Source organism: Glycine soja, chromosome 18 (assembly GCF_004193775.1).
Source record: "Glycine soja cultivar W05 chromosome 18, ASM419377v2, whole genome shotgun sequence".
Classification (NCBI taxonomy): domain Eukaryota; kingdom Viridiplantae; phylum Streptophyta; class Magnoliopsida; order Fabales; family Fabaceae; genus Glycine; species Glycine soja.
In genome coordinates, this window is record NC_041019.1 from 3562921 (window position 1) to 3635009 (window position 72089).

At 32.2% G+C, this 72089-nt stretch overlaps 8 protein-coding genes, 1 long non-coding RNA gene and 2 pseudogenes across 15 annotated transcripts in view; 5 read left to right on the plus strand and 6 right to left on the minus strand.

The window, feature by feature from the left end:
- The window catches only part of LOC114394557, an 825-nt gene extending 466 nt beyond the window's left edge, over positions 1-359 (plus strand). The window contains exon 1 of the mRNA XM_028356175.1: positions 1-359. This exon is cut by the window's left edge and continues 466 nt beyond it. Within this exon, the coding sequence (XP_028211976.1) occupies positions 1-261 (261 nt within the window). The 3' untranslated portion in view covers positions 262-359.
- A 12336-nt stretch (positions 360-12695) lies between these two features.
- LOC114397471 (aspartic proteinase PCS1-like) lies at positions 12696-14470 on the minus strand. The gene has a single exon (XM_028359514.1). The coding sequence runs from the start codon at positions 14369-14371 to the stop codon at positions 13046-13048; it is 1326 nt and encodes a 441-aa protein (XP_028215315.1). The 5' UTR covers positions 14372-14470; the 3' UTR covers positions 12696-13045.
- Positions 14471-29151: 14681 nt separating this feature from the next.
- LOC114396274 lies at positions 29152-31397 on the plus strand (annotated as a pseudogene). Of its 5 annotated transcripts, none has more exons than XR_003663270.1 (3): positions 29205-29277; positions 29656-29978; positions 30751-31397. The product of XR_003663270.1 is annotated as a centromere protein V pseudogene, transcript variant X3 (transcript). The 5 variants fall into 5 exon arrangements; XR_003663271.1 differs by having other exon boundaries at positions 29697-29978; XR_003663269.1 differs by having other exon boundaries at positions 29226-29277; positions 29521-29978.
- LOC114396273 lies at positions 29192-34495 on the plus strand (annotated as a pseudogene).
- A 957-nt stretch (positions 34496-35452) lies between these two features.
- On the minus strand, positions 35453-40918 carry LOC114396275 (NADH dehydrogenase [ubiquinone] iron-sulfur protein 1, mitochondrial-like). The gene is made up of 5 exons (XM_028358174.1): positions 40384-40918; positions 39132-39378; positions 38658-38952; positions 37243-37617; positions 35453-36630 (listed from the first exon to the last, which is right to left on the minus strand). Exons 1-5 carry the CDS (start codon positions 40808-40810, stop codon positions 35734-35736), a joined length of 2241 nt encoding a protein of 746 aa, XP_028213975.1. The 5' UTR covers positions 40811-40918; the 3' UTR covers positions 35453-35733.
- Positions 40919-43132: 2214 nt separating this feature from the next.
- Positions 43133-43971, minus strand: LOC114396225 (signal peptidase complex subunit 3A-like; the record flags this gene model as incomplete). Its single annotated transcript, XM_028358130.1, has 3 exons — positions 43133-43416; positions 43503-43589; positions 43846-43971. Coding segments are annotated over 3 exons (339 nt in total), but the record flags the coding sequence as incomplete, so codon positions are not given.
- Positions 43972-44933: 962 nt separating this feature from the next.
- On the minus strand, positions 44934-51646 carry LOC114396353 (nicastrin-like). The gene is made up of 16 exons (XM_028358276.1): positions 51350-51646; positions 51142-51255; positions 50899-51013; positions 50618-50700; positions 50441-50517; positions 49925-50002; positions 49561-49632; positions 49394-49467; positions 48826-48958; positions 48637-48708; positions 48032-48151; positions 47797-47868; positions 47488-47628; positions 46588-46672; positions 46039-46480; positions 44934-45482 (listed from the first exon to the last, which is right to left on the minus strand). The coding sequence occupies exons 1-16, from the start codon at positions 51423-51425 to the stop codon at positions 45218-45220; spliced, it is 2019 nt and encodes a 672-aa protein (XP_028214077.1). The 5' UTR covers positions 51426-51646; the 3' UTR covers positions 44934-45217.
- Positions 51647-54367: 2721 nt separating this feature from the next.
- Positions 54368-55789, plus strand: LOC114396018 (agamous-like MADS-box protein AGL80). The gene has a single exon (XM_028357919.1). It carries the CDS (start codon positions 54832-54834, stop codon positions 55549-55551), a length of 720 nt encoding a protein of 239 aa, XP_028213720.1. The 5' UTR covers positions 54368-54831; the 3' UTR covers positions 55552-55789.
- Positions 55790-57000: 1211 nt separating this feature from the next.
- Positions 57001-58629, minus strand: LOC114397761 (U-box domain-containing protein 21-like). The gene has a single exon (XM_028359950.1). The coding sequence runs from the start codon at positions 58533-58535 to the stop codon at positions 57240-57242; it is 1296 nt and encodes a 431-aa protein (XP_028215751.1). The 5' UTR covers positions 58536-58629; the 3' UTR covers positions 57001-57239.
- Positions 58630-61115: 2486 nt separating this feature from the next.
- On the minus strand, positions 61116-65024 carry LOC114397466 (receptor protein kinase TMK1-like). The gene is made up of 2 exons (XM_028359509.1): positions 62534-65024; positions 61116-61955 (listed from the first exon to the last, which is right to left on the minus strand). The coding sequence occupies exons 1-2, from the start codon at positions 64953-64955 to the stop codon at positions 61423-61425; spliced, it is 2955 nt and encodes a 984-aa protein (XP_028215310.1). The 5' UTR covers positions 64956-65024; the 3' UTR covers positions 61116-61422.
- Positions 65025-69094: 4070 nt separating this feature from the next.
- The window catches only part of LOC114396027, a 4446-nt gene continuing 1451 nt past the window's right edge, over positions 69095-72089 (plus strand). The window contains exons 1-3 of one of the 2 annotated variants that reach the window (XR_003663191.1): positions 69095-69318; positions 70855-70923; positions 71715-71810. This is a non-coding gene — a long non-coding RNA (uncharacterized LOC114396027). The remainder of the gene's footprint in view (positions 69319-70854; positions 70924-71714; positions 71811-72089) is intronic. The other variant, XR_003663190.1, reaches the window with a different exon arrangement.

Below are 72089 nucleotides of genomic sequence, written 5' to 3' on the forward strand. Positions count from 1 at the left end.
TATGAAGTTCAATGCATTTCAAGGCAATTGGACAGGCTTATTGTAGAGTCTGGCCACAACAAACTTGGCAACAGCATCAATGCAAATAATAATGATGGTAAGGATAATGCTAATAGAAGGATGAAGAATAAGAAGGGGATGAGTAAAGGGGGTAATTTGGTGGGTAGCACTGCTTTGTCAGCCAAATGTGTACCAGTGGTTAATCTGACCAAGTGTCTGCCAAGGGCCAATCGTGATCTATTTTCCATCACTAGGTTTTAGTATGGTGATTGGCATGTCTAATATCTCAAATGCATGTACTCGTCAGTGCTACTATAGAATATATTTTTTTTAACAAATACATGAGAATTTTGCGCTAAGCTTATGTATGTTGATAAAATGAGTTTTGTTGAAGATTTACGTGTATTTTTGTGAAACATTTGAGAATGAAAATGTTAATACAAGAAAAAAAAAAGTTTTAATTTGTAGGTTGATGGATAAGAATCAAAGGAGTCGGTGTAATTAAATGAGTTTTGGTGAATGGTAGCTTGTCAAAAGGCCTTTTTGAACCCAGTCATGTGATTTCTGGGACTGCTAACCTAACCTCCCATGTAGCCATGTAGGGCATATTATAACTGAAAGATATTTGATATTAATCTTTACCTCAGTGTACTGAAAGTACGTGAATTCAATGCAGTGTCAGATGTTTCCTTCCTCTCAAAGTACAAATTAGTACATTAACAATTGTTCAAGATGAAAAATAGTCCTAAGTTAATCGCTATTAGATTCATCGCTCTGCACAAATGTGATGGCTACTTGTTCAGTTCAAGTTTTGAATTCTATCATTAGTTGCCACTTGTTGTGCTAATGATCAGAGGAGATAGCTGAACATGAGTTCCAGCGGCGAAGAGCGGTAGTTCGAATAGTAGTTTTTGGCTGGAATAAGCTTTGAAACAGAGAGAATGAAAGTGATCCTTTCTTAGAAGTGTAATAGTGTTCGTTAAGTTAGTCTTTTGATTCCACTCGAGACCCTTTTATATATGTTAACTTCAGCTTCTTCTATTGAATTTGGGTCATGACATCTCCACTAACGATTGGGTCTGGCTTCCAGCTTAGCCACTTAGGCTCATTTAGCCTAAGCGTACTCCCACTCATATTGTTAACTTTATCTATCAGAAGGTTAAATTAATCCATGTTGGTTTTACAGTGATCAGTTCTCTTTTAGAATATCACTTAAATTAATCTTTTATCAATGAAATTACTAAGATTAGTGGTGAACATTCACACATTGAGCTTAAGTTCACACATATATCACAAAAAAGAGAGTTAAAAATGGCATTCACATCATTGTTGGCTCTTAGAATTGGCCATGTTCGAGTCTGATAGTTGTGCAAAAGCTAAAAGCCGCATCTTGATGGAGGATATTGAATTTTAACCATATTATTATGGTCGGTTGTATGTGACATATTGAGAAACAATTTGGTGGTTGCTTTGTAGAAATCAGATGTGGTCTGTGTGGTAGAGACTAGAAATTAAGTAATGGCTTGAAGGAAACTAATAGTTAGCTCTTATATATATATTTTTGTAGCATTTCTTGTTATGTCGTAAGCTTGTTAATTAGCCCTATTAGATGCAAATTCAATTTGGGGTGGGTGTCATGAACTGGTTTCCTTTGAAAACGTAGATAATTACTTTTTAGAACTTCTTAGTCGCTGAGGCTACAAAACACCAGGACGAAAATTTAAGCCTAGGAATAGAAATAAGAAAATAAAAGTAAGAGAGAATTTATATTACAATAAGTTCGCATAACTCAAGCTCATGCACAAGGCTTTTATAACTTGTTAGCTACTTTAAAGTCTAATATCACAAGTTGATATATAAATAAGTGAGTTAAGATTATTCTAAGCAATGTGAGACTTTACCTTTTATAATACACAAGACTACAACATGCTCTAGCTATGTTATTCTAGAATTTATCTATTGGCAAGGCAAGCAAGTCCAAAACCTTTCCATTATCAACAATACATGACTCACAAAAGTATATTTATTTTTCTTCCGTGTTTTGCTAAATAGATTTTTTTTTAATTTTATATAAAAAAATAATATAAACACAATTTTTTAATATTCTTGTTAACCTTTGTTTTCAATTATGAGTGAGTTATTTTGAAACTTGAGTAATTTTTTCACATGAAAAATATACGTGAGTTCCTTTTAATTGTATTATGAACAAATTTGAAGTAAAAGAACACTTCTTTGTCATGTTTGTAACTTTTTGATGATTTTTTTATTTGTCATGTACAATTCTTCTTTCCAGAATAGAATTTTCATTTGCACTTATACATTACAATTTGATAAGTTCATGTTCTCTTAAAAAAGACTTCAAAAAGAAAAGATATATAGGTAAATAATTTCTTGTAAGGAAATTAGGTAAATAACTTCTTGTAAGGAAATTAGGTAGACTTTATGAGATCTAAGTGTATGTTCGGATGAATATAGATAAAATTAATTTTACATAAAATTGATTTTAAAGTAATACTCTAATTTGTTTTTGAATGTTTTTATTATAAAAATAATTTAATAATAAATTTAGTATAATTTTTTTTTCAATCTCATAATCAATCTTAGACACAATCAATTTAATTAATATTCCAATATGATTATGGAAAACCTATCGTGAAATCAGACATACTAAGGTTAAATTTCATTACGCCATCGTACAAGAAAAAAGATAGATTCAACATCTATGATGAGTTGTTAATGGTTGTACTAAAGGATGATTTTTTAGCATGGCGTTGTTTCGAAGTCACGATAACTCTCTGATGGTTGTTACAAAGTCACGATAAGTCCCATGAATAGTTGATACGAATGGTCGTTAATAAACCAAACAAATTGTTGCAATTGCAAAGGCTAGAAGACGAAGTTAGGATCACTTGTTAACGTTAGACACTGAATTAAATATGATTAAGATTGGGGACAAGATCGAATGGTTCACTAACTAACTACCTGATATGATGCCCAATTTGATTTTTAAAGAAAGTGCTGAGCTGTGTGTGGTGGTGATAGATATGCAGAAGCATGCAACAACGTTTCAACTATCTGCTTGCTCAAGGAATTCTCATTTCTCACATATCACAGCCTATGGTATACTTTCCAATATTCACCATTATTAAGTTCTTATGGGTGCACTTTATCAAAACTGAAAATTAATTTGTTGTTAATGATGAAAAATCAGTCTCTAACTATAAACTAAAATGAAATATCAGTTTATGAATAAATAAATAAATCTTTTAAGGGGCATTCGTCTCAATTTGTCAGCAATTTTTTTCCTAAACAGATAAATAAAATTGATCATTACCGATTGAGGATTGAAAACAGGTTCTAATCACATTCCATTTGTAGCAAACAAAATCTCTAAATAAAAAAAAATTAAGAATGATTAATGACTTTATTCAGTCTCTAAATCAGTTTTGATAATGACTAAATATTTTGAATTTTTTTAATTCTTTCTAAATTGACTTCTCTATAGTGACTAAACATTTTAACCCTTGGAATTAGTCTTTAATTAATAAGTTTTCAGTAATTAACATCATTCTTTTTTGTTTGCTAGTAATAGCAATTATTAGGGAGCAAAACTAGCAGCTAGCAGCTGTCCAAAAAAAAAACTAGCAACTGGATAATTACCATTGTTCCTTTTATTTGATAGTAAATAGTACTGGTAAATGATAATTAACATTATTCTTTTTCATTTGATAGTAAATAGTGCTTATTAGGGAGCAAAAGTAGCTACTAGCAAGTACTAGAGTCTAGCATCTTATTAGAGAAACACTAATTTGTACTTTGTACTTAAACTGAACTCGATTAAGCATCAAATCAATGGATTTATTCTGTTTAAGATGAAAATGACTTTATTTAATTTTAATAATAAATAAATAAAACAGTACAAAGACAAAAAAAATCCAGAAAAAAGTGATATTGTGGGTCCAAACTAAAACTATTCACGGCCCTATTTCGAGGCAGATGGTGATTTGAGCTGGGACCATGTTTTGCCATTCTTTAGAAGCGAAAAATTCAAGACCCAGAAGAAGAAAAACGAATTCAGGTTTTTTTTTTTTTTTTTTTTGTAATTGCTTTACAACTTGAAATGGGAAGCACCTATCAAGGGAGGGAGTCAAATGTTAAAGCAAATAAGGGTATAATTATTAGTATTAAGTTATTTAATGAATTACTATCAATATATTTTTATTATATTAAAAGTAAATACTTAATATATCCTTAATTATTCATTTTAAACACAAGGATGGAGGGAAAAATGTAGAAAGAGGGGTAAATAAAACTTCAATGTTATATTGGTAAATTAACAAATTAAAAGAACAAAGTTTTCTATATGAAAAATTACAAGTTACATATATGGGGAGTTGTTCGGTTTCAGATTTTTTTTCTTTTTTCATTTTCTATTTTATTTTGTTTCTTGTTTTCCAAATTTTATGCAAAAGATAGTAAAAATATTTTAATATATTTTTATATTTTCATTTCTTGTTCTTATAATTTTGATACAAATGAAAAATAAAACAAATATTTTCAAATCAAATGATTCCTAGTGCATTAAAAAATGTTAGAAAAACACTATCTAATACACTCATTAAAAATACTTTTTATTGCATGCAGAAATTTATTAAAAAATAAAATTATACAAGTCTCATTTCTTATTTAATAAATTTAACTTAAATTATGTAATTTTTATTAATGAAAATTGAGTTAAAAAATTTGTTATTACACTCATTTAAAATATATTAAATGAATAAATATCTTTTTACTAAACATATCTTGTTTGAATCGAGTTAGACTATAATAAGTAATAAAACTCTCTTTGAATATTTAACAAAGTAATATATTCATAACCAAATTCAAAACAACTAATTAGTTAAACCAAAATAATTTTGTGTCATTTGATGTATGTATACATTTGTTGATAAGGCTAGAACTCATCACCAAATTAAAGGTTTCAAATACTATTTCTTTAAATAAGTATCTTTTTCCCAATTAAATCAATCGTGTTTGAATTGAGTTAAACTATTATGAGTGATAATTTTTTCTTATAAGTATTTAACGTAGTAGTATTTTTAAAACTCAAATTCAAAATAATTAATTAATTAAATCAAAATAATTATATGTCATTCAATTTATGTCTTTGGTAATAAAATCAGAACCCTAGATCAAAGGTCCCAAATTCTATTTCTTGAAAATTAGATAATATCTAATGCTTGTCCAATATTTCAAATTTTCAGTTGTTAAATCAACCTGTTAAAATTTGATCATAACCACCTTTACATGACTCTTAGCTGGCATTATGTTACATAATCCAATTTCTTTGATGTTGATCCATTAGAAAATAGGCTATACTGTGAATTCAAGTTAAAATATCTTCGGTGTTTGTGTATCCCATGACTTCTAATGTAATGCCGACTAAAGCAAAGTTTTTCATTATCTCTTTTCCTTGTCTGGCTCTATCCCTACAAAGTACCAACTAAAGGCTAAAACAATGAAGCAGCACATAATACAAAAACCAAAGACATCACGAAAAACTGAAAAATCTGAGTTCAAAGCTGGTTTGCTGTAATACATAAGCACCACAAAGGTGTCAAAAACAATATTGGTAGTTTTTTTTTTCTTTTTTGATAACAAGCAATATTGGTAGTACAACAGAGTGCATGAACTAATTAACATGAAACTATTACAATTTAATCAATAATTATAAAAACAAATTTTGAATGTATAATTAGGTTAAATAAGAAGAAAATTTTATTAATTATAATATTTTTTTAACTCGATCATAATTATCTTTTGTAAAAAATACTTATAATATAAACAAAAGTAATAATAGTGATGAGTTAGTACATGTTTAATTAGTAGTTAAAATTGTTACAAATCTCGTTTCAATATAAATTCAATGAATAAAAAAAATAAATACAAAAAATAAGGGGTGTTTGGTTTGGTTGTTTTCTGTTTTCATTTTCACTGAAAATAGAAAATGGTGATGAAAATGTGTTTGGTTGGATTTTTGAAAACATTTTCAATAAAAATAAAAACAGGAAACAATCAGAAAATGAAAATAATAAAATGAAAACATGAATTTTATTTTGGGTAAAAAATACAAAAAGACAAAAAGTCAATATATCATAAAATTTTCAGTATTTTTATTTTTTGAAAACAAAAAATAAGAAGTCAAATTAAACATATTTTTAAAATTCAAATGTTTTAAAAATAAAAATAGTTTAAAAAAAAATACAAACCAAAAACATCCTAAAAATCTTATTGAAAAATCAATGCATTTAGAAAGGAGAGGACAAGGGTTGGGACCATTCCCATATATGTGCAACCCCAAACACACCTACTCCCCTGCCCATAACGTAATTGACCCTTCCTTTCCCTTTTGGATTTCCACTTTATCAATTGACTTCACCCTTCGAAATTTAAATTTTGCACCTTCTTTTTCAAGGAATTCGGCAGTGTTTCTTGTACCCATCTGGAATATTATATGCTTACTTTGGTCATCTTTTGAGCTGAAAATGAGAGATTCTAAGGGCTGCCTCCCATTTCCAACTTAGCCATAGCTGTAAAATAAAATACTCCAATTGTTTGTGAAATTATTACTATAATTTTGGGTCAGATAATAACGTAACGTTGCCTTGGGATTGCACTTTTATTTTTTCTCGATTTTCATGGCCAGCTGGCTCCTATAAATAATGTTCCTATTACCACTATTGTGATTGTGACGTAACCTACTCTCCCCTGGAAGAAACCCTTTACCTTTGAGCTATTTTTTGTCTGCACCTCGTTAAATATTTTGTAATAATTACTACTGCCATTTTATTAACATTCACCAAAAATAAATCCCAATTACAGTATTTTATTTTTGCTTCTGATTTTTTATTTATTTAATTAATATTCTTCTTTTTTATTTAATAAAAATATTGAAAATTTTAAAAATAACATATAGTAGTTTCTTAATTTGAAAATAATTTTAAGCAAATCAAAACTTTAAAAGTGTGGATAATTATAAAATCTAAAACTAGGGACTATTGTATTTAACTACTCTCTAACCCATTTATGGCTATGGGCCATTCCGTGTTTTGTTTCTTTTGACCCACTATATAATTATAACCCTTACGACTAATGTGTCCCAGTGGCTTCCTTCTGGCATTTATTCACAAAGATGCCTCCTTGTGTTAATTTCCAATTTCATGAAAAAAAAAAGAGTTAATATTTGCTACAAAATCGTTTATAGCCTCTAGGTTATATGTTTTTTTGCCACCCTTGAAATAATTACTCCTAACTAATTAGGCGTTTTATTTTGTATAAATGTTGTAATAGCTCTTATAGTTTATTTTCAATTTTTCCGCAATATATTACGCTTTAGTGTATTGCGTATAAATGCAGATTTTATACAAAAACAATTGAAGTGGTGAAATGATCAAACTGATTATAAAAAGGAGCTTTAACTATAATTTATATTTAAATAAATGTCAATTAAGTATTAACCAAATGCAATTAATTTCAAATTAATAATAACTTAAGACTATAATGCATTTTCAACATAGTTGAACAATTTGTGTATCGGCAATCTATTTATATATACTTTCCAATATTTCCATTAATTTCTCTTTATATTATACACTCCTTTTCTCAAATTGTTTATCTTTTTAATTGTAATATACGGCTTTTTGACAATTTATTACTATAAAATATTTTTCTTTAATAAATTTATCCTTATTAAAAAAGTTGAAATAGAGTTGTAAGTTCACATACTTCGATCCATTTCATATTATTTATCTTTCAAGGTAATATGTACACTTTTAAAGAAAAAGATTAAGTGAGATTACAGATTATTATAACGAAGCATTTCATATTATTTTTACACAAATTATTATAACGAAATAGTTTTTTCTAACAAAAATACTCTATTGAAAAGGATAAGATGTAATTGTATAATATGTTGAAGATCATACACATTTGGATGGAGTAAAGGATTAAGTGAGATTACAGATTACCTAGCATATAATTTACGGATTTGATGTCAGGAGAGTTCCATATATATCTTTCGACAATAACATATGTCGTCGTTGCTCATGCTGTGAGTAGGTGATTTTAGAGCATATATATATGACCATGTAAGTACATAGGTCAATACATAGAGGTGGAGTATCACATTGAGCTACATTATGTCGAGTTATGGTTAGGCTTCATTGACCATTCAATATCAGGGACTAATTACTAAAGATAACTTAATGATAAAGCTAGGAAGGAAGAAAGATAAAATAATATTGTAGATTCCAATTTCCTACTAATAAACTAAAAGACAGAGATAGGCCTAAATACAACCTTGATCAAGGCTCAAAATTACTCATAATATAAACAAAGGAAGTAAATATGTATCAGAGATTTTAATAGATTAAAGCATAATGAAATCCTAATTAATACTTTACTTTTAAAAAATAACAAATAGTATAAAATAAATTAAGAAAATTGCTAAATAGTACGAAAGTTACGAACAGTCGTGTATTTTTTATTTTGTTGGAAAATATACTTTATTATCTCTCCCTTTGAATGGTTATACATGTTCTCATTGATCTATGTAAAATTTGTGTGATTTTGTGCAGGAGTTTTTCGTGTAATATAGCATTGCTCATAATTAAATTAAATTACCCAAAAGACATCAATTATAAGCCGGACCAATATCTCTTCACACTCACGATAACTATTTGAGTGACCCTTGGAGATTATTTTTCTTGAGAAATCATTTTAATCAAAGCATTAAATACTAGGGACACTAGGCGGTTGGAAAGTATCTTTCGTTTATTAGTTAGTAGTACCATGCAAATTTAGTCTATAATAGTTGCTACGTAGTACAGAAAAGTTATAGTTCCTGCAAAGAATTAAATTTACATTTTGAATCTAATGAAATATAAAAATCGTTTTCTTAGAAATAGTAATGATTAATATTTGCAATTTTTTTTTACACATGATGCTATCAGAAAAAGACAAAGCTACATGAATTCACGGGTTGTGGTGCCACTTCTAATTAGTTGCTATTAATTGTCAATTAATATTGTTACCAACTTACCATCCTTACGAGGCCTCCTTGTTTCTACTTTACTACACTCGCGAAGATTAACCAAAAATGCAGTTTATCTATGCTAATAAGCACCGCGTGAACGAAAATTTATTAAGAGTTCGACTAATTTTTGTATAAGTATAGAATTTAAAACTCAATATATACTAAAATAGTAATATTTTTTTTTAACGTTATCGTTAAAAAAAATTATGTTATCTTCAAGTTTTGTTGATTGTAACTATAGGCATGTGTTCTTGATATATAATAACGAGAAAAATAAAACAATGATTGCAATAGAAAATATATGGATTGGTTTATTGAACTAAAAAAAGAGTCAAAGCATTTTGCCTAGAGGATTATTTGTTTCACAGAAGCAAAATCTCATTGAACCTACACAAATAGAAATGATTTGATGACAAAAACCAAGTTAGGTGTGTAGGGTAATAATTAATAAATAAAAATAAATAAACAACCATTCATTCTATTTTTGTGGGACATGTGTGAGGAGATTTTTGTGCGTGTAGGTAACATTAATGTATTTTCCCTTATAATTCATAATTTAATTTTGTTTTTGCTGTGAATAATTACAGGCTGTGCATAAGTATTACTCTAAGGACAGTTAAAGCCTATTGGATGACCAATGGAAATAGAGAAATGGGAGTTAAAATACGAACGATAATTAGTGTGTTTGTTTGGGTAAACAAAAAACACAAAGGAAAGGCAAATTTCGTATAATTTTTTTTTCTTTAATTCCAATTTCAAACTTTTTTCTCTTTTTTCTCCTCTATAAAATTGAATGTTAGTAACAATTTAAGAGAATACATTCACCTTGTTTGTTTCAATATATAATAGAGAAAAATATTGATGTAATGACTGACTAACAGTGTAAAACATTTAATATAATTATTTAATTATAATTTATCATGTAATAAAATTATTAATTTTTAAAATAATTTAAATAATAATATAAAATTATGTATAATAACATAATTTTGTTAACGACTTTAACCATAGGAAAGATATTGTCGGGAATTAGAAGAAGCAGTTAGTGTTTTGGGCGGCGAACAAAGCAGCTGTTCTTGTCCCATCCCACCTCATTTCTTCGTAATTGTAAAGTCTTGTTTGTTCACTTTCCTCCTTCTACTACTAATGCTTTTTTCCTCATCTTATGAAACCAATATCCTTTTACCTTTTTGGGTAAATCTTAATTTATATTTTCGTATTGTTAAAATCACTTTTTGTGGCGGCATGTCCATTGCTATGTGATAAAACTTGGTTGATTAATACGAGCTGGGCAGGTGCTAGACAAATTTTTAGGGGTCAAAATTTAAAAATAAAATCGGTTTAAATATATTTCTAAAATTAATATATTAATAAAGCAAATAATTTGTGTTGATTTTTTCTTCATAAAAAATCGGATTAGAGATAAAATAATAAATAAAAAACACTGTCTCACCCACAAAAGGAGTAACTATACTAACTTTCTCTAACATTAGTATTAATTATATTTTCACTTTTCTTGATTGAAAAGTTACACTTTCATTTATATGTCAGCATGATAGTTATCATAAAATATGATAGTTGCCCGTAATATTTTTAACATTAATATATCTCAACATATAAGAACGATATACAAAGATAAAGAGATAAGTATAAGTTTTCATTTAAGAAGAATTAAGTATAATTAGGATCAAAATTCAAAGAAAATCAGTACCATTATTCTTAAATAAAATACGAGACTTTTTGTATGTATATTTGTATTCTCCTACAAATCTTCTAGATACTTTATAAAAAAAATATTAAATAAAATTTAATTATATTTACTATTTTAAAACTAAAAGTATTTAATACTTTTATTTAAAAGTAAAAAATAATAAAGATATATTAATGTTGCAGGGAAATTTAGAATTATTTTTACCTGCCATCTTTTTTTCTCTCTCTCACACACCCAGGCTTTAATGTCTCTTACCTTCAATAGTTCAATGTCTCACCATTTTACAATCTGCAACATATTGAGGGAAAAAAATCATACTAACCGGCCAAGAGCTAAATTATGTACTTCATCCATTTCAGTAGGATATAGTTGTTTTTTTGCTCCAGTTTAACCTCTTTCCCTACTTGTGAAGATACATTAAAAAAAAAGTGCAAAACAAAACGTATATATAACAACTTTGGCTTTACTCACAATTAGCAAGTGTTGGCAACGTGAAATTGAAGGCTAAAGATTGAGATGAGAGAGACATGCACGTGCCATTAGAGAGACAGAGAGAATCAATAAAATTAATTTGATTTTAAAAAAATGAGAAAGATATAGAACCCACAAGTTACAGTTGTTTTAATAAAGGAAAAAGTGGGCTTTTTTCAAAGTTTTTCTTGTCTAAAATAAAATATAAAAAAAAAATCAACTTACACAAACATAAAGAAGTTATTTTTTTAATACAAACATATAGAAGTTAATATATATATATATATATATATATATATATATATATATGGAGATAAATCTATTTTTTTTGTCTAATCATTCATTCAAAATGAGTAGCTATCGATTAAAATTTAACCAATTACAAACATCTATTAAAAGTTCAAGAGAACTCCCCTCCTCGTGAGCTAGACAATTTCAATACAAGTTGATACAAGTGATTGACTTTTTACTATCAGTGTAGGTTCGAATAGCTGCAACCCTATTTTTTCTGCTTCGTTGGCAATACTCGATCTTCAAGAAGATAACATCTAAATGTTAGTTAAATAGTTGCAATTAAGTCAAATTGTTTACAATTCGAACATGTATAAGTAATAGTAATTCTCTAAATTAATAGGTCTCTGGTTGAAACCCTAATATGCCCAAGTGCCCTATCCAGTGACACCAGTTCTAAACAAGAAATAAATAAAAATAAAAATAACGAGTCATATTCAATCCGCAAGACCGTCACTCTATAACTCGGTGATTGTATAGTAGCTGTCTTGACAAAATGGCCCTGCCAAGTTGATTTCATGAAATCCATTGCCATTTATGAGAGAGAAAAAAAAAAAACTGAATATATAGGACAAACAAAAGCAATTGTACGTAATGGATCATGGAATTGTATCAACTACTTGTATTAGAGAATGAGGGTTTGTGTCAGTTACTCAGTCTATGTATCATTGCTCCTTATATTAATTACTAGCAATACACAAACTCGCTTTCTTTCACCATAAAGGCCATAAACATTAATTAATTTGTTTTTAATGAGCATTATAATTATAACTAAGCTTGCATTACAATGTTAATTAGGTAACCCGTCTGCACAGTTGCACCTCATTCAAATCAAGCGTTTGAGGGTTGGGAAAAGTGAAATACTTTAGCATGACATTCAGAACACGCTTAGCATGCTAATCATGTTTTAGGTTAAAGAGCCACCCATTAATGATTGATAGTAATTCTGTAAACGCATGTAAGCAATGAGTATCAAATTAGTAGTAGTAGTTAACTATAAGAATAGCTAAAGCTAAAACTTAAAAAATATATTGCCCTAACTACATAAAAATGGGACTACATAATATTTGCACAACATAGAGAAATAAAAGTTTCAAGGAAGACATTCACGTTATCGTATACAGTATATTATATCTTAAAAAACAAAGCAATGGTTATTATATATATTAATATTAATATATATGTAAATAATACACATCCTCTAATTAATCCTCATATATACAATGGTCTCAGTGTACTAGATAACTTATGTGCCTTCACACATCTTCTAAAAGCAGTTCGCGTCATATCATGGCAACAGTTGTAGAACTTTCTTTTTCTTCCTCGCTCTTGGACCGTCTGATTTCAACCACATCATCATGATCATGTGCCTGATCACACACGTGACACGTTGATATTCCCTACATACAAAATCTCTAGTTACCTAGACACACGCAAGTTACATGCACCAACACATATCCAATCGTTAAACCCCCATTCTAGTTAGACAATCTGCTACAATCAGCCGTACCGAAACCCACTCTGCGATTGACCAGATCAAACTCTACCCACAGATTCTGCTGATGAAAATTCCCAATAATGTTACTGGCCGCACCCAATTTATCAGAGTTCGCAATCCCTACGCAGTGGACCCCACCCTCCACGGTAGCCAGAACCCTCTCCTTGGGAATCACTATTTGCACCCCATTCTCGAACTCAAACACCATGTCCCCTATCAATCGTCCGATCTCAACTGCATTCCCATCAAAACACATGTCCGAAACACCACCGTACACGTAACCCTTCTTCATCCTGGGGCCCACAGCCCTAACCACCTTAGCCCGCACCTTATCATAAGCCTCGTTAACAAGGTATGTGAACTCGGATCCGGAGTCAACCATAGTTTGACCCGACCCGCCAGCATCAGCACGAAAAACCGCCGGCGAGATGTTGAGTTTTCTTCCTCCGATTCTTATCCCCTGTAAGGCTACAGTGTAGGCCAAAGGGTCGAGATTCGGCATGCGTTGACTCTGACCAAAAGTCAACATTGCGATGTATTTAAATGTGTTAGAGTTCGGGTTGTTGCCAAGGTAGAACGACCCGGTTGGAGTGTAACCGGGTCGGGTCTCGCGGGTGGGGACACAGTATGAGAATTTAGTAATTTTGGACTGCGAAGCGAAAGAGAGGCGTCCACGGTTCATTCCCAAAATGCCCCTGGGGTCGGTGGACTCGGTGGCGCAGCCGAGGATCAGAGGAGGGGTAAAAAGGGAACGGGAGAAGGTGAATTTTTCTCTGACGAGATTGCCCTCGGCGTAGGTGCCGTCGGCGAAGAAGTAGGAGTAGTGGCAGAGGCGGTTCTGGTCGCAGGAGGTGGGGAGGGTAAAATCGGGAATTCGCGGCTTGCAGACAGGGTGAGTACACGGAAGGATAGAGAAGGTGGAGGAGAGAGAAGGGTCAAACGACGCCGTTGGGGGAGGCTTAGCGGGAGCTTTTTTGTGACACTGAATCCACGAGAGCTGGCTTCCGGTGTCCAAAACCATGGGCTGAACTTGCGGTGGGGTCCCAATGGGAAGGTCCACGATTAAAGCCATGGAGTATTTGAAAGACAACTTGTAGTTGTAGGGAGAGGAATAAGGTGGTGATTTAGGTCGTGAGTTGAGTAGCATCATCTTGGAGGCGGTGCTGGTGGAGAGAGAGAGTGGTGTGAGAGGGAAAGAGAGTGAGAATAATGAGGTGGTGTGGTTGAGTTGTAGAGAGAGGTGTATGGAGGAAAGAAGAAAGAAGAAGAAGAGATGCATGTTTGAAAACAGTGAAGATGGAGCCATAATGATGTTTGTGTGAATGTGAGAATCGCAGGTTGTGTTGTTATATATAGCGGGGAAAAGAAAAGAAAAGGGAGAGGCTGGGGGGAACAGAGAAACGCCAAAAGAAGACGCGTTTTCTTCGGTTGAGTGGGGTGGATCTTATTATTCTTTTCATTTTCCACACACACTCAGATCTACTACTATCTTATGATCCCACCCAATTAAATTTGGCTTCAGATATTTAAAATTGGAAGGTGTGTCTTGGTTAGATGATTTTATCTATTAGAATTGTTTGGAGATACTCTGGACTCATATATATATATATATATATATATATATATATATATATATATATATATATATATATATATATATATAATTGATTAATTTTATCGTATTTAATATTATTATTTTTAAAACATCTTTTATTTAGTTTTAATTGTATTTTTAATAATTTTTTTATTTATGATAATAAATTGAATAAAAAATATTTTAAAAATAATTTTATTTTTATTTGAGATTAATAAAATTAAATGATATAATTAATTTTTTAATTAATTTAGAATTAATCATTTTTATTTATCTATGATTCCAAAGGAAATATTCTAAACACATTTCTTGATATACATTGTTTCTTATTAATTAAAATGTATAAAAAATTATAAAAGAAAAAAAATCATTAAATAAAAGATATAATCCACTAAATTTTATAATTTTTAATCAATTTTGATGCATCAGAGTGTTAGAGAATGAAGCTAACATTTCTCTTTTATTTATTTATGGGAACGGTATCTGTCCTCTGATCTCTGTCTGCTTGCCCACGCCTCTTCTTTACTGCGCTTTCATACAGTTGTGGATATTTGTGGACACATAAACCAACTTATTATTTTATTCAAAAACAACTCTACTTAATTATACTACTAGATTATTACCAGTACTTCAATAGTATTATTCAGTTTTGATTTTTAATGGTTAAGTTACACTGGCATCATTTCTAATTTGTTGAAATTCTACACGATATTTTTTGCTTTTTTAATATCAATCATAACTCTTGGGATATTAATTAACCAATATTCTAAAAATATTAGTTAGTATTTTTCTATATATTATCATTATATGCACAGTTTAAAAGGATGAAATACTGTTCTGTGATGTTACTTTTCTTGTAAAAAAATCATGAAGCAAGTATTTATTATTTATTATTTAAATCTTGTTAATCCGTGTTCTTAAAATACTTATCAACGAATTAAATGAAAACGTATATTTCTTTAAAAAATTATAAGAAAATAAAAAAACATTCTTTTAATTCTTTAACCAATAAACTAATTATAAGAATAAGTGTTGGCATTTGTCGTATTATTTAAGCGTAAGATAGATTTAGTTTTAAGAAGAAGATTGGCAAGTAGGAGTGGGACGTTGATGTTGGTCAACTACACTACAGCTGGTGCCAAGCTAGTTAGAAAATAAGAAGAGGAAGAAGCCCTAACCCACCATTACACTGTAGTGTAGGACAGTAGGTTATATGTAGGTTGTCAACACGAGATTAAAAACAAAGACTCCAATATATTTATAATTTGATTGGATCCCGTTCAAGTGCAGCTTATATTAAAATAAATACACTTTCCGCAGTGATTATGTTAATATAGTTAGATTTGGCATATTATTAACTATAGTTTATTTTATAAAACAAATAGATATTTATTTTTTTGGTATTGAGACGAAAATAACTAGACAGGAACAACTCTAGGGAACGAAATCCCCGAAGCATTAGCAACCAGCGAGTTAAACAAAAAAATTGAACTATGCTTAAACATCATATGATCTTCTCCAAACTACAAGGGTTTGGTATTGATATCCTTATTTTTGTTTTTTCTTTTTATCTCTACTATCACGCTATATTGTTACTGCCACACTCTTCTTCAATACAACTTTGAATAACAATAATATTACTTAATTAATTGCATTTTTGTGTATGTTGGGCAAGTAGTTCTGAATGAATATGTGGAGTTCAATTCGGTAACAATTATAATTTTTTAATACAAAATTGATAAACTATATTGTATTAAAAACCTAAACATGACTCTAAAATTCGGGATTAGGATCTCTTGTTTATTAATTCAAAACAAACTTATGAAAAAAATCATATTCAAGAAATCAGATACCAAAATTAAATTTATGAACACGAGTTTTTTTTTTATCAAAAATCAAAACTAATGAAGTTTTCATTTCAATTTTCAATCCTTATTCATATTTTGTAAACAAACTATTTACATTAATCTGCTACATGACAAACATTTACAATATAAATGTCTGTATACGAACATGCATACAATTATATAAACAATATGAATGCTATGACGACTTTATCCAAAAAAATATGAATGCTATGACGATATTATAACTTTAAAATTAAGCAATTGTCGACTTTAAGAGAAAAATAAAATAGGGAAGCAATTGTTGTCTAAAATTATTGAGCCGCAAGTTTTTTTGTCCCAGTTTAAAATCCCATAACTTTTGCAAAAAAAATGCTTGCAGATTTTGTTACATTATAAAATTTGTTTACTTGCATTTTATACTAACAGCTCACAGACACTGTCTCCTAACCTGAATGCATGCGTTTGAAAATTTTCCGACAAAAACTTGCAAATTTATCTAATATTTTGTCACTTTGTACTCTTCTTGTTTTGAGAGATCAATGGCTAAAACGACCACCAAACGGATAGCTTCTTTAAGCCACATTAAGCGAACCGAGTTACGTAACTATCATGGAGTATATCATTGTTTTTAGCGAGGCTTCATAGTTTTGTTTTGTTTTTTTTTTTCTTTTTAAATGTTGTTAGCAACTAAGAATGTTTTCCTTGAAGTTAAAGTGAGATTATTAATTGGGGATGCCATGCTTAAATTTTGAGTAATGCTAAATTTTTCTATAATTCTCACACTCATTACTTAATTATCATATAAAAGAAGAAGGAGATTTAGAACAATTCATTTTATATAAGTTTGTGTTTTTATTTTTAATTTTTTATATTAAAAAGGAAAAAAAATAAGGGTTCCTTTATTTAATTAAACTATAGGTTAGACTAGTCTCCCTCTATTTATATTATTTAATTTGGTCCTTTTATTATAAAAATATTTAATTTAGTCTTGTAATAATTTTTAAAAAATGTTGAAAGTGGCTCTTTCGTCCAAATTGACACTATTATTGATGTTAAACAAATCCAATAAAATATAACATTAAATATTTTTTTAAATAATTAAAGGATCAAATTAAATGATAAAAATAGAGAGATCAAATTAAATAACATAAATAAAAAGAGAAACCAAATAAAAAATTTATATGGATCATAAAATGAGGATTTTATATGGATTATTGATTCAATGATTTTTAATGTTTTATTATTATTTTCCCTTTATTTATTTACCTACATAAAAATTCTATTTAATTTCCTTTTCAAATTATGAATATTATTAAGTGTCTGAATTAAATGATATAATATTATTTTAGTTTAATTAATAATTTTGAGTTTGAGTCTTCAACATGTAATTACGTTAAATATTTTAATAAAAATTGTCGCTAAAAATAACCTTATAAACTTGAGTAAGATTATTTTCTATTGAGAATATATGTAATTTCATTTATATATATATATATATATATATATTGCTAATGTTCATTCTTAGTTGGGATGTATTAGCAATTAACACCAAAATATTTAAGAAAAAAATATTAATAATTTTATTTAAAATAATTTATTTTAAGGATATTATAGTAATTTAATATTTAATTAAAAAATAATTTTTCTCTCTCCTCTTCCTCTTTTATGACAAATTTTGTTGGCAGATGATGATGGGTTGTTACTTGTAAAACATAAATGTGGAATGAAAAAAAATAAGAATAATATTAAGTTGTAATATGAGAGAGAAATTTTTTATTTTTTAATTAAATATTAAATTATTAAAATACCCTTATAATAAATGAAAAAAACAAAAAAAAACTTGAGGAGTATTTTTGTTTTAAATATTTTGATTTTTGTTGTTAATGCAGTTCAACTAGAGTGAACATTATCAATTTCTTATTTACATATATAGAGATAGATAAATAGATGGAATATCAACTTTTTATTTTTGAAAGAAAAAAGAATAAATATTTTTTTTTTATCTTTGTATATGGTTATAGTTAATTTTAGTTATTACCCTAAATTTTTGGTTTTATAAATTTAAAACTTTTTGAAATGGTTCCTATATATATTTTACGGCTTATACCACCTCTTAACGGTCACTCATATAACATATTTAAATTCATCTTACATTATCATTAAATGGTAAATAAAACATTTTAAAAACAAAAGTTACCAAGATGAAAACTAAAAAAGAATTAAAAATAAAATAAAATAAACTTTGACCACATTCGCAAAAATTTAAAAACATTTTTTATCTTAACCATCATGTGACTAATCCAAAATTAAATATATATATATATATATATATATATATTTAATATGAACAATAATTATTTTAACTGAAAATTAAAAAATATTTAATTTTAAAAAAATGATTACTTTTTGTATTCAGTACTTTAATGTGTTTCCTGTTTATAATGCATGATAATGTAACATCAAAAGCACAAAAAGTTTTAAAAAAAAGTTTGCATAGAATTAATAGTTTTACATTCAAATCTTTTAAAAATTTAAATCACTTTTCTTTGAACTCATTTTTACAAATCCAACTTCATTTAACCCAATACAGGCCATGTCATCATCCACAGTAGAGATTGCTCAAAGGGCCATGTATTTAAATAAAGAAACAAAATACAACATCTGCGCAATTAAAGAAGCAGATGGAAAACAATCTTACCGTTTGATTAAATTAAAATACTAAAAAACTACTTACTTAATTTTATGAAACGAACTGAATATGGTGGGTCGTATTCAAGGAGGACAAAAATGCACTGAACAATCACTGAATATGGTGGGGTCGTATTCAGGGAGGAAAGTGGACAACCACATAATATTAGGGGGGTCTTCAGAATTGAATTTGATATCAAAAAGTAAGAAAATAAATAAAAATTAAAGTACAAGAAATATTCTTAACAAATTTTATTAATTTAAATTACTTAAAAGTAAGCATAAAGACCGAAACAACGAAACTATAAATAATAATAATAAAAATTAAGGTTAAATATGAATTTAGTTTAGGTATATTTGCACTTTCTCAATTTTGGACTCTAAAGTTTTGTCCTTGGTTTTTAGTTTTAGTAAGTTTATTTTTTTTTAATTTAATCCCTAAAGTGAGAACTTATAGGAACAAAAAAATTAAAATTTTAAATGGACTAAAATTAAATAAACCTAAACTTACAAGAACAAAAATTAAAAAATGCAGATTCACATGAATTGAAAATAAATTTTTTTACATATATTAAAATTAAAAAAATATAAACTTACATGAACTACATTCGCATTTAACCTAACAATTAATAATATATTTTTCTGTTGTGTTGAGTTCTTGGTGTGAGAAAACCACAAGTACACGATAGTCGTCACATAATCATTATCAAATCCACATGGATCACGTCTTTGGACTTAACAATTATCACAATTAAATATAGAAACTAAATAATTTGGGGAAGGATTAAAATTTGATTATAGAATATTTTGAATTGTAAATATTAGAAATAAGATAAATATAAAATATAAAGATTTGATTTAGAGGAAACTTAGATTTAGAAAATCCTGGGATCAAGGTGTTAAGTGACAGTCCACTATCACAATTGGATGATCCATCCTTACCCATAATTTTGATGAGCTATTCTTAAGAGAACATGACCAACTATTTATGAGCACACTTGATATTATTTCTTATCCTACATCTCCTATTAATTCGAGTCCAATCACAAGTGGAAATTGTTATATTAATATCTAACATCCAACGTGTTGTTATAAACTAGCATTCACTCTTTGAGAAAACCAATGTTCATACACTGTGTTATTTTTATTCGTGTTCAATGGACTTAATCACTTATACAATCTTTTTAATATCAAGTATAATGACATCCAATGTTGTACTAAAATTAGTGTTAGCTACAAAGAAAAGTGCATGAACTCAACTTTCGCAAATTCATGCTTTCCCCTCTTATTTTGAATTGCTAGCATTTGAATTTAAGGAAGGACATAATAGAAGATTTTCCAGAAATATTCCTCAGAGGTCATTATCACTAAAGAGAGAAGCACATGTGGTTGTTTGTACTTTTTTTTTTGTTTCCATAAGAATGTGACACATAGCACTGCCTCCAGCTTTGGGACAACGGTCAAATCAAAGTAAGCGCTAATCCTGTAATGGAAATTTTCATAAAGCCTATAAAAAGTGACCAAGGCTCTACCATCAAATGCAAGAAAGAAGAGAATGAAAATATGAAGTGAAAAGCAAGAGCATTATGAAGTTAGATTTTATCAAGTCATTGGACGATACACAACAATGTTTAATTAGTTCATTCTTTGCTTAACAAAGTTGTTCATTTGTATTCGAGTTTAATTTTTCATCCACTCTATTGAGTGATTTGAATCTTTGAATTCAATCAAACTTTATTTGTTTGTGAATGCTATAAGTGACTTAGTATTAAATAATACTTGAGTGTCTTAGATTCAGAGAGAGTTTAAGGATGTGTCAGTAGTGACATAAAGAATATTAGTGTATCCAGGAGTGACACAATAAAATAATTGTTTGTAATCAAGCTTTGATCAGTGAAACCCTTCAGTGGTTTGTTAAGGAAAACTAGGCACAATTCTGTTTGAGTGAACCAATATAAACTAAGTATTTTTACTTATCTCTTAAGTTATTTGATTAATATTCTTTTTAACTTATATTGACACACTTTATCACACAAGTATTATCTTGAAAAACCTTTGTGAAAGTACTATTTTATCAATCATTGGACAATATTTTTGTTTTTTTTTTATTGAAGTTGGTGCTATTCATTGGATGACACTATCAATAATTTTGGTTTTTGCATATCCTTTGTGGAAAAAAAACTTCATACTAAAAGATTTTGTTTTTATCTAACACATTATTCAACCCCTCTTCTAGTGTGATATATGTTATGTCACGAGGTTTCATAACAAGACTCAAGTTCATTTAATCTATCAATTGAAGGTTCTTTTTAATTCGTTTCTAATGACAAATTAATCTAATGTGATCTTTGTTCTTTTTCAAGAAACGAAGATGTGCCTAATTGAATTAATCCCTACTGTCGTAGTGTTATGTTCTATTAAACCCTTTACGTTCCTTTGTAATTCGTTTTATCCGTCTAGGATTAGTTATGCGATAGTGAATTAAAACCTAAGTTCTCAACCTATAGTTTCAACGGGTTAAGTTCACCTCTTAGTTTATCCTTAAGCATCTAAGGTCACGCAAACGATGATTAAGCGTCTAACATGTATGAATAGCGATAAAAGAAGAATCAAGGTGAAATTAAAAATACTTCAAAATAATTAAATCAAAATAGAACAGTTGTCAAGGGGTACGCCTTAATCCCAGGACAAAGAGGATTACGAACACATAGTCATGAGCTATCCCAAATAAAACATAAAAGAGAAAGAGTACTGATTAGAGAAGAGAAAAGCTAAGAAAACTTCAAAACTCTCCTAAGCTGTCAACCTCAAAGTCAGAACTCTTCTATAAAGTTTTTTTAAGCTATTTAAAGATATGGGTTAAAATTTGTTCAAGCCCAAATACACTAAATACACACAAAATAAGAAAATAAAGTTGTCACTTAAATGGCACTTGCGTGACAAACATGTTAAGGTCCTGATAAAAAATTAATGAACTTGACATGCTCATGCCAAATGTGTCAGCCCAAAAATTGTTTTCTTTCCTTCCAAAAGGGTCATTGACAACCAAGTTTGATTGTGAAAGTCCAGCATGCACCATGAAAGCTTCATTTAACACCAAAAGTCAAGTCAACATGACTTATATACACATGAAAATACCCACAATGAAACAAGTTAGATAAAAGAATAAAATGCGATGAATTGAATATAAACAAGGACCCAAACATCTAATAATGCAAATAACTCTAACTAAAATGCTTCCTAAATAAAGACTAAATGCATTGCATTAGTTCCCAAATCACCCATGGCCATTTCTTCCTTGTTTTGTTTGGATAAAGGGAAAAGTAAAGCGGGAGAGAATAAAAAATGAATAACTAATGAACAAATTTTAAGATGTTTCCATTGAAAGAAATAATAAATAAGTAGAAGAGGAAAACAAGTTAAGTTTTCTCTACATTTACTTGGTTTGAATGAGGAGAAATAAAATGATTTTTCTTGCAAAAGACAAATTACCTTAATATACTACATAGATATTCTGAAATAAAAAAGTTAAAATCGTAATTTGTGTGAATGTCACCTCTTTTTTACTTATTCTTCCACTTTCTTCTCGTCAAAGGCATTTTTTATTTATTTTGAGGTGATATCACATTTTATTTTCTCTTTTTCTTTATTTCTCTTCTTAACAAAACAACATAAAAGTATTGTTTTCTCACTCACTTTTTTCTTCTCAATTTCATTGAAACAAAGGTTGATTTATCCCATAAACTAGATTCTACAGTGTTGACATTTAATAATAATAAAATGTCTAAAGGAATCTTTCCTAAGAATTGATTTACAAAAATATTAGAAAGAACATCAAACAAGTGATATTGGATATCAAATTCTAAGCACATCAAAATGTATAAAGAAGTAATTCACGGGTCACACAAAAACATTTTGACTAAGAATCAGAAATTGGAGCAGACTCGTTATATTGTCCGTAATCTTACTAACATTTCATTATGGAAAATGGTATAAACATGAAGAACAACAAATTCATCGATACTGTGCCGGCACTTACTACTAAAGCTTAACACCCTACAAAATTTATGGCTAATGAAAAACCTTCAGGATTCATCTATGTCATTTCTTGTTCAGTTCTCATAATCCTACTAAGAAACAGTGGAATTGGGTATATATACAACTGATGGTAAAAAAAAGTACATGACCCACTCAATAATTGATGAAGAAACAGTTATTTCAACGTGTCAGCCATATAGGTGAGAATTTTGGACCCCTCTTTCAAGTTTCACCTTGATAAAAGGATAGGGAAGAAAAGAAAAAAACAATATAATAGTCATAGTCTCATAAACCATATGTAGCATAATGAGATGAGAGTCATCTGGTCAAATTGGATTTTATATATGTAAGTATTCAATAAGTCACTGAAGATTAGTTACATGTCTTTGGAACACTTTGAAGAGATATCGATCCACTTAGGCATTTCCACTCATAATTATCCCTTGATCTATAAATACTAAGACCATGAAAGTTATATCTCGTGGGACATGACAAAAATTAATTATAATTGTATATTGCATAACACTCATTAGCTTTTAGCAATTAATTGTTGGTGACGATCATGCTTATCCGATAGCAATTAAAACGTGAAATATAAGTCGGAGCTTAGGTAAGTGGGACTAAGTACTCATTTTTGTGAGACAGGAAAAGAAAGAAGCTGAAACGATTAATGTACGGTCACCATCATTGACCAGGGTCAATCAAGATTCCAGCACTTGTCCTTAGTTTTTTAATGATTTTTTCATATGACATGATCTGAACCCTTTTAAATTGTTAGTCTTTGATTCATACACGCTAAGAAGTGTAGTTGTAAAGAAGGAAAGTGGGGGCAAAAATGAAGAAAATGGCACAAGATAAATGCAATTTAACTCTGGCATATGAATGTGTATTTAACTCAAATTTGAATCATATAGATACATAACTCTGTTAAGTATTTGGAGTGAAATTTTTTTTAATCATAATAATTTTATCTAGTTCGAACAAAATTATTTTCAATAAAAAATTTAGAAAAAAAAAACTCAAAACTTGAATAATTTGTGACATTTGTACTACCATAGTTATAAATATTTTGAAGTCCTGCTACTAGAAGCTAAAAATGGCATAGAGGGCCCTGAGTCCATCACTATGTGGTCCAGAGGAGGCACAGGACTCTGTTTGGGTTGCCATGTGCTTTGTTTCACAACCTCCTCAAAGCACAGTAGCACTTGACCAAACGGGTATGGACTTGTTCCCCCAACCCATCCTTCCTTTCATCTTCTCGTGTTATCTTAAAACAAAAGGAAAAAAAGAGTAGAATGAAGTGTTGGCACTAGGCACCCATAGAGATCTAAGTAGAAAAAAGCACCAAATGAAATCTACATAAGAACAAAAAACAAAAAGAAAAGTTGGTTAAACCTGTGTTTATCTAAAAAACAATCAATGTAATTATTATGTCTTTTAAAAACTTATCTGTGCAAGAAATTATTGTGGGTAATAATTGCATGTAATTGGAATTCAATGAGAGGAAGCCAGATAACAAATGAATTAATTTAAGGATTATAAATAATTTAATTATTTTACTGACCCATCCATCTTCTGTTATTTTTCACTCTCCCAAGTGAGCGGAGGTTAGCTAGGTTGGACATCGCTATAAAAGAAATTCTATATACACACTAGTGGTTTGACATTAATTAAGTTCTTTTTCTAATGTAGTTTCAATTTATCTAATAAAGATTTTTTTTATCTAATAGAGTTTAAATTGTCATTAAAACATATTATTAGTATTTAAGTATTAGTATATACATACATGATATTGTAACCCAAGTGTTTAATCAAGTGGAACAATAAAAAGGTCTTGCATTTGATTTGATAGATAGGTGGTGAGTTTGAGTCTTCATTTGTCTTTTTTATGTAAGATAAATAATGCATTGTTCTCTTTCTCTAAAAATTTCTATACCAAAAATAAAATAAAATGCATGAGGTTGTTAGTATAAAATGATAATATTTATACCAATAATTTTTTTCATCAAAAAGTTACATTAGTAAAGGTAATTGTAAGGCTTAAACTTTTTTGTTCGTCAGTAAAAAAAAAATTTGTAGTGGTTCCTCACTACGTGCTATATATTCTGATGTGATTATTAAAGTAAATTATGAATATTTTTTTTATATATTTTAGAAAATTGAAAAAGTGTGTTTAAATCATTACTTTTGGGACAAAACCTTTGTAATTAATAGTCATATACTTTTTTATATGCAAAGTAAACTAATTCAAAACACTGAGTACATGCATGAACAATGTTGTTCCAGTTAAATCGATAAGAAATCTTGAGTTTGAATTGTGAATATGTACTTATATTAAATACTCGAAGAAGAGAGTTATGTTTTTTTATAAAAAAACTAATTCAATTTTTATTAAATATTTAATTTAATTATTAATTAAACATTCATATTTATAAAATTCAAAACAATATGTATCCCGAAGGTAAAATAAAATAATTAGTTTTGCAAGGGGTAAAAAATATTAAATTCATGGGCTTCCACTGCTAAAATAGGATTAAGAGCATAGGAATAGAAAGGTTCTAATTAATGGTATAGTTTGAAGTAGGAAAAGAGAGGACAAATTTTAATATAGAAGCGAAAGAAGAAAGACACTTTATTTATTTTACAAGGAAGAAGAAAATGAAATAACTTACTATTATATATTTTGAATAAAAAAATAAATTTATTAAATTAAGAATAATTTATTTTTATAAATGTAAAAAGTTTTCTCTCTTTTTTTTTCTCTTCAAATCTCTTCAATTATTTTTAAGTGAAGTACGTAAAAAAATTGAGTTAAGGGAAATTTCAACTACCTTTGTTTCTTTCTCCACTGCTCCAATATTTAAAACAAAAAAGAATAATAACAATTTGGTATTAACATAATATTATTATTTCTTATTGTTCCATACTTAGCTTATAGAGGCCAACTAGTCAAAATAGATCACTAAGGTTTTTATTTGACATCCAACTTATCCCTCCTTCCATTGGGTCGTCCTTTTTCTTTTAAAACATTGATAATTTTCTTTTCTAGAGATTGGGAAAAGAAAAATAATGTATAACTTCATTAAAATTAGGGTTTCAATGGTGTTGTGGGAATCTTAGAGTTTTATTTCTTTTGGGTTAGAAAGAAAGAAAGAAACAACATCCAAAATATGGACAGGAACATTGTGGGTTTAAATATAATCTTCATGCTAGCATTGATGTTGGGCAATAATTTCATATTAAGCAGCAATAATGCATAGCAATGGAATCAAACTAACTTTTCTCTTGTCGTGGCAAAGAAATGGAACAAAGGCAGGTTTTGAGAATCTAGCATGTTGCGAGGAATTGCATGGTTAATTGTATGAGGTCAACAAATCTTATAACTTTAGACCATCTATATTTTTTAATGCATGGACACCTGCATGAACGACAAGAACATGTGAAGCCTATCGGGTACGCTTGAGAGAGCTAGATATCCTTATATATGTGGATTCGGTGGTCAATCAATTGAGTATTAGTTATTACTATAAATGAAGCTTCATGTCATGCATTGCACAAAATAAAACTTATCTTACTCGTGCCGTGCTGATTAAATTTCAGGTGATCAATAAGACAAAAACTATGAAATTTTAGTTTAATAAGTTAGCACAAGTTTGAATTAACTTATTTTTACTTTCTTGGGCAAATTTTTATGTAAATTTAGGTGATCTTGTAGGTACATCTCTCACAATGAATGTATTTAAAAAAGTTAACTAAATTAACCAATACCTATCAAATTTATTTGCTTTTTTTTAATTATAATCAAGATATTTCAAACAGAACTTTGATTAAAACATTTTTGAATTATAAAATTAATTATTTTAAGAATATTTTTATGTACCTTTATAAATATAAAGTTATGCTCTCTTTGAATTAGAAGTGAATATATTTTTTGTGTACAATACCAATAAGGAAGATAGAACCTAAGTCTTCATACATCATTAAATTAAATCCTCCACTATTAGATTGATCCCAGTGATTCCTAGAAGTGAAGTAGATAGGAAAGAAATAGGAGGAATAAAAATAAAAGAAAAAAATAACAGAAAATATGTGTTATTTGGATGATAAAAGTAAAACAAAAATCTAAGCTTATTTAGATGAGTGAAAAAGAGAGTAGAATAAATAAATAAATTATGTAAAAAATATTTTTATATTAATTATAAAATTATAAAATAAATTTGAATCCAAAAAATTAAACTTTTTTACTTCATTATTTTTCTTAACATAAATTACTTATCATTTTATTTAATTTTGCTCATTCTGTGCGTGTGTCTACTCACACCCCTACTGATTACAATGGATGTTCTTGGACTAGCTAGAAAAACGAAATGGCGCAATTTATTCTCTACCCCTTCATGACTTCTTCTAAGAATGAAAATATAGAAATCTAATTACCGGCTACCACAAAAGAGAAGTAGTAAAATTCTTTTGAGAATCCTTTCACTGTTAAAAACTGAAGGAAAAAGTAAAAACACCCCCCAAAACGAAGTTTAGATTGCAACTTGTGTTTTATAATTCTCTTCACTCTTATCCATCAGAAAGGAATCAAAGCTAGGCTCTTGCTAAATACACCTACATGTATGCTAAGTTAACCCCTCTTCTCTTGTCATTATATTTGTTATTACCAAATATACTCTTTTAATCTTGTTTCTACACCCCTACTTCACTCACACTCATCATCATCCTCATTCTCATCTTCTCCCTAAACCCTCCTTCTGTTTCTACACGTAGGTCACTTCTCCTCACCACTTGGATGAATTCTAGCATGGGGAAAAGTAACCTCTCAACCGTACTCCCTCCTCTTGCTCTCTCCATTACAAATGCCTCTTTGCCACTGATAGAACCATTGCTTTTCAATGGTCATCAATGGCTTTCAAGAAACAACAAACAATAGAGAACACAACATAAAACAAAAAACTTAATAAATATAAAGTTATGAAGATAATTAATTTATTTTCAGATCTAAAAAAATTGATACAAAAACTAACAAAAAAAATGCATGATACCAGATTCTAGAAAAAGTCCAAATCATAAAAATAAAAAATAAAAAAAGACAAATGCAAGCCTCTGTGAAATCCATCCCCAATGGCAAATGCCAAATCACAACAAACCAATCCTTCGCACCCACCAAAGTTGCCAAACGGGTATGCCTCACCTTAGATCATTCTCCTTCCCTCTCTTGCTCTTCGTCTTTGCAACCCCATAAATGGGCTTCTGTTGGGGGCATAGAAATAGGGTTAAAATAGTATAATTGATAATAACAAATTGAATGACAAGAAAGGAGGTTAACTTAGCAAGCTGATGGTGTATTTAGTAATATTCTAAAGCTGGAGTCAAGGCCCAATTACAAACGTGGGCTAACAGAGAATTAGACCCATATGCACCAGCATTAATTTCTATTCGTTTATTTTAGTATCACTAATAAGTTTTTAGCAAACAAATAAATTAAAATAAAGGTCCAGGAGCAGATTAGGTAACATTAGTCTTCAAGTTCTCATATGATAATTAGAATTTTGCAATTAATTAGATTACACAATACAGAAACAAAATCTATTTGTGCGGCAAATCATCTCGAAAAGATGTATAAGATTAATCAATAAGTTCATTTTTCAGTCTGTCACACATAAGGAGGGATGAAGTTGCTTTAAGATTAACTGTAAAAGAGTTCCTCAATAGATTTCAAGGAAGTAATGAAATAAGGATTATTTTGAGAATAACTAAAAAAAAACTCATCAGTTATTTAAAAAAAAAAAATATTTTGAGGATAAATTAAATTTTATGATTAAAAACTACTCCGATGGGTTAGATTTAGCGTAGATGTTTTGTTTTAACTAGGTTGCTGTATTAACTTCGCAAATTAGATGGGTAAAATATTTCGAAGTTATACATAGTATATAAGTGTGTGCCAATTTTTTGGGTATAAAAATAAAAATGCTTTGTTATCTTCATCTAATCTAAAGCTTAAGTTGCCAAAGGTAAGTGCAAGCCGGCCACCCTGCAAATAAGGTGAGCATATCTAGCTGCCCATCTCATCGTGAAAAATTGTTAAGAGTCTTTTATTTAGTTCTGTTTCTTGCATGTGTTTCTGCTGTAATTGTTAATGATTTTCCCTTTTGTTGAGCAACAACTTTGCAAATTTAGCTGCTTTCTTATCCTCTTGCACTTCTATCAATTGAATTCTCTATGGTTACTTATTTCCTAGCTTTAGTGATAGTTGAAAACTTGATAAGATTCTTGTAAATTTGATAGAGGTTGAGAGATGGCTGGCTGTGGCTTAAACAAATTCAAGATGTTTATGCAAAGTTCTTCCTTTAAAGTGTGGTTTTGAATATATGGTGTCACCATTGTGATTAATTTGTGATCATATGTTTTGCTCACAAATAGATAGATGGCATTGATGTTTATGTGCTTGTAAAATTCGGAAGGGAGAAGAGAAGAGCAAAGGGGGAGAATGCTGAGCCATTGTGGTTTATGAGGGAAAATTGTTGCTGCCTCAGTGCAACATAGTTGCCACACTCACAGCATGTGGCCATTTGGCAGGCTCCATGACTCAGTGCAGGGATGATTAAGTGCTTTATTTGTGTATTGAAGCTTTCAGCTTAGGATAGTTATGGAGCCAGGGAATGCATGTGATCTGTATAATCCAAGCTGTTCGGTCATTATAAGGATGATTACTTACTGATTATAAGTTGAACATTTATCTGATTGTAAGTTGAACTTTTCTGTGCATACTCCGTACCATTAGGTCCTAATCTTGAAACCTGATTAAGTCACACAAGTATACTCCAAAATCGTATTCCTTTCCATTCTGTTAAATTGGAGATTTGTTCATCTCAAAAAATAAAAATCCTTGTTTGGTTTATGTTAGCCTCACTGAATTCCTCACTTTGATTTATAAAATGCAAATCCTTTTATCTTTGATTTGATCCCTCACCCTCCCTTCTTTTTTCTCTTTCTTGGGGAACAAAATCTATAGTTTGTTAGCAACATGAGTATTTGTCCTGAACATATACACCCCTTTCCTGAGGTTCAACATCTACAAAAATTTATGTTTGAGCAGAATGCAATTGGTAATGAATTTGCATCTAAAGGCTTTCTTGGTATATGTTTATGCATGCTTTATGGATGATTCCAAATTGTTCCCTACTTCATTTTAACTGGGAATAAGTTGTTTTTAGTCCCTATGTTTTTGGTCAAACATGGTCAAGGTCCCTATACTTTCATATGGATGGTTTGGTTCTCAAACTTTAAAAAAATGTGGATTTAGTCCCTCCTCTCTAAGAATTCATCATGTTTTTTGAAGTTAGAAAGGACTTAATCTACATGTTTTAAAGTTTGAGATCAAATTCATCATATGAAAGTCCAAGGACCTTGACTACATTTGGTAGAAAATATAGGGACTAAAAACACATTTTTCCCATTTTAATTTATGACACCAATTTCAGTCTTTTTGACTGAGTCTGTGCATTTCAAACTTAGTTGACAGCAGCCTGTGATTCTAGAAGCCAACATTTCATTTATGACCATTGGTTGTTTACAACCCTGAAATGGATGCTGAAAAAGTGGTGCATACCGGAGGTTGTCATTGTAAGAGTGTAAGGTGGAAAGTGGTTGCTCCTTCAAGTGTTGTGGCATGGGACTGCAACTGCTCAACCTGCTACATGAGAGCCAATACTCACTTCATTGTACCTGCTGACAATTTTGAGCTTCTGGGAGATTCTGAGAAGTTTCTTACAACTTACACCTTTGCCACTCACACTGCAAAACACACATTCTGTAAAATCTGTGGCATAACCTCATTCTATCACCCACGCTCAAACCCAGATGGGGTTGCAGTTACATTTAGGTGTGTTGACCCGGGAACCTTGACACACGTTGAAATCAGGCATTTTGACGGGAAGAATTGGGACAGCGCATATAATCAGACAGGCATCTCTTCATTTTCAAAGGTGCAGAAGTAACTCTTGTAACATTAAGGGGCAAAAAATAGTGATCACGAGTAGTTCTTCATGAGGTTTTCATTCTCTAGATACATTTGGTGTTGCTACTGCAAATGCTCTGAAAACTGATAAATTTGACATAATACAATGAGAAAAAATGTTCACAGCCAAAGTGTTTACTTGATTGATGAACTCTTGTGGAATGTTTATGCTTCTAGTTCTAAGGTTTCAACTTGTACGTATGTCACACGTATGGTCTTTTGATAATCATGAAACTTAAAAACTAAAAAGAGACAACTTCTGAAATTGATGTTTGAGTTATACAAATGCAAATGGATTCATAAACAAAAGAATTATAGAACTGTATTCCTCAATTTACATGATAATATAGTTCCTCAATATAAGAAGCTTGCATTGGCCTAGGTTCTTCACCCGGGAAAAGGTGTGTCCAACCACCAAATTAAATTCAAAACAATTGAGCTTTGTATGACAAACTAAAATCATAAGAAATGGCAGAACTTGAGTCCTTTGCTTTGGCATATGCTATCAGGGGTGTTAGATACATGGAACCATGGAGGGAATTTGTTACTCTACTGTTTTCTTCTTGGAAAGCTGCATAATGAACTCTGCTGCTTCATGTGTGTCTGTATCTAAGTTCTAGCCACACAAGATACCTCTCTTGTATTTGTTCCCCAGCAACGCAATACCTGAGACCTGTATTTTTCTGCATAAAACCAAAGTGAGTTACAGTTGCAAATAAATAAAAAATCAACTCAAATTCAATGGGAATCAGTAACTAGTACTACGTACGCTCCCTCAGATAAGTGAGCAATAATCTTCATCACATTGCTACCAAATTATTTTTTTTAAGAATTTTGAGAGTACTAAAATTTTTCCATTCATATAGTTCAGTTCAATTACAAAAGCAACTTGTTTTACAGAAATGTTTTTTTTTTTTTATTTGGTTTGGTTTTTTTATAGTTTTCGGTTCAGTTTTTTTTACATACCTCTACTTTTAATTTAATTTTTATTTAATATGTAAAAATAGTTATTAAAGAGAATAAATATACCAAAAGTTACTCTAGGAGTAATTTCATTTCTCCTCATATACATTATTTTTAGTTTTTGAATGAATTATGAGTTTTTTTTTTATATAAATGTTTTATTTCACAATTTCAAATTCCTTCCTTACTAAAGCCCGTATAGTTTTTAGTAAATAATCATAAACAACTTATGAGGAAAAAAAACACATAAATTGTTTAAAAAAAATACCTAAATGTTATGTTTTGGTTAGGTCGCTACACTGACTTTAGATAAAATATCTCAGTTATACATAGACGAAAATGCAAAGTTGTCCTCATCTAATCTAAAGCTGCCAAAGTTGACTGCATGCCAGCCACCCTACAAGTAAGGTAAGCATATCTGGGTGCCCATCTGATTCCATTAGGTGAGAAGTTGTTAAGAATATTTGATCTTTTTCTTGCATAGGTTTGTGCACTTGTGCTATACTAGTAAATAGTTCTCCCATTTGTTTAGCAATAACTTTACAAACTTGGCTTCTTTGTTATTCTCTTGCACTGCTATCAATGTTTTCTTCTTTGCTTGAAGTTTAAAACCAGCAATACTTTTTCTATGGTTATTTATTTCCTAGTGTTAGTGGCTAGTGTTGACAATTTGATAAGGTTCTTGTAAAATTGATAGAGGTGAAGAGATGATATGAGGGGAGAGCCGGGTGATTATGGCTTAAACAATTTCATGATGCCACTCACGTTTATGGAAAGTTCTTTTAAAGTAATATCAATATATGGTGCCAACCTGTTAAAAGAAAAATGTGGTTCCAAAATTGTTTATCTGTATGTAAATTATAGGAGGGAGAAGAGCAAACGGGGAGAATGCTGAGTTATTGTAGTTTGAGTTAAAATTATTTGCTGCCTCAGTGCAATATTAGTTGTCTCGGTGGAAACACACTCACAGTGCATGTTTGCACCCATGATTATGCATTTTAATTGTGCCTTGAAGCTTTCTGAGTAGGATACTTATGAAGCAGGGAATGCATGTGATATTGTTGTGCATAGTCCAAGCTGTTCAGTCATATAAGGATGATTACTGATCATAAGTTGAATTTTTATGTGCATACTTTGTACGTTCATTAGGTCCTGATCTTGAAACCTGATTAAGGTTTACAAGTATATACTCCAAAACCTTATTCCTTCCCATTCTGTTAAATTGGAGATTTATTTGTCTCAATAATAAAAATCCATGTATAATTTATGTGAGCCACTGAGCCTCACTCAATTCATCACTTTGATTTGCAAAATGCAAAATCCTTTTATCTTTGAGTCCTCACTTTCTCCTCTCTTTTTTCCCTCTCTTTCTTAGTGAACAAAGTCTATAATTTGTTAGCAACATGAGTATTTGTCATGAACTCATGGTCACCCCTTTCCTGAGGTTCAGTGTCTATAAAAAATTATGTTTGAGCAGAATCCATTTGTTACTGAAGTTGTATCAAAAGGATTTTCTAGTATATATTTATGCCTATGACTCACTTTATATAACCTTTGTTACTTGTGACTACAGAAGCCAAGATTTTGCTTGTGATTATTGGTTATTTAGATGCCTGAAATGGATGCCGAGAAAGTGGTGCATACTGGAGGCTGCCATTGTAAGAGTGTAAGGTGGAAAGTGGTTGCTTCTGCCAGTGTTATTGCATGGGATTGCAACTGCTCAAACTGCTACATGAGAGCCAATACTCACTTCGTTGTACCTGCTGTCAATTTTGAGCTTTTGGGAGATTCTGGGAAGTTTCTTACAACTTACACTTTTGGCACTCACACTGCAAAGCACACATTCTGTAAAATCTGTGGCATAACCTCATTCTATCATCCACGCTCAAACCCAGATGGGATTGCTGTTACATTTAAGTGTGTTGACCCTGGAACGTTGACTCACGTTGAAATCAGGCATGCTGATGGGAAGAATTGGGAAAGGGCAGTTATTGAGACAGGCATCGCTTCATATTCAAAGGTGCAGAAGTAACTCCTCCATGACTGAACATCCATAGGCATTTGGCTTTGCTTCTTCTTTTGAAGCTTGGTTTCTTCGGCTTTATCTTTCTACTCTTCTTTGATCATCACTAGGCCTCCGAAATTATGAGCTCTTGTATCACTGATGGGACTTGAACCATTAGCTCGAACACCACTTATATGTTATATTTGTGTATGAGTTATAGTTGTAAAAGGAAGGAGATATATTATATGGAGGAGCTTCTCTCAATATTTCATTCATAGTCATTACAAGGAAAACTTGTAAATTCTAAAAAAACTAAAAATATCATACATATATTTTAATACTGTGTATCAAAAAGGTACAACCTAATTATTATAGATAATCTTGTGTCTTAAACATACAATCATGGATTCGATTCTTCAAAGAGATCAACTCTTTAAATAAATTTCAACATCTCGAAAGATTAGTCATTGATTTTTTATTAAGGGATATCTAGATAAAAAAAAAAGTAAAAAAGAAGTCATGCGTGAAGCTTTCATTCCGTAGATACATTTTGTGTTGCTAGTGCATATGCTCTGGAAAGGATAAATCTGACAATACAATAATAAAATGTTCAAGGTTTTGGAATGTTAATGCTTCTAGTTATAAGGTTCCGATCAGTATAAATATTTCTTGTACTATCAGCCAATTAGAAGTTAATATATAACTTTTAAAATTATTATAATAGTCAATTTTTAACAAATTTACTCTGTATGACAATTATAATTAAATGACAATATAAAATACTTTCATATTATCAGTACATTTTAATTAAATTCATTTGATGAGCCTCGTTTTTACCGTTCATAATCACCTTTGTTTTATAAATGTAAAGAATTCATGAAAAGAAATATACAACTGCTGAAGAATAAAACAGCGAGACCGTGAGAAACTAGAGCTGCACTTGAGAATCCAACTTTGACCTCAAAATGGCCTGTTCACAGCATGATAAATAAGATGAAAATCATAAATCAAGAATAAAGTGACATTTTGATATAGTTAGAACTCTGTCAACACTTCTACCAAATTCCCAAATTTTCAAATGTAATCTTGGACTAAAGGATTTGAAAGTTCCAACTCATTTTTCAATTTGCCACTTCTATCTTTCTGTCGCAGTTCCCCCCTTCGGTACCCTAGCACGTCAAATTTACCTTGGGCTTAAACTTTTCAACCTTGTATACAGCAACAGTAAATAATTTGCAACAAGAATTTGACTTGGCAATTTCCTGGCTATGGAAAATTGATGAGACGAGTAAACCTTCACAATCAGTCGGATAACTCAAATTTTACACGGCAACAGTTCTAAAAAGTGGTGCTTTCACACCGCATATTACAAATGGAAACAGATAAATCCTAGTTTTAATTTATTGGATACTTCAAACATCCAATAAGTTTTGGGCAAGCAAAGTCTTGCATGGCCAGGAAAGGAAAAACGTGAATCTTCATTATTGAAACCAAAAAATAAAAAATCCATGTTTCACTTCAACAGCATGGCACTGCATTGTGCCATTATCTTTGATGCCCTGGTAATGGCATCAGTCATATAGAAATTCTCAACTACAGTCCCGAATGGGGTGGTGTCCACCTTCTCAGAGAAGGTTGGTCTGAGTGAAGATGGCAATGTGGCCGGTTCTCTCTCATCCATGTTCACAAGGTTTGGGGCTACAGTACTGATTCGGGCACGAACGGCCCCAATTGTATCATAGGGCAAAGGCACTCCTGCCACCTCAGATAGAGCTCGAATTATCTTCCAATCATCTCTGGAGTCACCAACTGTTGGAACTGCAGGCAATGTTTGTTGCGTGCATCCGTCGGTATTTTCATAGGTTCCTTCCTTCTCACTGAATGCTGCTGCTGGCAAAATAAAATTTGCTCGATAAACACTCTTGTCACCATGGTGACCTTGATAAACAACAAAAGCATCATCTGGGATCTTGTCTAAGTTTACATCATCAGCACCCATCAAATATACAAATTTTGCAGACTCAAGGCTTTTCTCAGATTGTGGAACAAGTCCAAGGTCAAGGGCAGCAGCCTGGGCAGCATGGAGAAGTAAAACATTAAGGCCATTCCAGTCAGGTCTGACAACATTTGCTTTTTGCGCAATGGTTTCAACAGCGGCAAAAATTGCATCCTGGTCCTTCCTCTCAAAAACCCCAGCACCAACAATGATAACAGGGTTTTTGGCATTCGAGAGTGTCTTGAAAAATGGGTGGCGACCCTCAGCAATTTCGAGAAGTGTTTGAGGGCCAGTACCAAGATGTTTGTGGTCATAGTTGAAATCAGTAGCAGGCCCAATGTACCCAACTTTGGCTTGGTTTGCTCTGACAGTCTTGCGTATTCTGGCATTAACCATGGCAGCTTCCACCCGTGGCTGCAAATTTGAGAATGAACACATAAGATAATCAAAGACACCAGAAGCAACAAATAAGTATGCATACATAGAGAGGACCCCAGACCTATGTATAACTAGCATATGAGCTCAGTCAAAAACACAAAATACTTTAAGAAAGTTTAAATTGTTGAATAACAAAAGCTCCTCCATGCCATAAAGTATAAAAGCCCCAAAAACAACAGTTCTCAAAATCAAATCCAGTGCAAAAGATACAGGATATTGCTAAACAATTTATTGATAGGAAAATACCATTTTCTACAGCTGCATGTCATTGTAAGACTTCAGACTGACCTCTTATAGCTGTTGTCATCAGAGTATAAAGAGAGAACTGAAGGTATCCAAGGGTAGTGATAACAGAATAGAATAAAAACCTAGGATCCCTAATTTGTTAACAAGCCAAAAAAATATGAAAAATCAACAAAAAGTCATTAACCTTGTAGAATACTTAATTTTACATAAGTGAATTGCTAAATAATTATGGGATGAAGTACTTAAGAAAAATTATTTAGTCTAACACAGGAATCATTTGACCATCTGTAACATTAAAAAACAGACATTATTAAAATACATTAGAGAGATAATGAGATATACCTGGGTACCAACCAACAGGAAGGCATCCGCTTTTTCAAGACCAGCAATGCTAGTATTCATAATATATCCGGATCTGAAATCAGCATTAGTATTTACACCAATGCCTTCACCCCATACATCATTTGACCCCATCCTATTTATGAAATCTTTTAGTGCAATCATGGACTCAGCATCCGAAAGTTTGCCAGCTATGCCAACAATTTCTTCCGGTTTAACTTGGTGGGCAATCTCTGCTACCACAGCAAGTGCATCACGCCAGTTAACAGGCTTAAAGCGTCCATCAGAACCACGTATCATGGGATCATTTAACCTTTGCCTTTTCAAACCATCATAACAAAAGCGGGTTTTATCCGAAATCCATTCTTCATTTATCTCCTGCAATGGGCAAGCAGAACAAGCTTTAAAAATAGCAAACTATGGAAAGAAGCCAACCTCTTCTATCCCTAAGAAGTTTTTTTTTTTCTTTTTTGGAAAAAGAGAGAGATCTTCCTAATGGTAATAGCTCTAAGTTTTCCCAAAAGCACAAACATATAATTTTTTTTTTCCCAAATTAAGCATTAGAAAGGCAATCCAGAAAGTGATAAATGAAACCCCTTGGTCCCAAAAGATCAATCCTTACAGGGACTCCTCACTAGTTGCTCATTTAATTACAATGTGGATCCAATTAAAAAACAGATTTGGATTCTATCACGTGAGCTTTTCGCATGAAATATTAATATGGAGAAAGGCAAAAAATATTTGTAGCACAATTTGCGGGGTCCTATACAGTAGATGTGGGACTCTGTGCAGCCTTCTCTCCACATTGCCCTATCTTTGGCAAATTAAAATGAGAGGATCTCAATAACTGTAATGATACATTAACATTTTATAACAATATAGTCAAGGTGAGTTGAATATCATCACTCTTCATAAAGCAACTACCTAAGAAATTAAGATAAAAAAATATATATCATCAATTTTGAGTACTACATATATAGTTCCTTTAACCATGTGTAATGTGTTTCAGAGGTTGCTGGTAAATATAAAGTTTTGAAAACCATCTTGCTTATGCCATAAAAGTAACTGCCATACAACAACAAAAGCCGTATCCCACTAGGATGAAAAGTAGTAACTGTCATAATGCAATGAAAAAAAACTACAGTCAAATAAATAATAGATCAAGGCAAAAATTCATCAGAATATTGTTTTGGTAAAGCGTCAATTCCTATTAAGTTTTAGATCAACTTAGTGAACAACAATTCCATTTTCCAAATAAACTCATACCATGAAAACAAGGGAGAAGTACTTCTTAAGCACCAGCAACCACGGGACAACAGTTTTTCTTGCAGAAATTAAATAATTTTAAAAACCACAAAGCAAATTGAAGCCTCAGAAATCCTAAACAGTTCAACAAAACATTTCCATGAGAATCTAACCTCATTTAAACGAGGAACAATGCGCATCACTTCAGGTCCTCTGCTATCAATTCGAATATTGGATCCAACCGCATCAGTAACATCAATTGTCTCTGTGCCCTTCAACTCCCAATTTCGGGCTTTAAATGCAAAAGGTTTTGAAGTGAGAGCTCCCACGGGACAGATATCTATGACATTTCCAGAAAGCTCACTTGTCAAAAGTTTTTCAACATATGTTCCAATCTCCTCTCCACTTCCACGACCTAACATGCCAAGATCCTGAACCCCAGCAACCTCTGTTGCAAATCTAACACATCTGTTGGAAGAAAGAAACATTCCACCAGAGCCCTTTCAGGCACTCAGATTAAAGTAATTGATATTTTTCTAAGAAATAAGTCATAATATGATTTCCAATGTGTAGCATGTTTAATAAAATCTGCATTCACAATAATCAGGTTTACAGGGGGAAAAAAGAAAGTTTAGTCCAATATTGACCTTGTACATTGAATGCACCGAGTCATCACAGTCTTCACCAGAGGTCCAAGATTTTTATCAACCACAGATCTCTTCACTTCAGTGAACCGTCCACGATCAGAGCCAAATGCCATTGACTGATCCTGAAGATCACATTCTCCACCCTGATCACAAATTGGGCAATCTAATGGATGATTCATCAATAAAAACTCCATCACTCCTTCTCTAGCCTTCTTTGCCACAGGTGTGTCAGTCTTAATTTTCATCCCTAAAGATGAGCATCTCATTAGATTACATCTTTAACAAGAATCATAGCAATTACTGGTTAAAAACCTCATTAGAACAAAATCCAAGGATGCTTATCTGTTTTTGTGTGCATAAGTGTATATGAATACTGCATGAGTATACAACTAAGATCTTATAGAAAACGAAGATACCATCAGCAAAACCAACTGACAAATTGTAATTTAATCTCAAAATATCTCCAGAATTTAAAAAATAACAAATTATATTTCAAATGGAAAAGACAGAGTAGAAACCCAAAAATAATGAAACTATGCAAAGTATTTAACATAAAAACTGCCAAATTAGCAACAAACCAAACATAACAGATTACACTATCATCCAATCACAAATATTGTCATGTACGATAAGTTTGTTGACTTTTACAATAACTACCTTCAAAGTCATCATACCATGATTTCAGATCGATTGACAGACCCAAATAAAATTTAGACAAACAGTGCATAGAAATTAAACTCTACTACATAGCACATAAATGTCATCTGGGCAACTTAATGATGTACTAAAATCAAATATAACTCGATTGAATTTCACTAGCATCACCATTATCCACAAACTACAATGTGCAAATAACATAAACCAATCAAAACTCATAACTACTACAACGAATTAGAAATCTGAACATAACAGGAAGAAACCAGACAGTCATCAACTAAGATCGATAATGTCCATCTAAAATCCTATCTATGCTATGGAAACCAAACAAAGAACAATTCAATTCATCAAATTAAAACAAATGCAGAATCCTTCTAATCACCAACAATATCAAACTCTAACGAACTAAATGTCCATCTAAAATCCTATGCTGTGGAAACCAAACAAAGAACAATTCATCAAATTAACACAAATCAGAGTATGCAGAATCTCTCTAAACACCAACAACAACATCAAACTCTAACGAACTAAATCACCAACATATCAGATAATCACAAAAAACAGACACCAAAATCAGGAAATGGAAGAGGCTAACCAGGAAGAGCGGGCATGGCGCAAGAGGCGACGGGTTTGGGCGATTTCTCGACCTCGACGAGGCACATGCGGCAATTGCCGGCGATGGAGAGTCTGCTGTGATAGCAGAACCTCGGGATGTCGACGCCGGCGACCTCGCAGGCCTGAAGAACGGTCATTCCCTTGGGGATTTTCACGGGGTAGCCGTCCACGAAAACCTCGATGGAGTCCTCGGGGTTCGGGAAGTGGACGCGGGCGCCAGCGAGCGGAGTCCGCGGCGGGAGATCGGCCGGCGGCGGCTGCTCCGGCTGCGCGGCGGTGGCTTCGGGATTCCGAAGCTGGGGCTTGGAGACGATGGTTCGGAGGAGGAAGGTGCTAGGGTTTTGGGAACCGAAGAGGAGCCTTGATGTGGGTCTCACGGCCTTCGAAGCTAACAAAGCCAACCCCATTTTTCTTCTTCTCCGATTCGCTTTCTCTTTTCTTTCGATAGATTTTGACTTTGTTTAGAGAGGGATTTGGGGATGCAACACGCCAAGGTCGCAGATCGTTGAAGCTGCAAAGTGAGAGAGTGCAGATATGGGTGGGTGGGGTGACCCGACGAGCTATTTGGGTTTGACCCGACCCGAAATTTTTAATAAATGATTGAAAATGAATGACAACTGCTTTGAGGCCTTTCCATTTCAATGTTAAAAAATGAAGTTACTAGATTTCTTTGGGAGGAAGGCCCACTAACAACTGATTTTTTTCTTCTTAATACAACAAACTAAAAACCAATAAATACTGATTTGGGGTCATTATATAATAAATGCAAAAAGTATTTATTAATTTTATTGATAATTAATAATATTTTTTATATAAAAAATAAATATCTAATACATCAATACCAATAAAAATAATTTCATTTGTTAATTTTAATTATTAATATTATAAATTTTAATTTAATTCCAAAATTACTCATAACATTAAATGGTTGTAGTGATGATTAATTTTCAAAAGATAATTTTTTAACCAATGAATATAATTTGTTTGGTTAGTAGTTCAATAAATACATCAACTTTCATAGAAAATGAGTGCATATTATTAATAGGTCTCACAATTAATCAAGGAAAAAAATTAACAATTAATACACTTAAATAGTAGTCCTATATTAATTAAGATCCGAAAAATGTTTTATTTTGTTTATTATATAAAGGACCTAAGATAATATTTGTTATGAATATGACCATACTTTGAATAGGGTTTCCTCTCTTACTAATATCTTTTTTTTATATATAAGAATTTGAGATTTTGTTTAAAAAATTTAAACATATGACATATTGATAATATATGCACGGGTTTTACATCATTTAATTACATATGCAAGTTAGCTAACTTATTTTTAAAGTCATTCCTAAGATAGTTTATGATTGATTGGGTAAAGTTTTTTTTACGGAGAGGTGCCTACTTATTAGTATCTATATATTTCATGTCTACTGCAGTTCAATTAAGTAGCGTTTTATTTCTATAGTACTGCTAACAATCAACCATCTTACTGTAAAAATTGGATGGGTCCTATTTATGGTCATTGGAGCCTCCTAAGAAGATATATTAAATTTATCAAGTTGTTCCAAAGGATCAAAACGATCACTTATTAATGGAATTCCTTGTGTTGACTCTCTGTAACATATTTGTTTGGGTAGGGGCTTCCAAATACATCGCAAGCTAGGCTCAGACAAATAATCAACATGCAATGAATACGGAGAGCAGACTAATGTTGTGAATAATCTAGTATTGGATACTGGTAATAATATCAACAAAAGAACTTCTGTTGTGCTTTCAGACATGCTGAACTCCACATATTCTTATTCTTGTACAGCAGTCAAGAGGGGGGTCGATTTCATAAAAGATGAGACCAGTAAGTCAAAATTTACTGAAATGTAATCCTTGTTAGATCGTCCATTTTGTATCAACTGTGTCTTTTGAGTTTACTGAATTAGTTCAACTAATTGAGTTAGACATTCTTAGTACTAATATAACATTATTAAGAATTTTGTGTCATTGATTCAATTCGTTCAATCAATTAATTTAGCTGTTGAATGAGAATCAAACAAAAATATGACAAGTTGAGTGTGTGATTTGTCTGTACCATTAAAAATACTAATGTATTCAATTTTACTTTATGTACTATTGAGTTGAAAGTGTCAAATACCAAACAAAATTTCTACGTATCAAAATAATATTAACTTTTAAAATACATTCGCAAATGATATAACACTTATTGTTATTATTGTTTCATTTTGTAATGATTAAAATATCCATCATCATTCTAAATACTTGTTTGGATGTTTGGAATTAATACCGGGAGAGACAGTGATAGTTGATGAGGCCATTGGATTTGTTGGAGCAGGGTGAGGGGTTGAGAAGTGATCTACATCTAACAATTTTGATTTAACCACTGATTGAATATGTGAATTGGTAAATACAAATACTCCAAATCCATTTCCATGTCTAATGTTTGGTGGACAAACATGTCAATTTCGTTCTACAGATAATGTATTAGGCAAAAATAAATGATCGGGACATAACATTAATTAACAAAGAAGTACATTTAAATGCTAAAAATATGAAACTGTTATTTTCTACCTCAAGGTAGAGAGAGGCATGTTTTTTCTTTGTTTTTGGTACCAGTTTCAACAGTAAAGGGTTTCATTATAGCACAAAAATGTTTTCTTTTTCCTGGAGGTATGAAAAAAAAGTTAAGATGAAGCAAGAGACAATTGAAGACCACAATCAAACTTCCAATGTTCATGTAATTCATTGAAACGCTATTGATTTCACTTTCCAAAACACAAACTCCCTGATTCTAGTTCTTTGAACTAACCTTCTATATCCGTTATAGAAAAGGTTAAACCTACAGCAGCAAAAGAATTAACACGAAAAGTAGGCATCATCATCTATATTCCTCTGGCAATCGGTAACTTGGCATGACTATTTTATCTGCAAACATTTTGCTAGTTTTTGGCATAACATGCCAATGCAAAGTCAGATTATATTCTTTGCCACGCAAATTGCTTCCCTGGACATGAAAAAATAGAAATAAATAAGGCCTAAAGAAATCTGAAGCAAATCATAAATTAAAACATCCTTTGAGAGTTTGTATACCTGGTCAATGAAGCGGTGCTTATTTGATGTATGAATCCAAAACTTGGCATGCTCTTTAGAGGGAAGGATACCACCCCATAGAGATATCTGTAAAATGGCATTTCAAGAACCTAATCAACATTTGTGACACGACATATACGAAAAATGGCACAGATACAACATATTATGCAGCAAAAGCACAACTATCTGAGTGACATGCATAGTCTAAACAAACTCTGAAGCTACTATTACTATGGCTTCATTTTATTCTTTCCTTTATAAAAAGGAGCCGACAAGTGACAACCTTAATTACAGTTTAAATATTTTATTTCAAATGTAGAAGCAAACAAACTAATAAACTCACCTGATTGAAGGAATTCTTAGGAGTTTCATACTCAGCAGCTAGAGACACAAAAACCTGCAGCCATACAAAATGACACAAAACTAGTCCTGAAATTCTACATTCCAATATGTTCAGAATAATAATTGATCATTAATAAGGATCTCATGGTTAAGTAAAATTAAGCAGTTCCAACATTTCCATAGAAATAAAACTTTGTACACAAATAAAAATGAAAGGGCCAGAAGATAAATATTCGATGAAATGAAACAAGATATAACAATAGATAAGACACGCATTATGAAGGGAGACATAGAAAAGAAAAAGACGAAAGAAATGATAATGAAAAATGGGAATAAATAGTGATATTTGAATACGAGAGAAAGGGTTGATGAGACAATAATAGGATATGCAATTGTGAGAGCATGTGGTGAGAAATATGAGGAGCATGTGTTAGGAATCAATTTTATATGTCATCCTAGTGTTTAGTGTTGTGTTGTGGCCTTGAGGGAGTGGGATTGGGGAATGAAATAGATAATTTGGTGGGAAAAAGTGGGTGTGAAAATAGAGTTTAATACGTATGCAATTTTGCATTGAAAACAATTAATTCTTTTTATTTGCTCTATTTTTTGTTTTGATATATTTATTGTTCTTTACAGAGGTCTTAGACTAATAAGAATAAAGTAATATTAATTCAAATTGCTATAATTCAAAATAACTAATTAATTATTAGTGCTAAATTTGTTAATTAGAGTCATATTTTAACATTTTTAATTATTTTTTTCTTGTTTACTTTGAATATCTCACTATAATAGAATGCTATTAGGTTGATCTTATCCAACAGTTAAAAACACGTTTAAATATATATATATATATATATATATATATATATATATATATATATATATATATGTATATATGTATGTGTCCAAAAATAAATCTTAATTGGTATAATTATATCATTCAATTAAATAAAAAAAATAACGAAGTTCCAACCTCGTTTGTCAACGAGAGGATTGTTTCACTATACGTCCATTAAACAGTTAAACCCATATGATAACTCTCAATGACACCGAATAAATTTAAACAATGATAATAAGTAGTGAAAATAATTAACCAAATAAAAATCGTGTAGTCACTAACTACGCATTTATAGCACAAGCTAATTTTAACTAATTTCATTATATTTCCTTACACTTACCTACAAGTGACAAAAATGATCGTGTTATAGAGAAATTTCTGAAATAGAATTAATGAGCACAAGAATGCGGCCCCAAATACTGCACATCCTTGGAAATTCTTCAGAAACTGTTATTTTGCCTATCAAATGACCCTAATCCCCTATAGAATTTACTAGTTTCACAAAATTTACTAGTCAGATTCTGGAAGTAAAATGTCAATCCCTCTTCATTGCTTTGTTGAAAAAAGCTCTTGCGGTTGCTATTGCAAGGTATGCAAAGACGGTCAGAGTGATGCCCCCAAACAGAACAAGACGATCATAAGCAGCATTTTGTACTGTGTAGACCCGCATACCTATTGTATTCCAGTTGCTCTCTGTCCAGACAGGGTCCACAACCCCCATTTTGTCAGAGGAATTAGGGGGCAAAACATTCCACACTCCTGATTCAAATTTTAGCCGTGTTGAATATGCTGGAACATACCTGTAAAGGATTAAGCATTAACGTAAAATTACAGCACATCCATTTAGCCATTTATTCATGCCAAGGCAACAAGAAGCACATTACATGACCTGGCATATAAATACATTATGCAATCTACCCAATTGCGTACACCATATGAGCATACTTACAAGGCGCCAATTCGTGAGGTAAAGTCTAAATATGGTATAGATTGTAGAACACGATGAGACAAGTGATGACACCACCTCTTTGGAGGATGCAAAACGAGTATACATTAATCTGCATTAATACCTAGTTTGGTGAATATGACACCTCTCTTGTGGGTGTGTCAAAAGCTAAGTGAAGTACCTTTTAAAATTAAGCTGCACACCTAAGTGGCTTAGCCTCTCATTCTATCTCATCTAAGACTCACCAATGTGGAACAGAAAAACAAAACTATTAGTTTTAAAGGAGCTTTTGCTAGCTAAAACTACTAAATAACTTTATTTTTAACACTCTTATTTTAAGCTTTAACTTTAAAGTAGCTTTAAAGTCATAAAAAAGTTGAACCAAACATAGCCTTTGACAAGGAAAATACCTCGTTGTAGAGAGAACACAAACTCCCTTGCCATCTGTCTCTGCTTTGACACAAACTTCATCTCTACCATTGCAACCATGTTGACAATCTGAGATATTATTCTCCCTTGGGATAGAAGTTCTGTCGGCCAGAAAATTCCAGATGAACCTGGGAACGTCATTGATGTATCCTGCATATGGTGCAGATGAAGGTTCGTCCAAGATAACACCTACATAATGGCTTGGACATGTTGACATGGGTGAAATATATTTCTTCACCAATTCACAAGAAAGACCAGGATCACAGTCTAACAAGCAACCCAAAAGTTGTTCAACAAGTGAGACATTAACATTTATAGCAGCCAAAGTTGAATTTTGTACATCTTCAGTTTCACTAGCGAGCATGTAAAGGGTTCGGGCAATGAGAGAAGCAGCAGCAACTACAGCTGACGAATTTACATTTGCTGCATTAATCGTACAAAAATAAGAATGCATGTGACAAAAGAGGCAGCAATTATGGATAAGTCGAGCAAGAAAAAGAAAATAATGCCAAGAACATTGAGTAGCTCACATAAATCATCAAGATGACTATGGTAGAACTTGTTGACAAAGACAGAGTCAAAATCTTCTAGGACAACACCAGAGATTGCAGGATTCTGATCAAAAGGAGGGAAAGAACAAAAGAAAAAGATTAATAACCAATGGAACTTTTTTGAATTATATGCCAATATACAAATGAAATTATTCAACACAGTACATTCACAAAAGCAGTCAATTTATGCCAATAAGAACGATGTGAGACTTATTCATAAAAAATGATTTGACATGGCATATTAATAATGGGGTCAACAACATCTTCTGCCTAACTTATTGAAGTAGTTGCAGAGTTCTCATAACCTTTTTTTATTAGAGCATGTTATTGTAATTTGTCCACAGTACTGGCCCACCGTTTAAATATGGGGTTGACACTTACTGATACTACTCAAAATGTGATGTTCACATGTCTAATATCATGTACATGACTATATTGAGTGCCCATGTATCCAAATAAGGGCCATCTGTGAGATTAATATCAAATTAATTTCAGAAAATGTGCAGGAATCTTACTATATGAATGCTACAGATAGAAAAAGGTCACTCAAAGGCACTTAATGATCTCTAATGTAAGAAAGAATAAATAAGAACCATGAGATCAAGAAGGCTCCTTAGAACTTCTGGAACACTATATTCACAAACTTAGCTCAATCAACCACGTCCTTACCTTATGAAGAATTTCACCAATGTACTTTACAAAGTCTGAACTTTTAAAACGTTCATTTTTTAAGAAACCACCACTAGACACTAGTTACAAAGGATTAATATTCTGGTAACTGTTTCTGTGCTTCCTAGTCAGCTATTTTCACAATATCATTATTTGGGGGGAGGGTGGGGGGAGAAAAAAAGAGTAATATGACTAATATCTATCCAGCACCTTTTCCAAAAAGGACATTAAAGAGGATGGAGGTATCCCAGGATTTGAGGCACTTGCAGATGCTATCTTTATGTTTTCAGATATCAGTGACTCCTGTGCACGTTTCAAGGCAGCCACTGTCTGATTTGTGGCAGAAGAATCCTGCATTGATGAAGTGTTAGTCAAAAGCAGATTTGGCATGTTTCTCTAATTCTGGTAGTGCATACACAGAAACTATGTATCATAATGCACAATAACCCATAAAATTAGCAAAATTTTCTGTAAGAGTCATGAATGTGGACATAGTTGACAGATCAATCAAGATCTCACCCCTTTTGTATGAGCAAAAAAGTTTTTAACACCTTGACTGAGACCCTTTCCAACAGAACCAATTTCAATGACCTGTGAAATACCAACCAGGAAAGAATAAGTTAGGTTATTAGCAGAAAAAAATAATCAAGTAGAGGCATTTATTAACAGTCTAGCTTATAAATTTAAATGTGGCACATTAGATCCCCCTCCAATACTACCCAGCAATCATATTTACTGGGAAGATAAGAAATACCGTTTCAATTAATGTCTGATTAAGGCCATGAACAGCATCTGAGTGCATGTCAAGTTCTACCAAAAATCTCCTACTTCCAAGGTAACCCCATGCCTCTCCAGTGAAAACTGCAAAAACAAGCTGCATTGTGTTCAAGAAACTATCAGCAATGAAGTTTAGACTAGTGGAAATATGTCAGTAAAGTACTTTGTTCTTGCTTATTTTAATAAGCAACCCTGGAAGTTTGAAAGCATAAAACACCAAACAATAGGAACTATAATGTACATGTGTACGATAAACCCTATACAATTACTCTTCTATCCCACCCCCTGGGATGGTAAGAATAACCATAAGTTTCGTGTCATTGGTGTAATTAGTGCACTCCCACCAACAAAATATAACTCACAAGCCTCAAGAAGATTACCAGTAATTAAGATATTGATCTATCTGGATAATTTACCCCACAAAAAGATCTTGAGGTAAAGAAAGAAACAAAGACATAAAAGGAAAGTTAGATAAACTCACAGCTAAATGACAACGAACAGATTTAATTTAAGTTACACTTCCATGGACCAAAAACTCAATGAAAAAAAAGAGTAAAAATCCATGGACCATCTTGAACACACCTGTTTACTAAGGTCACCAAGACCATCCAAATGAGAAAGTGCATCAACAGCTGCTAGTAATGCAATTAAACCCTGTAAAGTAGTCAATACATTAGGCTATAATTTAATTTAGGGATAAGCAAATATCATAAAGAAACACATAATTTGGCCAGAAATAGAGAGAATTTTAGTAGATGCACATGCACTTACAGAAATAGGGGAGTCTGCACCAAGGCTTTTGTCCCGAAAAAATGAAGCAGAATCCATAGATGCCACTGTCAATAAAATGGGCTTAGACCGTTGTAAGGATGAAATGTTGATCGGAGGAAGAGATGACCAGACACTGCCTTCCATATGAAACATACACAAATTAACATAAAATATAATGGTGAAATTATAATTTTGTTAAGATATTCTTCATAGTTCATATAAAACCAGGATAGCTCATTTCCACTGTGGGAACAACGTGATGTTTAATCTTTTTGCATTTTGATGATAGTATCAATCCATCTGATCTAATAGTGGATACCATATTCACTCCATGCTTTCTCCAGTACATACTACATAAACACAGCTTTCATACAGCAATATGAAGTATAAACTCATAGCTGATCTTATTTTATATATGGCAATACTATATATACAGACAAAAGGATTGCTTTTGAGACTCCAAGAGATTATCAATAAAAAATCTGAATATTTGGTCTTGACTATCTTGCATGATTAACATTGTATCTAGTTTAACAGCATTTATAGAATAGAGTCCAAGAAACTTCACCTGTATCCACCTAAAGGAAGGCAAGTTTCTTCTTTTAAACAAGACTCTGAATCATGTGTTCCAGATTTCACTGTCTAATTGAAGATTAAAAAAAAAAGCAAATAATGAAACATTTTTCTTCATAAGCTAGATAATAACAATTCTTTACAAGAGAATCTGAATAATACCTGCATCACCAGGTCAAACTCAGCCACATTAGAAGTATAAGATTTCTTTGTGTCCTCATTCTTTGTTACAAACTGTACAAACAGGAGAGAGAATTAATCTACTTTATTTTTACATACAGAATAATAAAATTCTTATCAGGGCACTACAAAATTAATGGCAATGGAATTACAATATCACCAAAATTATGTAGATTTGTGTAGGTTAGTTTCTCTCTCACCCCCTCTACACACACACACATAGACAAGCCAATACTTGGTGCAGTTGGCTGTATGGATCAATTAACTGACTGACTACAATCTCAAAGTACAATGAATCATCACCAGTATTTTGCAAGTACAAGAACATGAAAATACCAAACAATACCTCTTGAAGAGTCTTTGAGCCACTTTCTGTGAGTAAAAATACAGGAAAATTGTAGGATTTCCACATAATACCAGAACCCTGCACATGTTGAGCCAAAAATAAAAAAACACCAATATACTAATCATTCTAAAAATTGATTGTGTTGTCTCAAGACTGAAATAGCATTAGCCAATATCGCACAAATAATTGGTAATATTCCCACCATAGATCTTCAAAGTCATCTAACATCACTATATGCTTCTGATCATAGTCGTAGACATGCTTGACCTATTAATTTGTTTCTAAAATAATAGCTCTATGTCACTGGATTTTAACAATGCACATCCATCAAAATTATGAACCATAAAAAGCAGAATGTAATCTGAATTACACTCTGTAAAAAATGATCAAGTTAAAGTTGGAAAATGATTATTGGTAACAACAAGAAAGGATAAAAGAAAAGGACAAATGATTTATGCTGCCATGAGCTATTAATACACCAAGAAACTTGATGAAAAGGGACAGTTCACATCATACAATTGGATTCCATTCATAGCTGGTATTATGATAAAGAGCGAATTGAGCTTGTGGAAATTTTTGGTCTGGAGAAAATCCTACACACGACAAAAAAAGCATTATCACAGATAGCTCTATACACAATGATCACTCTAACTTTGTTTGGAAACAGACAATGAGCAAATCAATACTATTTACCCTTTAACTTCTTCTGAAAATCAGTGCTTGGTTCAACCAGTACACCACCAACTTTACTAGCAAAGCTAGAGTCATCCGATATTCTGAAATGGAAAAAGATATTCAGAAAACAAACACAATTTGACGAATCACAACCGAATATACACTATTAACAGCCAACATCACTTAAAAGCAACTAAGCACCTCTTAATTCCAAGGATTCCAAAACTTTAAGTCAAACATAAATGCAATAAAGTTTAGCACCTCTTAATTCTTAAAACAGAAACATTGAAATACGATACCTAGTAAAGAGAGTTGGGAACTCATCCAGTGACACCAATACAGCAGAAGGCTCAGCTATTCTGTCAACATTTTCGAACCTTACAATCGGAGCCACAACCTTATCTCGTCCAGGATCTAAGAATTCGAAAACAATAAAAGCAAAGAAAAAATCATAATCGTTCATATATTTAACTTGCAATTAATCCTTAAAAATCGCAAAATAATCGACGATAGAGAGAGAATGCGAGAGCGAGGAGACTCACTTGAACAACCGATGGTTCCAGAGAGATTCATCAGGCGCACGCAAGGATAACCGTCGATGGAAGCGTACATAGTGTTCTGAAGATCAGGCACTGATTCCATGGAGCTCGATTGCCCTGCGAAAAGGAAACGCGATCAGTGAGAGAAATGACAGCTGAAACAAGGTTTTGCGAAGAAATCGCGAATCGGAGATTGAAGTCAACGAGGTACCTGAGAAGCAGGAGGGAAGGTGGAAGGTGAAGGAGAGGAAGAAGAAGAAGAAGAGAGAGAAAACGGTTAGCGCCATGGATGAATAATATAAAACCCTAGTGATACTGAGAATGGTGTGCAGAGTGTGTGTGTGGTTTTATTTTCTTCTTCTTCTATTCCGTCTTCTCAGCTTTCTTCCTCTCTGATTCTGAATTTGGTAGGATTCTGTGATTTCATAGAGATCAAATGCATCGTACGGCTTTGATTCAGCTTCCAAATTACAAGTTAGGACTGCTTTGCTTGCTTGGGTGGAGTCCACTGCTTATCAAACTCCAATCGGAAATTCAAAATTTATTTGGTGATTGTTTTAAGGACAAAAAATAGGTGTTAGGTGTTTTTTCAATATTAAGTTTCATAATTTTTAATGTAAATCATTGTTACGTAAATTATCAGAATAAAATTCTAATTTTAATTAGAAAAAAATACAGACAAGACTTCAAAAACTTTTTTTAAAGGATTATATAAAAAAGTATTGTAAAGAAAAACTTTGTAATGTAAATTTTAGTTAAACCATTTTTTTCTATTAAACGTCAAAATCTAGTTAATTAAATTTGGTATAGGAATTTTTTAAGATAGGTCTCAACCTTTTAAAAAAACTTATCGTAATAAAACGTTTAAATAAGTTAATGCATCCACTTTTAAATGTGCCAACAAATTTAAGGAAAAAAAATTATACCCGAGAAAAGTTTTTTTATACTATTATTCAATTATACTTGTTATACATATTTTTTTGAAGGTGTTATGCATGTTAAGAATATTAATTTTTGTAATAATTAATTTAAAAATCATATTTAAGATGATTTTTAATTAATTTATAGCATAAAATTTTAATAAACCAATACTTTATCAATATTTTTTAAATGATTTAAAACTTTTTTTTAACTAAAATTTATAATAACTTAATTTGTTTAATAAATACACCTAAATCAAGTCAGAACTAATGCTATAATCCTCAACTTTAGGAACCCCGCTACAAAATTCCTAATTAATATCTATGCATTAGTTTAACTCATATATATTTTATTGTTCACTTTCTCCGGATCATGACGATGGATAGATTAATTTGGTTACCACATTAGATTTGCATTCAGCACTTGAATATCTAACAAACTTTTCAACCTTGTATTCAATTTAAAATATCTCTCACATTCTATTATTTTTGAAGTTCGTAGTTTAAATTTATGGGGAAAAGTTCTTTTTTTTTTTTATTGCAAAAGTTTTTTGTTTTTTAACCACAAGTGGCGATCAAGCTAAATTAGGGTCTGTTTGGCGTTTAGGCTAAATTAGGGTATGTTTGGGTAGGTTGCATGTTTTTAGTTTTTGGTTTTCAGAAACAATTTTCAAAATAAAATGTGTTTGAAAAAAATTAAATTTTTAAATTATTTTTTAAACACTTTTACACTCATCTTTAAACTATAAGAATAAGATTTTGTAAGTTTGATTTTTAGTTTAAGAACACACATTTGACAATAACAATTTTTGCTATCTCTACCATCAATACCAACTTTGTCATTGTCATTACCATTATCATCATCATAAATAATTATTACCGTCACGATCACTAAAATTGTTACCACCACCACTATTAACAGTGACACCACCAATATTATTATCACTATTACCATCAATGTCATAATCACCACGACCACTAGCACCATCACCATCGCCATCAATATCATCCTCGCCATTAACATTGTCATCACTTTCACCATCACTATCAATGTCATCGTCATTGTTGTCACCAACATTGTCACTTTTATAACCGCCACTACAACCACTACCAATGTTGTTGCAGTCACCATTGTCACTATCACCAGCATTGCTATCACCCTTACTAACAACAATACCACATTTGTCATTGTTACCACAACCGCCATCAACATTATCGCAACCACCATCATGACCACCACTTGTTGTCACCATCGCTACCACCAACATTGTTACCATCACCACATCGACAATATCATCACTATCGTTGTCGTTGTCACTATTACCACTGTCACTGTGACCACCACTTATATCTCTACCACTGTTATGCTGACATCACCACCATTATCATTTTCGTTACCACCACACGAAAACACTCGTAAACTAATTTTAATATGATATGAAACTTTTAAATTGAGTTTATTTGAAATTAATTATATTTTAAAAACTGATTTAAAATATTTTTGAAACTAAAACTAATTGTTATTTTTAAAAATTTTAAAATTCAAAATTAAAAATCACCCCAAAGAAAGACCTTACATGTTGGTTGACTAATTTTATGTCTTCGGTAGAGATGGAGCTGCATTCTACATCATTTTTTAGTAATGTTATATATAATTCTGTTATTCTTATACTCATCTCATAATTTATATAGATTTGCCCCCACTGTCCAAGGCATAAAAATAATACTGATTAATGTCACCTAATTAGTTAAAGGTCTTTTTAGTAATGGAAATATCAGAAGATATCGTGCTTTAATGATTTCATAGTTTTGATTCTATAAATTAGATGTGTAGTATCTGAAACATCAAAGAATATCGCAAAAAATATCATCTTAGGATTTTTTTTTTCAATTGTTAATTACATTACTACTGTATTAACTTTTTTTTTTGTTGATAGAACTACTGTATTAACTATTAAGTAAGATTTTTTTGTCAAATCAAGAAAATATACAATCAATCACACACAAATGTATAAAAAAATCACACACAGACACAGCTTTCACAAACGTTCCATTCCTTTGATAATAATTGATAGCAATTTTGTTTCCTTTAGATTTTCAAATGATAATTAATCCTGATTATCTTTATAGTAAGATATATATAACTTTATTCTTTAAACATGTGGTTATGTATTCTATTTCTGACTTGTGCCTATAAAAAATATCTATTGGAAGTCTCGGGGAATTAGTCTTTAGTTTTTGGCCGAGGGATACCGGGTTCACACAACAAAATATGGCTTCTCATAATTTTTTCTTTTCCTATTATATTTGATTTTATAAGTTGGAGGAATCTTGTATGTTATTGAGAATCTTGTATCTTTTATATAAGCATTTAACATAAAATGATGTGAGGCACTTACAATTCAAGACTGAAGCATAAAACTTTGAGACGATAAAATTTTATAAATGAGAATATGTTTTCTCAATGCACTCTGATTCTACTCATTGAATTTCATACTTATATTGCTTATTATTCCGTTCGAATATCTTAGTAACAAATATATTCTGTAGCCTCCATTGATGGAAGGACACTTAAACTTAACATCTCCCAGTCGTTAGACATATATTTGGTATTGAATGGTTCATGTTAATGCTGCCAAGAGTGACTTGATGTAAAATAATTTTGGTTACCACAAAGTGATCTATATAAAGAAGTGACTGCTTGAACAAGAAAACCACAACAAACAACGTTTCCAATTTCCATATTTTCTTTTACTGTTTTTTCATCAGCACCATGACTAGAAAGAAGGTAAAGTTGGCATTCATAGCCAACGACTCAGCTAGGAAGGCAACATTCAAGAAGAGGAAGAAGGGTCTAATGAAGAAGGTTAGTGAACTTAGCACCCTTTGTGGGATTGATGCATGTGCAATTGTTTACAGTCCCTATGATCCTCAACCCGAGGTTTGGCCATCCCCGATGGGGGTTCAAAGGGTGCTTGCTAAGTTCAGGAGAATGCCTGAATTGGAGCAAAGCAAGAAGATGGTGAACCAAGAGAGTTTTCTGAGGCAGAGAATCATGAAGGCCAAAGACCAGTTGAAGAAACAAAGGAAGGATAATAGGGAAAAGGAGATGACTCGGCTCATGTTTCAGTACCTTAGTGCAGGTAAGATTATGCACAATATAAGCATGGTTGATTTGAATGATTTGGCATGGTTGATTGACCAGAACTTGAAGGACATCAACAGAAGGATTGAGGTGTTGACTAAGAATGCTCAAAGTCAACCGCAAATTGCAGCACCAGCGGTGACTGATGTTGTTGCCAAGGTTGAAGACAAGGGACAAGGGAGTCAGCATGGCCATCAGGGGTTTGATATCAACATGGATCTCATGCAGAAGCAGAATTGGTTCATGAATTTGATGAATAATGGTGGTGGTGGTGGGAATGAGGCTATGCCTATTGTCGGAGATGTTAATCAACAAAATGGCTTTTGGCCTAATCCTTTTTTCCATTGAGAAATGTCACGTGCTTGGTTTGATGTTTAGCTATCATGGCACGAAAATAAGTGACCATGGATTCATTCATGGTCTAGGAGTCGCATGTTTATTTCTTTGTTTCACCACTATGTATATAGCTTGTTAAGAATGTTTACTTTTCAATAAGGGCCGTTGAGTAGAATCAATACCCTTTTGGTGTGGCTGTTTATTTGAAGATTTGGTATTCACTAAAATGATGAGATATTATTGATTTGAAGCTTTGAATACCCACTGGTTACCAGCCTATATTAAAAAGATAGTCGAAAAAAACTTTATCCTATAAATTAGTTTATAATTTCTTATCACCTTAAAAAAAATTATCAATTTTCATATATGGCTAGGCGCTTTGTTTAGCTGAATCTAAAATTGAAATACAGAAATTAGAAATAGATGACTTGACAATTGTATTTGATGTTTTTTAAAGAAAAACTATAGACAAATACTAGTAGTTTAAGATCTCATGAAACAAAAAAAAAAAAGATCTCATGACATTATCACTAGGATTGTGGTCACAATTATCATTGTTTCTACTGTTATACTGTTAACTATCACCACCACCACCTTCACTATAATAAAAATCATGTCCTAAGTCAAGGTTTTTGCCCTCTAAAAATGTTCCGAAGGACTAAATGACAAATTTGCTTCAATAGCTTCTTTTCACCATACTTCTTAACTGTAAATATCTAGGATTTCCAATTGTGACTAGCAAGGTGACAAATTCTGATTTTAATTTTATCATTGGTAAATTAAACTCAAGATTGGTAGGTTGGAAAGGAAAACTTCTCAATAAAGGGTGAAGAGTAACTCTGGCTTCATCTGTCCTATCATCTATTATGATGTGCTGTAAGGACAATATTTGGAGATTATTTTCTCATGCTGCCCAAATTCTTAGGCCAGGATTCAGTTTTCATGTCGGCAAGGGTATATTTCTTTTCGGTACGATAATTGGATCAAGGAGGGTGCTATTTGTAACATGGTCCAGTATGTAAATAGAGTGATGGGTATTTTTGTTGATAATACTGCTGTGCTGAGGATCTTTCAATTTGGACTTCTTCCACAACTGCTGCTTATTCTGCAAAGGATGGATATAAGTAGCTTCAGCAAACAATCATGAACCGTTTATGATAAAGTCAGGTATTAATAGCTGCAAACAAATTATGTTAAATTACAGTGTAATGTACACACTTAATGTAGCAGAGTGAAAAGTTCAACTAGCCTAAAAAATTGAAGAATAAAGTACTTTTTAATTTTACCCTAAATCCTATCAAAATGTATTCAATCATTTTTATCTCTTCTTTCTTCAAGCTTAAATTGGCTTTAGCAGTGTCATAGAATGGTGTGATTTATCTCATGACTACGTCTTTCTGCACATTTGACTTTTAATTTTTTTCAAGTGCTTGTTGGTTTATTGGACTTGCTTCAAAAATCAATCGGAAAACAATACTACTACATACCATATGGAAGACAATGACATGAAGATACTTGTCTGTATTTGCCACAACCATGATTATTATATCTAACTAATTACTTCGAATCAATTTTCCAAAGAATGAATTCAAAGAATCAATTGATGTGTGTATCTTTTTACAGCAAAGAATTCTGTATCAATAAATTGACCTACACAAAAAAAAAAAGAATAAATGAATCTAGTTGCCATTCATCACTAATTAAAATGGCTTCTTAAGATGCTCGAAATTCAATGATGAGTCAGTGCACTCCGCTTTGTTCCTGTAACCATTCAACAGTTTCAACAACCCGGTAGCATTCTCCTTGGTGCTCTCATCACAGCCAACCTGCAGCAGAACCAAGAGCTTCTGAAAAAGCCCAACTTGAAGTGCCTCAATCAGAATCCCTTCCTCCCTCTTGTCACAAATCTTCCTAAGAATAGACACAGCAAAACCTGAAGCCAATGGTGACACCCTCAAAAGCTTCCTAACAACAAGAGGCAAGGCTAGAGCATTGCTCTTCACAACCTCCTTCCCCTTTTCGCAATCACAAATGCAATCCAACACCCCAAGTGCCTTCTCACACACCCCTTTCTCTCCATCAACAATAGCCTCTAGCAAAAGTGAAACCAAACCCAACTCCACAAATCTTTGAGCAATTCCCTCTCTATTCGCAGCCAACGACACCAAGTTAAAAATTGTTGCCAAACAAGCCTTGGTGGAAGTGCTCCCAATAGGCTCCCTAACCATCTTAACCAAAGCTTCAACAACTTCTCCAACCTTGGCCAATTCTTGAACACACACTTCTTTAAGCAACAAAGCAGCACTTTGCCTTGATGCAAGGTCTTTCCCCTCTAGAAACCATACCAACGAATTCAAAGAAGCTCCTGAACTCAATTTAGAAACACCCTCTTCCCCAAGTGGGACCATCCATGTCATCACCTCCAAAACCTCCTCCAAAAGCACCACATGTTTTTCAATAGAGTTACTTGAGAAACAATCAAAGGCATATGCAAGAACAGCACCAGCACCAGCACCAACTATGCACCTCTTGTTCCTTTCACTCTCTCTACTCCAAACCTTAATCTTCCCGACCAACTCCTGACACCTCTTGTCATCTCCACGCTGGCAAGCCGACAAGATCCTGGTACACGTGTCGGAAACCTCGTATGCCGAGATAGGAATACGAGGTGTGGGGATTCTATCAATCCCATAAGAACTATTTTCGACACACCAATCCTGAATCATCCTGCGAATGGCGTGGTTGGGGATGATGTCGAAGGTTGTCAGCACCTGGTTGGTGACGGGGCAGGTTCTGTTCCCTCCCTCGATCCACTTCTCAATGCTCACACGGTCGTAGGTGATGCCGGTTGATAAAGTCACTGGGTCTGTCATCAGCTCCAGACTCACCGGGCAGTGAAAGTGGTTGGGAATCACAACCTCCACTTCCAATTGAGTTTGTGACTTCTCCTTCTTGGCACGGCGGAAAACGTTCCTTCTTGACCAAGACAAAACCATTTTTGATGATCTGATCTTACTACAAAGCAATGAACGATCTTTGTTTCTTTCTTTCTTTTTGTTGTGATGAAGGTGTGAGGTGAATGAGGAACAGAAGGTTGCGTGGTTGGTATATATATGTGAATGGGTCAAAGTAGCTCGGTGAGATGAGTGGTTGAATGAGGAATTTTTCAAATCAAATGAAATACTAATGTTTTTATATTTGGTTGAATGTTGACCGTTGAAAGGTTGAAGATGTGGAGGGTAAGGTTTGTGATTAAGGATGGAATAAAGATGCTACCAAACGATAGCGTCCTAAATTAATGGCTTAACAAAGTAGTAGTCATAGATATATTTTCTACTCTATTTACTTATATTTTATTTGATGAAATTTTCTACAAATTTTTTATTATTTAATATGATAAAAAAATTATTTTTATATTTAATATTAAATTTGAATAAATGATAATTTTTAAAAAATATATTTTTAATTAGAAATAATATAATTTGATGAAGTTAATTAATTCTTTTAATAAGTATGAAATATGTTTTTTTATACTATTATTATCAATCAATATGGTGTATATGATTGGTAAAAAAAGTTTATTTTTTAAATATATGATCATAAATTCAATCTTAATTCATGCATATGAAAAATATCTATTAAAAAAGATCAACCTTAAATAAATCTAACTGTCTAGAATAATTAATCCTTAACTTTTAGCTTAACATTACCTTGTTTTAAAATTTAAAAAACGAGTACTATTAGGATTCGAATTTGAAGGACTTGGATTTGCGTTTTAGAGCACTGCGCGTGTGCCAGTATTGTAGCGTGTACGCGTGCACCTGCGTAAGCCTCTTTGCATTTGCCTTGGTTACACAAGCCGCGTACGCACAGTGAGATTTACATTTTTGTTAAGATGATGCACTGAGATTTACTGTACAACTACAACCTGAAAGAGAAATAATATATATAACAATAATGATATTTATACAATATTATTTTACCTATTTTTTCTTTTCATGTTATTATATACTTTTTAGTTGAAAATCTTATTTTATATATATAGATATATATTATCTTTTACTTTTTATTTTTTCTTCTTTATTCATCTCTCTTTTTGACATTTCTTTCATCTTAAAAAATTAGATGTATGAATAACATTATTCTTTACGAATTCCACGAATTACATGATACTTTTTTTGTAATCTCACACTTAAAGGAATTCAATCAGGTGACTCAACTATTGGGGTTAAATCACATGACTTGTTTTTATTATTTATATTATCACTTATATCAATATTTTAGTTAAGTGCATATTCACATAGAAAATGTTAATTTTAAATGAAATTAATTTTGAAGTGATATTATTTATACTTAGATATTTTCTTATAAAAGAAAGTATAATTTTTTTAACCGTAAAAATTATTCAAAATTATTTCAACTAAAAAATAATTTCAGGTCCAAAATAAGTTTTAGATTCTTTTTTTATATGAAAAAAAACATGTGAAAATTTATCTAAAATCAATTTTGAGCTTGAAATTCGTTTCTCCTAAAAGTAACCAAACACACACTAAAATATTTGGAGTTGTATACAATATAATTATCTCCATTGTCATTGTCAATACTATTACTAATACATCATGATTGTGGTGATCATGATGATGATGAGGGATGATGACGACGATTATGATAGTGAATTAAGGATAATTTTAAAAAGAATGATATAATTAATTAAGATATTAATTATAAAATCAATTAATCGTTTGATTTGAGATATTAATTCATTAAAATCAATTACATGTCACCTTTTCATTATTTTAATCATATTTTCTGATTTAAAAAAGTTATAATTTTAAAATAATAATCATAGACTAATTTGAAAAAATAAAAAAAATTAATAAGAAGATAACATGCAATTTGATTGATTAAAAAACTAACCTTATGAAAACCCTAAAAATTATTAGAGTTAACATAGAAACTCTCTGTTTGTAATTGCTATTCTATTTAGTAGTTGTTTTATATAGATGAGTGCACAACATTTGTACTCAGCTGTTGTGATCATGTTCACGCACAACTTGTGCTTTGAACTGAATTTTAGTAATATCATTATTACCTGGCCTTTAAAAAAAAAACTCAAATATTTGGTTGGATGTGCACTTTATATATCTTGGCTTCGTTTGCACCTGCACGGCTGCACCTCACGGACACATCTGTTTAATTTTCACAAGTCACATAGTCCCGCTATGCGACCGCATTAGGTGAGGAAAAGGTTCAATCATCTAATCTAACACCTCCATAAAGAATTAAACAACACACATCTTCGTTGAATTTCAACCTCCCCAATCAAAATATTCTCAATATGCTAACATATATACTTAGTTTTTAGTCAAATTAATTGAAGTTCATTATTATATATAGATTATGGTTGCCTGACAAAAAAGGATAAAGCAAACAAAAATGCGTGTGTTTTTATCAGTCTCATTCAATAACTTTCCCATCAACTGTTATAATTCACACTTTATCATATAAAAAGGCAACCCCATCACAATCTCGTTCAAATGATCTACATTCATGTAATTCAACTTGGAACTCATTGGTTCAAAAGAATGTGATATCATGTAAAAGAATTAACCATGACATTTTATTTACATCTCTTAACATTAACTTAAGGATTAAAACATGAGCCTAAGATGAGAAATGAATATTCTGCTAACAATATTCTATTCTCAATTTGGCAGCATAAGGCTGAAAACAGACACTGAAGAAGTACAAGATTAACCGTGGAAGAGACTACAACATGAAAAATGATAAACAGCTTCAAATAGAAAAGCCAGCAAGAAGCATTCAGAATGAAAATACAATACAGAACCACCGACCATTACAAGTATTTACAACCAATCATGATCACCTACCATCTGCTGATGTGAAAGACTCCACAAATCCATTCGGACGCGTAGGTATGCTTGTATGAGTGTTATCCAAGCTAGGAGGTAGGAGTGATGAAGAAGAAGATTCCATTTGGCTTCTACCTTCATAAGCCTGCCACTTCTTCAATGCTTGTGGTAAAGACATGTCTAGGTCAATGCCATATACATCTTCAGAACTTTGATCAGATGGTTTCCAAAGTTCTACAAGAGAAGAAAGCACATTAACAGCATGACCCGCGTCAGGCCTTTGATATGGCTCCCTTGCACAACAGTGGCCAGCTAATTCAGCTACAGTGTGAATACGGGGAAGCGTTTCCTCATTGAGATCAATTGTGTGGTCAATGGCTTTCTGGAATGAGTCTTTATTTACATACATTCTACGGAACCATGTTACAAGGTGCATGCTATCCTCTGGTTGGGTATCATCAAGTGCTCTTCTTCCAGTTATCAGCTCCATCAATATTACCCCAAAGCTGAACACATCAACTTTAGTAGTCACACGACCAGTAACTGAAAGCAGATAACATGGCATTGTTAGACACCCATTTGCCTTGAACTTAATCAACAACAAAATTTTGATAGCAACAATTACAAGCAAAAATCAGTTTCACAGTTGATATAAGAAAAACGTGGTTACCTTCCTAATGAAATGAAAGTTACCAGTTACTTATAAAGCATTCTAGACACTATCTTGCTATTGAAATGCAAATCAAACTAGATTTTATGATATACTTTTCCCTGAGATACTTAGCCATTGACTTAAAACATATAGCCAACATCCAAACCACCAATATCTAGATCAAGGACAGACTATCTCTACTTGCTTCTTTTAAAATAATTCAAAGAATAGATGATATATATTATACATTGACAATGTAAAGATAATCTAATCACAAATTGTCAATTGTCATGTACTGTAAATTTGTTTACTTATATATTAACTAGCTTAAAATTCATATCAAGATTATTTCTAATTAGTTGACAGTGTAAGAACTTCCGCACTAACATTGCATTTCTATTAAACTCTAATTCAAAATTGATCTAGAACACAAAAAGTGCTTAGAGAAGGGGAATAAAAAACAAGATACCTGCATATTCTGGTGCCAAATATCCAAAAGTTCCAGCAATCCTTGTTTCTACGGAAGCTTTTCCTTCTGGAGCAAGACGCACAAGACCAAAATCTGAAACCTTTGCTCTCATATCATCTCCAAGGAGAATGTTTGAAGGCTTTAAGTCTCTATGAATAAAGCTTTGATGGGCCAAGCTATGAAGATACTCAACAGCCCTTGCCACATCTAAGGCAATGGTCAATCTTCTGTTCCATTCCAGTGGCTTCAGTCCTTCTTCCATCCAGTTAAAAAGGTGCTTACTTAATGTCCCCTGAGGCATGTACTCATACACAAGAAGCTTCTCATTCCCATCCAAGCAGTAACCAAGAAGGGAAACAAGATGCCGGTGGCGAACTTTCGTCAAAACAGCAATTTCAGACTTAAATTCTGTTGCACCTTTCCCACTTATTGCCCCAGATTCCATCCTTTTCACTGCAATCTTCGTGCCATCATGCAGTTCACCTTTGTAAACAGTTCCAAAACCTCCTTGTCCCAGTATATTCTTCTCACTGAAGTTGTCAGTGACATTCCTCAGAACTTGAATAGAAATAACCATGTTCCCTGCTTCACCCATTTGAATATCCCCTGCCTCACTGCCAGCCATGGTTTGCATTCCAATTCCACTAACATCACAAACACTGAGACTTGAACCTGCAACCGTTATCTTCACATTTTCATTATCCGATCCAGAATGCCGCGGGTGAATAACCAATGCATTTGGACTCTGCACCTTGCTCAACCGTTTCTGCTTCATCCTAAACAGACAACACACCAAGAAACTAATCACCAAAACCAACACCACACCACCTATCACAGCAAGCACAATCACCCCTACATGTGAAGATCTTTTCCCACCATTTTCTTCACTTCTGTTTGGAGCTCTTGAATTTAGTGGACCTAAAGGTGATGATCTAGGCCCCGGGTTGGGCTTATCCTTCCCTATGTCCTTATTCCCATTTGTGGTAAGAGCCACATTGCTCTTAAAACTCGGGATCTTCCCATAAAGCCGATTGTTTGCAACATTCAATTCAACAAGTCCAGGTAAGGAAGCTAGCTCTTCTGGAATTGACCCAGTGAGATTATTATCAGCAAGCACAAGCCTTTGCAGTGATTTAAGCAAACCAAACTCAGGAGCTATAGTACCCTCAAGACCCATCTTCTGAAAATTAACAACAGTAATGTCCCCACCACCACTACAAGTAACCCCAATCCAATCAGCACAAGGACTATTCCCCTTCCAATTCTCTGCAAACCTCCTAGGATACCCTAAAACCCTCACAACAGAAAGCAGAATCTCCACCCTTGGATCGCACTTCCCTCCACGTGACAAACAGAAACTGTTAGAATCATCACCCAAATCCAAGTCCACCTCAACCCCAGAACCAAACTCAGGCACTGCCCCCTGAAACAAGTTATTAGTCAAGTTCACAGCTTTAAGCGATTTCAACCCCACCAAAGACCCAGGAACAGGACCCGTGAAGGCGTTATCCCTCAAGTTCAAATCTTGCAAGCTTACCAAACCGGAAAAATCAGGAAGAGGCCCAGTAAAAGCGTTGGAATGCAACCAAACCTGCGTCAACGACGTCATGTTCTGCAAAACATCAACATTGCCGCCAAGGTTGTTGCTTTCAACACCCTTTTGCCCGTTCAACCAGAGAGTCTCAATCTGAGACCCGGAAAAGCTCAAAGGCAATGCACCCTGGAGGTTATTGAAGGCCAAGTGCAAGTGGGTCAACGTGGGAAGACTCGAGAAGAAATCCGGGAGTGTGCCGACAATGTTGGCGGAATTCGCAGAAAAATTTTGGAGGGAAGAGCAGTTAACAATGCTGTCGGGGATCTTCCAAGGTTTGAAGGGGTTGTCGTCGATCTCGACGCTCTGAAGCTCCGACATGCCGGCGAAGAAGTCGTCGGGGATGGAAGAGAATTGGTTGTTGCTGAGAATGAGGACTTGGAGGGAGCCCAACCCGTTTAGGCTCGGGAGGGGACCCGAAATGTTGTTGAATTGGAGCTCCAAGCGTTCCAATTGGGTCAGGGTTTGGATCACGGTGGCGTTGGGAAGTGTTCCCTGGAGACCCAAGTGCCCGATTTGGATACGAATGATCCGTTTGACCTCTTCGGAGCACGCGACGTGTTTCCACTTACACGGGTCCGGGTCGGACCACCCGAGAGATTCGGGCGGGTTGAGACTGTCTCTGAGAGAGAGCATCGCTGAAGCGTCATCTTGGGAGTGTGCGTAGAGGATTATGGAGAGGAAACAAGATAGGTAAGTAGCGATGTGGGACTTGTGGTTCTTCATGGTGAAGAAGATGGAGGGAGAAGGGTGGTGGTGGAAATGGGGTGGGGGAGGGTGTTTGGGAAGTGAAGTGGAGCAGTGAGACTGTGAGCAATGGGGGTGGCACATGGAGGTGGGGACCACGTGGTTTTATCATGGCTTGTGACATTGGAGGAAGAAAAGGTTGGACTTTACTAGTAGTGGCTGTGGTCCTGCCAAGTGGGGGCTACTAGCCAACTTGGCATGTTGGAGTTGTGTTTCGTCAATGTTTATACAAATATTTATAGATTATCTGTTAAATTTTTTTACTTTTGTTTGTGATGAAACACGTTGTGAATCTTATCTAACTGCATTTTTGTTGATACGGTTGAGTTCAGATAGAGCATTGTTGGTGTAGCTGAGTTGAGATCATGTGTTTGTGTCTTTTACGGAAAAAGGGAAATGGGAGAGAACGAAACAAATGATTGATTGGTGATTGTGGTTTGATATTTTGTGAGATGCGTAATCATTTTGTGCAGGGGATATTGATCTTAATCATTTGGGAGATATCAAAACTCTAGGCTAGTTTAGATTATACTCTATCATCAATAATAGCAAAAAATAATAATTCCAATCTAATATTTCTTTCAAATATCAACATGAAGATTCATTATGTGTCATCCACTCTAAATTGTGTTATTTTTGCGCTTTTTAGTGTTAAAAAAATTATACTAAAATCAAAGCACAATTACCTCCTTCGTGAGTTGTTTGTTTTTTACATACTAGTTCTTTCTTTTTCTTTTTTCACAGGTAGTTGTTCTAATCCTGGGTTATCTCTCAATTGAGATCATGATCGATTGCTTGAATCTTTGTTGACCCCAAAAATTAAGATCATCAATCCATACTTGCTCAGCCTACGATAAATTTAAGATTGACAAAAAATTTAAATATTTGGATTAGAGTCCAAACTCAACCTATGTGGACCTAAGATTGGCCTAATATAAGATCAACCTACACTGAATTTGGCTTATGATGGACTTAAGGTCACCCTAATACTATATTTGATTGAGAAGATGAGAATATAAAAGATAAAAAAATATAAAATATAAGAGAGATATTTAAATTAAATTAGGCTGTAGAAAGTGTAAAACTTATCATATTTTCATCTTTATTTCTCTCTTTTTTTTTCCTCTACCAAACATGAGAGCTCATAATGATCCACAACTACTTGACCTTGAACATGAAAGGCAAAGAGAGCAAAAAGGTATGAAGAGGTTTTTCTAAAATGTGATTTGGCAACTTAGTTGACATTATACTTGAGCTTAATCCAAAAGTTAAGTATTTAATCTAAAATTGATGATAGAAATATATTTTTTATAAAATTGATTTTAAATAGATGATAATAACTACAATATATAGTTATATATATACTACAATCATTTTTAACTATACATTTTTTTAATAGTGAAGTGTATTTCAATGGAAAGAGTTTAATATCCAAGTTAGACAAAAAAAAAAAGCTATTCACCCAATAGCAGTAGTACATGTCAATATAGAAAAAATATAATATCTTGGAAATAATAATAATAATCCAATAACAAAACGTTGACCGTGAATAGTGAATACTACGTCAAGATCAACACGTGGACAGCTAAACAAAAAAGAATTGATACAGCAAATTGATAATAGCCAACACGTGGACAGCTAAATAAGTTCACTTGGCATGTAGTGTAGTCAGTTAGAAGGAAGTTGAATTTATAATAAATAAATAGAACAATAATTGAATAATAAAATGAATTTAATTGTGGTGAAGTTGTTTATTGGAGGTTGGGCTCCATCTCTCACAAACACGAGCATGATCTCTTGTAGTTCTACGGAGACTTACTGGGCTGGTATTTTATTTCATTTTGACAAAGTTTCTTACTCATCTTTCCTTGCATTTTCTTACCATCTTGAATATAAATGATAGATGATATTAAATTGTAACAAAAAATTATGATCTTATGTAAATTACTTAATCTTCTCATTACTAGGTTCAATCCTATATTACTTTATTTTGAAGTATAAAATACAAATAGAACAGGTTAACGCCCATATAATAAGTGTAGTTGGGGATTGTGAGACAAGAATGCATAATTTAATTTTTAATCTTTTATTAATGAAAGTCATGTATGTGTTTAATTTACTTTTAGTCACAAAAAAAACGTGTAGTTTATTATGCTGAACATATTTCTACTGCCACTCGTTCATCAACCAAGCATCAATAAATAAATTGTGTGAAGAAAAGTTCTGTAGTACGAAGATGATGCTACTCGCGAAATACAATAGACGTTTGATTGAGGGATAATTGTTAGCATTGTTTCTTCTACCTCTTTCACCTCTTAAAATATGCAAAACCGTAAAAACTTAAATGAGTTTACAATCTTAATTATAGCTCCAAGTTTAAGTGATTAGCATCTTTGGGAAGCTATGATAGCAGTTTCACCGAAAAGAAAAGAAAAAGAACTACGATAGCAGTTGGTAGCTATTTTTGGCTTGGAAAAGAGCAAAAGGTTCAAAACATTACTTATAACGGGAAATTTTAAATAGAGTTTCAAGAGTTTTGATTAAAGAAAATAAATAATTTTCTGATTTTTCCAAAAATATTAATCGAGTTATGTACTTACAAAAAAAAAATCATTCTTCGAAATATATTCTTATACAGTATTATATAAATTTGAAGTTTTATTTTTGAAAATTATGAAATGACATATATACTTTTCTCATTTTATAACACATATCTTTGATTTTCTTTTTTTTACATCAAATGAATGATCTTTATAGTTTTCATTATTATGTTAATCAATGCTTAATTTTTGTTGATGTAAAAAATCTTAATCCAGAGTCCAAAGCCTAGTGGAATGTCCCTAACACTTCCAAAAGACCTTGTAATTTTCAAATAATGTAATTTTTGGAAAATATCTCAGTAACCACAATGTTTGCTATGGTATGGTGTGGCACGTCTGCCAAAGGAGGTTCACTCATGCTCTCCCTTGCATAAAGGCAGTAAAAAGCAATCATCCAAGGAATGATTAATCAACTTGACATAGGATGCTACAAAAATAACATATCACTGCACTATTTGCACAAATTCGTATTGACCATAAACACCACAAAACTTGCTAACAATCCCATTTTTTATAACTCAAGATTGCCTGAAAAATATATAACATACATATTTCAGAATTTCCTCAAACATTCATTTCATCAAATAATAAAAGAAGCACAAATGAAATAATCAAATCAGGTTCCCATACTTTGTCTAGCTGCTTTCATAGAAAAATTGTATATTTTCACTGCTTTACTTTCAATAGTAAGTAGAACCTCCAAGAGCCCCCCCTCTTTCAGAGTGGGATATATGGCTTCAACTCTTTCACTAGCCTATACAAAAGCAACATATACACTCAAATACAAACATATGAAAATGAAACCAGCTGAACATCTACCTTTACTGTAGTTGAAAATGGAAGGAAAGTATACCTTAATTATCAAAATTTCAACCTTCAAACCTTAGTTACTAGCAACAAGATACCACTAAATAGGTCACAATGACTTAAAAAAAATTATGCCCCGGAAAAAACAACAGTCGAGCTTGAAATTAAAAATAGAAACTGATTTCTTGATCTTGTCATTTACATTATAATGCCTTGAGCTTGACATTTTATAGCAAAACAGAGTGTATTTGGCTGCCTAAGATATAGGATGTCTGCATGAGATTTGAATGAAGTAGAATAATAAAGTCTTTCTAAGAGATGCAGTACCTACATCTAGAATTTACTATGACCAAGATGTAAAGATACAAAATGTTTCTCACAAATGACTTTTACATCACTCTTCTTATATTCTCATCTACATCTTAGTATATTTGGCAAATTTTGTTCAAGGAAGCATTACCATAAAACTTTTCAGGAGTTATAAGATTGGTCTAGTGGTGAAGGGAGAAGGAAAGGAAATTGGAGGTTTGAATTCTCTGCTAATAAAAACTAACAATACTAACAATTAAGATTTATTGATAAAAAAACCATCAAGCTTTTCATCTTTATCCTAAAACTAAGAAGAATTCTATGAGCAAAAAGTGTCATCCCAGCTTTTCTAATACATTTTTTTCAAATAATTATTGGGAATGATCTGTTTTTGAAATTTTATGTTAATAGAATAAGAATTTAAAACAACTTTTGTTTAATTAAATTTAGAAAAAATTGATAATCTTGAATAAACTTGATCTGGTGCATAAATTTTTTAGTAAAACCGAATGTTAATTAATGTGATATCTTCTGTTTTCCCATTTCCTTTAAATTCAAAATAACTTGATATATTTTTGTTATCTTTGCTTGCTAATATAATTAACAGTTTTTGGTTTCCTCTGTTTTGCTTTCTTCTTCTACGTTGCTGCACTGCACTGCGCCCTGAAGAAGAAGCGAGTTTGGTGTTGTCAATGAGCTGCATATGTGTGGGAGGAAGTTCAATCCATGTGGTAACTGTACTTGTGTTAAATTTTGCTTCATGAATTATTATTGATTGGGATTGAGGTACTGATTTCTGTGTGCCTTCTCTAAATTATGTAACAGAAGCCAAGAAAATTTATCAAAGAAAAATATTTGTATCTACAGAAGCCACATGGGGGCCTGGTAACTGGGCTACTTGGCTCTGAAAATTAGCATTGTAATTGTAATTGGTGTTTTGTTAAATATGTGATGATGAAGGTTCCAGAGCTCCTTGGCTCTGAATTTAGCATTGTAATTGTGTATTTCTGTTGTTGCGTATTTTATCAAGAAAGGTTCATGAGTCAAGACATTTTGTTGGATGCTTGGCAATCTAGCATCCACGATTCCCAAGATATTTCAGTGTTCTATCTTTCTTTTATCGGTAAATGTTAACTATTAGGTTGTTACTTTTTGTTAGTCGGGGAGATGGAACTCGTGACCTTTTTCTCCTTCTCTTTCTTCTTAACCATCTAACCAACCTTATGCTCCATGATAATATGTGAGCTACTTGTTTGAAATAGCAGCCATCAAAATACTTATTTGTTGGTTCCTCTTACTGGTGCTATGCATGTGTGAAAATAGGTCAACCCTCATAAGGACATTTAAGATGTGTTTGGATAAATAGCTTAGTTAAACATTTATTGGATAAATTTACCCTATGAGAACTTATGTCATAATTATGAACATAAAATGAGAACAAAATGAATTAAAAATAGCTTATTTTGATAAGTTTAGCCAAGAAACTATTTTAAACAAGTTAAAAAGAGTGTGTAGGAGTTATAAGCCATTGTCATAAGCACAGATAAGCTCCACAAACTCCTCTAGATGCTCCCTTAGTTAATACATGGAGGGTTAAAGAATTGGATTAGAATTACTCTGAATTATGCAATTTTATTAGATTGTCAATGTTACGGGTGCATAATAATTGATACACTTCAATTTTCAACATGTTGATATGGTAGTGTTAGTCTGCCGTAGTTAATTTCTGCTTCTGATCATATCTTGATTGGATGTGCAACGAAGTTTTAGCCCATGAACAGATTGCTTCACCAACTAGCAGAAAATCTGCTGCTTTGCTCCCGAAGAGCATATTGTTTTCTTGAAATATTGCAAAGTACTAAAATTCTGCAAGAATACTTTTCTATGTTTTTAAAAGGTTGAGTTATGCAACTGACATATGAACATAAAACATTGTCAAATCTTTATGAAATGAATCTACGGTACAATTGTGCTAATTGTATAGATCCCAAGGCATTGTTTGAACTTGGATTCATGCAGTTGATTCCACCTAGTGCTATAATGCTTGGTTGGTGTTGTTGTTGTATTCTTTGTTTCTATTTTTTCTTTTTATTTGTGATATGCTAAACCTTTTTGTTTGTTAAATTGCCTGACAAACTTTTAGCACACAGAAATATTTGAAGTTGGTGCTTGCAGTTGAATGTTTTTTGTAAACTTGTGACTTTTATTAGAAAAGCATTATGTTATGTACTTTGTAAGTATGATGCATTATTTTTAATTTTATTCAGACTTTATCGACTTCGTGGAAGCCATCTCGTGCAAAAGGATGTGCTATTGGGCTTCTTATGGGTGATAAGGTAATTATGTCTCACATTCTTTTTTATGATGTATAATTTAGCTTCAAGGTGATATATTACTTGAACAACATTGTATTAGGTATGCCTTTCCAACATGGAAGGTTATTGTCCTATTTATTGAACATTTAAAACTTCTTCCAATAATTTAGGATGAGTGACTTTCATTGAAAATACTTCTGAGGATGAGTTTCTTGTTTTTAGATGAGATATATCTTATTCAGGACTTGAAGAAAAGTAGGAGCAATTACTTGATGTGTTTCTTAATGAAAAAAGTTCATTGAAAAATAATTGAACATGCTCCTTTAAAGACATATCAAGTATGAGGAGGAACTTCTAGGATTCCTGCAGTAACAAGCAATATTGGTGTGGGGACTATGGACTGCAAAAAGTTCATTACTATATCCTCAAGGTGGCATGAAATTTTGGCCAGAGATTATGCGCTACTATTGTTTTGCAAGAATTTGAAATTTCAGTCTTCTAATGTGAATGTTTTAGTTGAACTTGATACTCCTGTGAAGAACTGCCTGAATATATTTGGCTTGGAAAGATCTGATCTTAATAAATCTACTGGAAAATCAATTCCTTACTTGAAGCTCAGAGAGCTTCCTGATGAGTCATTCAAAATACTCTGTCCAAATATTGTTGAAAAACAGGAAGAACTTTTCAAAGGTTTGGAACAACAGTTATCTGGTTTTGCTTCTAATGTTGGAAAATGTAAAATTGGTAAAAATGCTGTAGCAAACCAAGGTGTGAACAATGTGGTTGCTAAATCAGAGAGTTCTGATCAACAGGTAACAAGTCTGTGGGAGAATCACCATGTCAAATGAAACCCAACATGCTCTGCCAATTGCCCTCAATAAACTTTTTCAGACTCACAAAGTTTGCAGGTATAGTTATAGAGACATCTATCTTTTGGTGATTTTCTGTCTTCAAATGATCATTGAGATAATATTTGGAAGCATATTGGTAGTTAACTTCATACTGCTTTACAAGGCTTTCATATTTCAACACGCTTCATGTTTGTCAATGCTTAAGTGTCAGATCATGCCTTTGATGGTAATTTAATGTATTTGCTAAGAACTAGAAGAGATCATATTTGTCAATATTCTTATATAAAAACAAAAAAAAAATGTTTTATGTCTGATTCAAATGTCTTGCTAATTGGG

Coding starts and splice junctions, on each gene's coding strand:
- LOC114397471 (XM_028359514.1), bottom strand. CDS start 14,371: ATGGCTCCATCTTCACTGTTTTCAAACATGCATCTCTTCTTCTTCTTT.
- LOC114396275 (XM_028358174.1), bottom strand. CDS start 40,810: ATGGGGTTGGCTTTGTTAGCTTCGAAGGCCGTGAGACCCACATCAAGG. Junction 37,618..38,657: donor TTGTTCCTCGTTTAAATGAG/GTTAGATTCTCA, acceptor TGCCCATTGCAG/GAGATAAATGAAGAATGGAT. Junction 36,631..37,242: donor TCCTGTTGGTTGGTACCCAG/GTATATCTCATT, acceptor TCAAATTTGCAG/CCACGGGTGGAAGCTGCCAT.
- LOC114396353 (XM_028358276.1), bottom strand. CDS start 51,425: ATGGCGCTAACCGTTTTCTCTCTCTTCTTCTTCTTCTTCCTCTCCTTC. Junction 51,014..51,141: donor TGGAACCATCGGTTGTTCAA/GTGAGTCTCCTC, acceptor TCGAATTCTTAG/ATCCTGGACGAGATAAGGTT. Junction 49,633..49,924: donor GCTCAAAGACTCTTCAAGAG/GTATTGTTTGGT, acceptor CTGTTTGTACAG/TTTGTAACAAAGAATGAGGA.
- LOC114396018 (XM_028357919.1), top strand. CDS start 54,832: ATGACTAGAAAGAAGGTAAAGTTGGCATTCATAGCCAACGACTCAGCT.
- LOC114397761 (XM_028359950.1), bottom strand. CDS start 58,535: ATGGTTTTGTCTTGGTCAAGAAGGAACGTTTTCCGCCGTGCCAAGAAG.
- LOC114397466 (XM_028359509.1), bottom strand. CDS start 64,955: ATGTGCCACCCCCATTGCTCACAGTCTCACTGCTCCACTTCACTTCCC. Junction 61,956..62,533: donor TTTGGCACCAGAATATGCAG/GTATCTTGTTTT, acceptor ATCTGCTTTCAG/TTACTGGTCGTGTGACTACT.